The sequence below is a fragment of the Periplaneta americana genome, chromosome 5 (assembly GCF_040183065.1).
Source record: "Periplaneta americana isolate PAMFEO1 chromosome 5, P.americana_PAMFEO1_priV1, whole genome shotgun sequence".
Classification (NCBI taxonomy): Eukaryota; Metazoa; Arthropoda; class Insecta; order Blattodea; family Blattidae; genus Periplaneta; species Periplaneta americana.
In genome coordinates this window covers 187,151,884-187,223,972 of record NC_091121.1, presented here as the reverse complement: position 1 = coordinate 187,223,972, position 72,089 = coordinate 187,151,884, and the positions used below count along the sequence as shown (strand labels likewise).

General features: G+C 35.1%; 2 protein-coding genes across 8 annotated transcripts; both read right to left on the bottom strand.

The window, feature by feature from the left end:
* Window positions 1-909: 909 nt before the first annotated feature.
* Window positions 910-18,620, bottom strand: LOC138700345 (replication factor C subunit 2-like). Of its 6 annotated transcripts, XM_069826904.1 has the most exons (6): window positions 18,332-18,351; window positions 16,524-16,635; window positions 12,357-12,541; window positions 4,563-4,691; window positions 2,364-2,477; window positions 910-1,079 (listed from the first exon to the last, which is right to left on the bottom strand). In XM_069826904.1, the coding sequence occupies exons 3-6, from the start codon at window positions 12,447-12,449 to the stop codon at window positions 987-989; spliced, it is 429 nt and encodes a 142-aa protein (XP_069683005.1). In that variant the 5' UTR covers window positions 12,450-12,541; window positions 16,524-16,635; window positions 18,332-18,351; the 3' UTR covers window positions 910-986. The 6 variants fall into 6 exon arrangements, with proteins under 6 accessions (XP_069683005.1, XP_069683009.1, XP_069683010.1 ...); XM_069826908.1 differs by lacking the exon at window positions 12,357-12,541 and having other exon boundaries at window positions 913-1,079; window positions 18,332-18,620; XM_069826909.1 differs by lacking the exons at window positions 12,357-12,541; window positions 18,332-18,351 and adding an exon at window positions 18,005-18,270 and having other exon boundaries at window positions 913-1,079.
* Window positions 18,621-32,623: 14,003 nt separating this feature from the next.
* On the bottom strand, window positions 32,624-71,035 carry HLH3B (Helix loop helix protein 3B). Of its 2 annotated transcripts, none has more exons than XM_069826902.1 (4): window positions 70,849-71,035; window positions 53,598-53,869; window positions 49,965-50,222; window positions 32,624-40,941 (listed from the first exon to the last, which is right to left on the bottom strand). In XM_069826902.1, the coding sequence occupies exons 1-4, from the start codon at window positions 70,849-70,851 to the stop codon at window positions 40,212-40,214; spliced, it is 1,263 nt and encodes a 420-aa protein (XP_069683003.1). In that variant the 5' UTR covers window positions 70,852-71,035; the 3' UTR covers window positions 32,624-40,211. The 2 variants fall into 2 exon arrangements, with proteins under 2 accessions (XP_069683003.1, XP_069683004.1); XM_069826903.1 differs by lacking the exon at window positions 70,849-71,035 and adding an exon at window positions 56,691-56,772.
* Window positions 71,036-72,089: the final 1,054 nt, after the last annotated feature.

Below are 72,089 nucleotides of genomic sequence, written 5' to 3'. Positions count from 1 at the left end.
TATTATGTACAGGAAACAATAGAATTTATTATACAGAACATCTGAACTGGCCTGAATTTTCTAAAGAGTTTTTTATTCCACGCAAAGGAGAAATGTGTAGTTAAATGTTTCAATTAGATTCAATTTTCAGTCCTCTATCTGTATTTATAATAAAATTTTACATTTATAATAAAATTGATACTTTTTTGTTAATACAATACGAAATGTAACTGGCCGTATATATTGAATGTAACAATGACAGCATCCATAGATAATAAGGAAGGCTGTGGTATACCATATAAACTGCAGTTTCACTATTTTGGTGTGGTATTCTTATTGATATTGTAAAATAGAAGTATATTTATTTATTTACTTATGGCTTTTAAGGAACCTGGAAGTTCATTGCCGCCCTCACATAAGCCCGCCATTGGTCCCTATCCTGAGCAAGATCAATCCAGTCCATACTATCATATCCCATCTCCCTCAAATCCATTTTAATATTATTCTCCCATCTACGTCTCGGCCTCCTCAAAGTCCTTATTCCCTCTGTATGTTACTCTATATGCATTTCTGGATTCGCCCATACATGCTACATACCCTGCCTATCTCAAACGTCTGGATTTAATGTTCCTAATTATGTCAGGTGAAGAATACAATGTGGTTCTGCGTAAATAAAAGTATACAAATAATTTAAAATCAATTCATATTAAATAATAACGTGAACATGTTATAAAAGTAGTATTTACATGTTTTTAAAAAACTAATCTCAGGAAAATTGCTTTCCACCTTGCCATGGTTCTAAAGTTCTCGGAAAATGACATAATTTCGTATCAGCATTTCTTTTGCAGTGTACCTGTTATAAGAGCGCAGACAGCTGAACATTTGCAGACATCATGTCAGATACAACTTTTTTTGTCTTGAGGAAAGAGTGACAGACGTAAACATTTTACTTCAGACTAATACTACATTGTGTATGTAAGAAAATGAATAGACTTCACTTACACACACTAGCAGTTGCGTCCATAGCCACCTGGCAGGCCTCTTGGCTGCAGAAGGCTTGTAAGAACATCCACTATCCTCAAGCGAGTCGTTCCAGTTTCCTGCAGGACACACATGTCAAGATTCAATTACACATCATTCTGTACAAAAGGCACCAACTTCAACACAACTGAATGAAGAATGAGTTACTACAAAGGTGACAAATACTTTTTTCATATTACCGTATTTTCTCGTACTTTTCTTCCGATATACACAAGTAAAAAATACGGGTACACAGCTTACTTAAAATGAAGTTGGCAACATTGCCCAATTTTCCTCCTGCCCTCAAGTGACAGTGCATGCCATTATCATCCCAGTCGGGTATTTCAATTGTTCGCTTGTTAAATGGCGTTTGGATTAGCAGTAGTACATGTGTCAGAATCAAGTTTAAGTGTGATAAGTATAGTTTGTGCGCCTCATATTTTCAATTCTGAAAATGAGTACCAATAAAGGTAAGAGATTTTGATCCTTTCCTTGAAGCGAAAAACTTAAAATTATCAAAGATGTGGAGGAACATGGAAATCATGCAATAGCCCGTAAATTTTATGCAAGTGAAAATTGCATAAAACTGGAGGACCTTGTTCCAGGATAAAATTTATTGTTAACTGAACTGTATTTAATTGTTTTTAATTTGTCGCGAGTACATTTGTTGAAACTATGTTTGAGAATAAGGTGCTTAGGAAAATATTTGGGGCTAAGAGGGATGAAGTTACAGGAGAATGGAGAAAGTTACACAACGCAGAACTGCACGCATTGTATTCTTCACCTGACATAATTAGGAACATTAAATCCAGACGTCTGAGATGGGCATGGCATGTAGCACGTATGGGCGAATCCAGAAATGCATATAGAGTGTTAGTTGGGAGGCCAGAAGGAAAAAGACCTATGGGGAGGCCGAGACGTAGATGGGAGGATAATATTAAAATGGAGTTCAGGGAGATGGGATATGATGATAGAGAGTGGATTAATCTTGCACAGAATAGGGAGCGATGGCGGGCTTATGTGAGGGCGGCAATGAACCTTCGGGTTCCTTAAAAGCCATTTGTAATTATGTAAGTAATATGCGTTTGTTTTATTTTTTATTTCCCATCCCTTCTTTTCAAAACTGGAGTACATGGCTTATTTTGGAAAATTGAGTAAATGAAATAAATTACAATATAACATTTCAGTTCGAAAGAGACAAGAATCCAGCAGAGGAAAGCATGGCGTGAAACTTTAACAGACCACATGGACAAACAGACGAACACAACGAATTATAAAATACCAAAATGGGAGCAAGAGTTGCAGTGATATCGTAACAGGACACACATGGTGGTCGAAACTGAACAACATTAAGCTGCACCAACCTTTGTGAAATCCAGCTTCAGTTCCTCAGGCATCTGCATGATTTCAGTAACCCGAAATATATTGCCGATTACATCTTCAGCTGCATATCCAACTTTCCACAGAGAAGATATTATCTGAAAATTGAAGTGAACATTTACAACATGAAGATGAGGAAAGGGAACGAGAAGCAAAGAGATGGAGAGATCAGGCCCACTAATATGGTGACAGATGCAGGAAAGTTGTGCTTAACAAAGTAAATGATAAAGATGGGAAAACAAAAATTTTAGAAATTTGGAGCCTGCATTTTCTGATAATATTTGTGGTCGTTCACGTACATATACCCAAGTAGGATGAAAGGAAAAAAATCAAGTATTTTTTTATTTAGAATTTGGAAGGATAGAGAACAAATCAAACGCCAAAAAAAAATTCTCCTTCTCCTATCTGAACTCCAAAAATCACGAAAATCAGAAATAACTTCTGAGTAGAATTATGCATGCACAAAGAACAAAACACATCTGGGCATACCAAATAATGTCATAATATATTCCAGCAGAATGCCAGATTAATATTTCATTACAGTGGCGATCTTGTGCCCAATATTTGTTCTGCCCTGGTATATAGAATATCACTTTCACACAGACTTCCAACATAATTAAACATACCTTGTAAGCCTTCAATGTTTCCATCAACACAACGTTGCAACATTTCCTTCTCCAGAAGAGGATGTACATATGAAGAAGGTGTATCCTTATCCAGCAGGCATATATTTAATCAAAGAACTGTGATCATATTATAGTGAAAATGAGGTATATACCATCAAAACATAGGATTCGGTATCTACTGAACTGTATAGAGTTTATTAAGTTTACAGAAATGTAACTCATTTAATCGGTTTTATCACACTACATTCGTAGATATTGTACCTAAATAAGGCTATTATAGGACCATTCAAAAGTCACTTCAAATTTTAAAACCTTATAAATATTGTAATAATAAATATGGAAAATGCCTGATATTATTCGTTTAAGAAGTTTTTTCCATTCAATCTGCTCTCATAAACCTGAAATGGTCTATGGAGGTCTATTTGAACCACTGCCTGCTGGATTGCATCTTATGGCTCAGCCATAGCATGCGATAGCCATAAGATGAGATCCAGCAGGCAGTCATGTGAACATTTATTATGATTTATTAATTTACCATGAAATAATGTTGTTGTTGTCTAGTGCCTTGCATCTGGCAATGAAGCCATTAGCAGTCGTGCTTTCCAATACTTTTGAACTGTAGTTTCTTCTGATCTTAATGCTTCACAGGTCTGCAAGTTGTCTTCATTCATTTCTGCTGGATCGTTACACAGGACACATATGGATGAAGCTGAGATGCCTATTCTGTAGAGATGACTTGCTAGACAGTCATGATTTGTCAATAGTCTGAAGGGTGCAACTGCTGTTTTCCTTGGTCTCTGGGGGATTATATCTGGGTTGGAAAGTAGTGTAATCCATTTTTTGTCTTTAGCATTTGATTCTATTTCTTGTAGGTATGAATGAGAAAATTTTGTAGTGATCAAGCGTTTTATTGAGGAATATGAGAAATTAAATTTAGACTTTTGTTTTATTGTTGTGCCTTTCTTTGCAAGTGTGTCTGCGGTTTCATTCTCCATGACTCCACAGTGTGCTGGAATCCATTGGAGACGGACAATCTTATTAACTTTTTGGAGTTGTGTTAACATTTTGTAGCATTCTCTTATTTTTGTTGACTTCTTTGTAGCATTTGAGCATATTCCCTGAATTGCAGCTTTAGAATCTGAAAGAATTACTGAAATAATGTAAACATCGGTATTTTCATTGTTAACCTAAAAAATGAATTCACACTGATGTCACATTCATTTGTTTCCCCTTTAAATTTTATCATAACTGATTGGATCCTAAACTATTTCATTTTAAACAAAAAAAAATCCGTTATCCATGACCTACTGTAATTAAGCTTTCATTAAAGATGGCCATAAGTAGTTTTTAATTTTAATTAATTCCGAACACACTCATAATAAAAATATTAATTTAATAAAACAAATGGATGCAGAATTTTTTTCTCTACAAAAAACTTTTTAATGACTTTTCTTCTTTAATAATTAGGGGAGCTAATATAAAAAAATATAAATTTTAGCACTGAAATCCCTACGGTGCGTGTTCCAAGTTACCACCAGTGTGCTCACTGCCACTCACCTTGAAGACATTCCTGCTGCTGACGTGTTTGAAGCCATTGCACGTGGACTGCAGGTTGTTCAGTGCCTGTCTCATGTCTCCCAGGGCAGTGAACACGATCGCTGCTAACCCGTCTTCTGTGTATGAGATCTGCAACAGATTTAACAGTTCATCAACTCTAAGTATGAGGGCTACTCTGGAAGTATTTTTCTCCTTCTTCCAGTGATGTTCCATTTCCGAACTCTACATTTGTTTTGAGTCTCTGGAACAATTAACCTGCAAACAACAGTGACTCAAGATTCAAAGACTGTCACCAATATACTTCAAATAGGTGACACACAAGTGACAGAATACACTCCCTAATGTTTGTATTCGTAATGTCGCAGGATAAAAGCAGATACAATAAAGAAACCAATGAGGAAATTCTAGATAAGAATGAACAAAAATTATCAATTTTCTGGGGAAGTGTTATCAAAATTGGAAATGTCTTGGTTTTACAAAAGAAAGCCATTAGAATTTTATGTAAATAAAATTATCATGAACACTGTAGACCACTTTTCATACAATCACAGATATTAACTGTTATAAATTTGTATATGTATGTACGATCTTGTACTTTACACTCGACATAATATGGACAGTTACTCATTAGTAGCCAATATACATGATCATGAAATTAGAAATAGTGAACAAATTAATAATCCATACTGCAGATTACATAAGAGCAACATAAACTTTTCTGTTATGGGGATTAAATTATACAATAAGCTTCCCAGTCAATATTGTAAGTTACCAATCAATAGCTTTAAAATTGAATCGGTCGGAGCTAAAAGGAACTAAGTCAATGGGTTATGCAACAATTTGAACAACAGATGTCATGTGCATTGAACGGTGGAAGAAAGAACTAAGACTTTTAAATATTCTTTTGTCTTCTATAACATAAAAATATAATATGTGTGTTACTAGTGGAATGTTTTTTGCTTCTCCTGAAAGGTTGTAAAAAGTGACTTAGTTCCTTTTAGCTCAGACTGATTCAATTATATTTTATGATTGGTTATAAAAAAAGTCCTTTTTACTCTGTTGGTGAGTTTTTAACACAAATTTGCAAGGAATTGATTTTAATAAATAAATTTATTTATATTTTGTTACAGTAATATATTAAGTGTGAAGTATTTTCATTAATTTTTAGAGTTTCAAAACATTTCGTATTTTCATTGTTTTAATTAAATTTTACTGTTTCATTATAGTTGTGTTTCTCAACATATCTCTGACAAAGCCTATTACTGTACGTCTAATGGCCTAATAAATTGAATTGAATATCATTAAATTCACTATCTAGACAGTGATGAACAGGGAACGGATTTATATGGACTAAAAATATATGAAATATGTAAATATATATGTAGTTATTTTTACCAAAATATGGAATTAAATATGGATTTTTACCAAAATATGGAATTAAATATGGACTTAAAATTATAAAAAAATGACTATGTACGTTAAATATTGGTACATTTTAATCAAACTAAACAAAAAATATAATGGACGTACCTTATCTTCCAATGTAGTTTCAACAAAACACAATTTTTATTGTCTGTTACCATAACAATAGGTTACAAACATTTCTTTCAAGTGCTGAAAAGTGAATCTTCTTCTATTGTCTCTGAGGATAGATTTATACTGACTAAAAGAGCGTTCGACGTCACAAGAAGTAACTGGTACATAATTCAATTTCACAATGTCTGCTGGGGATAAGTCCAAGTTAATCTTCACTGTTGATTCACCACTCATCACAGCAACAACCTTTTGTAGTTCTTCATATCCAGGGTTTTTTGAAAGTACAGTGTCCACCTTAGCTCTTACTGCATCTGCAACTTTACCTCTACCACGATTCAGTTGTTCCACAGTACTATTTATAATTTCAAAACTTTCAGATAGTGAAAGGTGCCTATTTTGGAGACTTTTGAGCGTTTTTATGATGCATGAAAATGTATGCTGAATGTGAGCTAAGTCATTCTTCACACTTATGTCACAGGTAACTGTTTTCGCAGTATCAATTGAGACTGCTTCTTCAGAGTCCAATGCAAGGAGAACATTGTTAATAGAGTCTATATGTTCGGCATAATATTCAACTGCTTCTAGCCATGTACCCCATCTAGTTAAAATTGGCTTTGGTGGCAATGGAATTTCAGGGTACATTTCTTTCAACACGTTAACTCTACTGGGAGCTTTGAGAAATACTTTTTTCACTGATGAAATCAACAAATCTACTTTAGGGAAATTGTCTCTGACCACTTCTGCCACACGATGAAATGCATGCGCCACACAAGTAAAATGAGTCAATTTAGGATATACAACAGATAATGCTTGTCCAGCTTTGACCATATAAGGGGCAGCATCGCTAATAAAGAATAACACATTATCGTACATAATACCCTTTGGCCACAGGATACCCATAGCTTCGTTGAACAGTTTAACTATAGTTTTGTTATTGCACTTTTCTAGAACATCACAATGTAAAAGAATTCGTTCAGAATATTGTTCACTTAACAAACCGATAACTACATTACCAACAAGTCTACCTTCTTTGTCGGGAGTCTCATCAATGGAAACCCAAATTGAACTATCTTTAATTTCATCTCTTATCTTCTGTATTGTCTCATCGTAGATGGATGGAGCATACGTCTTCCTAAGTGTTGACTCATCCGGGATTGTATGTTGAGTATATTTTTCAAGGAATTCCCTGAAGACCTTATTCTTTAGTTTGTAGAGAGGAATATCAGCAGAGATGAGAGAACGGCACAGGTCGATGTTAAACTCAGATCTTACATTCGATGTTGTTGGTTGTGTTAAAAACAATTGTCTCTGCTTGGAATTTAGTTGTTTGTTGGCCTGATGTTTACTAGTTGTAATGTGTTGTTGCACCAGGAACTTTTGTGTAGATGATACTGCACACTGACACAAATTACAAAATAATATTTTATTGTCAGTTGATAAACCATCTTCTTTAAATTCTGAAATGTAACTTGTTAGTTTTGATTTTAAATTGACTGAATGACGTACTTTTGGCATATTTACCGTCTTTATAGTATGATTTACAAAACTGAACCTATGTGTACTCTGACTGGCATTTAACTGTTGAGCTGCACAACTGAAGTCTGTTAAAAATTTTAAATTAAATTAATACAGTTTTGTAACTTACTTTCCCATTGTTGATAGGACTGCTAATTTTCAAATAACTCTGATGTTAAAGGGATTACTGAACATGTGTTTAAATCTCTATTGTTGAAATGTATTTTTAAAAGTTAATGGAATTTTGTTTTGTTTTATTGTTAAACCTAATATAATATGGACTGTTTTATATGAAATATGGAAAATATATGGAAATTAACGAAAATATGTACTAAACTCTAAAATATGGAAAAATATGGAAAATAAAAGTAGGATTTTTCAACCCTACACATTGTGAAACATAAAGATAATGCAAAATATAAATTATATTAGCTTTATAAGTAAATATGTATTTACATATAAATCCTTTCCCTGGTGATGAATATATTCACCTGTTCTTTCTGGCACACTTCGATAACTTTAGCCAAGACCCGGGCATCAGACAACCGACCATACCGCAGCATGGCACATCTTGACTGAACGGCTTCTATGATTTTCTCACTATTATTACAAGCCAAACCAAATCTTGTTGTGCGACTGTACAGCTCTCAATGCCTGCTGAGCGCCCTCCGTCAACATAACAGATAAAACAATTAATTGTGAAATCTGACAATGGTGCCTGTTGTCACCCACTCTTTTACATTTACAATGAAAAAATTATGCAGTCGAACCTCGATACAATTTTTTTGGTCCCGATTTACCACGAAAATCATCTGTAGCTGCATTTAGATTGGCAACAGGCCATGATTGTTTGGCCAAACACCTGCATAGAATTGGAATATATCAGTCCCCTAACTGTCCATTGTGCAACTCAAACCAAGAAATGGATTCGGAACACCTCAAAATCTGTGCTTCAGTGGCTGACCATGATAATATCTTTGAAAAATATTGAGTGCAAGAGGTCAAATGACTTTATTGTTAAACGCCTGGCATTAGAAAACAACAACAACAATTTTTTTTGGGGACCAGGAAAATTGTAGGCCTACTGTTATATCAGGGTTATTGTTATATTGAGTGGTTATGCAATGTTACCCATATTTATGTTCTGAAGAACATAGTATAAAACAACATTACATTCCATGAAATAACATTTACTCACCATTTGATTATTCTTTGAAGTAGGCCTACAAACTCATTTAACATTCAGGCTCTTTTTTTTTTTTTTTTAATCAGTGATTGTACCTGTCTTTTGGCTTTTCCGTTTTCAGCAACAAATATGTTTCTTATTGCTTTAAGTATAATCAATGTTCTGGTGGTATATTAGAGACGTTAAACCACTTCAAGGTCGGTCATTTGTCCTTGAAGCAGGTAGAGTTCTACTGTAACACACTACTTATACTGAGGATCATGTAAGACTGACTAATTTGGCCGTGTCTTCAGTGTTGCCAACTAAAACTAGATATCACCAAAAGAGGATAAAATCACACAATGCCATGTACTATAATAATAATAATAATAATAATAATAATAATAATAATAATAATAATAATAATAAATGTATTTATTCACACTGCAATGGGTATATACCCGGTGGCAGTGGTAACTAATTACACTCAATAATGACAATAATAAACTTATTAATTAAAATACAATTAATAATAATACTGATAATTAATACTAACAATAATTTATAATAATAATAATAATAAATGTATTTATTCACACTGCAATGGGTATATACCCGGTGGCAGTGGTAACTAATTACACTCAATAATGACAATAATAAACTTATTAATTAAAATAAAATTAATAATAATACTGATAATTAATACTAACAATAATTTATAATAATAATAATAATAATAATAATAATAATAATAATAATAACAGGGAACATCCTAAATTAAATGAAGCACGATCACTTAAAATTACATTTAAAGTATATCTAATTTGTATCTTAACCCTAAGTTCGAACTAAAACCCACGAGTATGATATGTTCATATCTGCACAAGTACCTTTCAAATTACACTCATTTTGCTGCCAACTCACTCACTGCACTGGAACTACGACACATTTCACTGATTCTATCCAGATTTCACTAACACTTCAAAAACATTTCACTGTTCAAATACTTTGCACTGCCACTATAAACTATAAAGCTTCCCTGACAGGAACACGTTTCACTTACACAACACACTTCACTGACACAACATAATTCTCCACTGATACAACACTTCAATAACAAAATATCATTTAATAATACAGTACATAATATTAACAATAACGATGTCTTACTTATTTACCACATCTCATCTTTATGTTGGGGAGGTGTTTTCTAAAAGGTTCAATAATTTGTAAAAGAGTATATTTTTCTTCTGGACCTCTTGCACATTATGTTAGTAGTTAGTAGATTAGTGAATGATCTAATATTAAAATGTATTTTGTCTGACAACATGAAATTCATTGCTTTGATTACACAACTTACGAATCACGAGAACCAACCTAAAAATGTATTTTGTGTGATCACGTGAAATGATTAGTATGAATTCCGAAAACGAATGCCACTTTGAAATGATTGGTTTAGAATATTTACTCCATTTTTATAATAAAAGTCTGAACACGAAAGAAATTAATTAAAATGTGAAATGGTATTTCTATCGATTACCCAAGGACATGTATCACACGAAATATGTTATATTTATTTACACTTAGCCTACCTGACTACAATCTTGAAATTGTAACCACAACACAAAGCAACACATACAATAACTATTATGTATTAATATTAATACCGATATTAATTAATTATTAGTATGTTCAGATTTCACTAGCTTCCAGTAATCGGCTCAGAAATCTAGAACAATTTGAATTTTCAGAATTTAAACTACTGACAACTTGTGTCACTGCTGCCAACATCACAGTTATAAAATCACTACTAGTTGTGGTATTTTTCAGTACCGAAATTCGAAACGAAGTTGGCAAAAGAAAATTCAACCTGCAAACTAGAAAATCACCATAATCCATTAGCTTATGTAGTAATGGGGAAAAATGGTTAGGTTTCACCCTTAGGGTATTAAGTAAGTTGACCCAGACTATATACAAAATATCAGAATTGGTCAACAGAAGTATGTAAGAGTAAACAAAATAACAGAACATTTTTAAATGGGCAATACCAAGTGAAAAGTGGAATACTGAACATAAAAACCAAGTAAATTAAATAATTATTATAATGTTTTTATCATTCAATCTGAGTTTGTCCAAAATTTCACCATTAAAGGAATGATGGATAAAACATACTTACGAAATACTCTGAGACCAACAAATTTATCGTTGCAACAGAGTCTATTGTTATATTGGTTTTCATTGTATGGAGATTCGACTACATTTGAATATGAAACTGGAAAAACATTTTATAACAAATAACTCAACCAACAGACCAAACAGCAAAATCAATTTTTAGAGATACTGAGGTTTTTAGTTGAATTTAATTATAGATTCATAACATCAATCGTGTTGAAATCCAAATAACTCTGAGCATGGAAAAAAGTAATACTACACAGTAATAAACTGTGTCTTGGTCTGTTGTCACAAGAACAAAAACTCAATTTTGAGAATGGAAAATAAGACATGTGTTCAGGTATTTTTTTAAGATAGTCTCAACTATTTGCCTGCAGATGACACCAAAATCACATTTTTTTACAAAAGTGCCGATTGGTCTACTGTGACATAACTCTATCGAATTATATATTAATTATAGAATTATAAAGCCCTGCTGTGCTGTCAATACACACTGCAAGCATGCCGCTATGAAGATTGACCCTTAGCATCAAAACAATTTTCTGAACCTCAAAAATCCTACATGACACCCAACTTTATTTCTCAGTATGAGAAATCTGTACTTTAGATTTTTTCATGTGAAAGGAAAAATCTAACATTTTCGTCCAGGTTATACCCACAATGTACCTACTTTTCTTTCTTTCAGTTGATAATTCGATATGCTCTAATTTTCTGGGGAAATGGAACCAAAATTGGAAGCGTCTTGATTTTACAAGAGAAAGTGATTAGAATTTCATGTAAATCAAACTATCTGGAACAATGTCGGCCACTTTTCAGACAATCACGGATTTTAACAATCATAAATTTGTATACATATGATCTAGTACTTTACACTCGACAAAATATCGACAATTACTCATTAGTGGTCAATATACATGATCATGAAATTAGAAATAGTGAACAAATTAATATTCCATATTGTAGATTACACGAGAGCAACACAAACTTTTTAATTATGGAGATGAAATTATATAATAAGCTCCCCAGTCAATATTATAAATTACCAATCAATAGCTTCAAAACTAGATTTTACAATTGGTTATTAAATAATCCTTTTTATTCTGTTGCTGAGTTTTTCAACACAAATTTGTATGAAATTGTATTTTAATAAATAAGTTTAATTGCAATTTAGTTAGTTTTCTTCAATTTAAAAGTTTCAAATTATTTCATGTTTTCATTGTATTACTTAAATTTTACTGTTTCTTTTATTAGTGTTTTTTAAAATGTATTTATATGTTTTTCAATGTATTCTGACGAAGCCTAAAACTGTATGTCTAATGGCCAAATAAATTGAATTGAATTGGATATTTGGGCACAGACACAAACTGAAGACTATTAACTGTGTTTATCAATTACAAGAATCATACCTGTCTGCCTCGTCCAGGATGATAATTTTGTGTTTCCCTGATGACAGAGTAACCTTCTGCTGGCAAACATTTTGATTTTGTTTCGCACGACATCAATGCCTGCCATTCGAAGCATTTAATTCCAGAACTGCAGAGCTGAACGCCGGTCCCAAGCCAGGCACAGAACTGCAGTTGTCTTGCCTACCCTGAGACAAACACAACATTGTGGTGAAGAAACAACAACGAAAATTATTACTGTAACACAGGCAACTGCAGCAGAAAAAGTGACAGAGAATTCATAAAATTCCTATAATTGTGTGAAACATTTCATGTCCTCGGTTGGGTTGCTGTATTGTTTACATTTTTAATGAACTGGCTCTTATTTGTAAGGACTGTGAATATAATTGAGAGTGAAGTAAATTTAATATAATTTATGTGTTATACCTCAGTCTAGTGCCGAGGTCATGGAAAGCATGGGGCTCTACCTCCATGCCCCCCCCCCCCCAAGTGCCTTCATGGCATGTTACGGGGATACCTTTACCTTTTACCTTTTATTATTAATGACTAGCCGTACCCGTGGGCTCCGCTGCACCCATTAGAAATAAATATAAAGTAATTACATAATTAAAATAGGACATTTGATCCAGGGAACATTCGTGTTTCATAGAAGGATAAATCGTTTAAAATGTTACTTAATTTAAATTGTATTAAAAAAACAAAATGCGATCATTTTGATCCAGAGACCACTCATTTGGTCATAAAAATTATTTTAGGAAATACAGGAAACGAATGTACAGAATAGCCTATCAAGTTTTCTGTGCATAAGAAGCTATTTTAATCTTACCTGTCCTCAATTCACTCAGAAGTTACTGTAATAACATTATAGCATTATGTCCATCTAGAGAAACTACACTTTCCAATGGTGAAATAATAATTAATTATACAAACCGGTTAATTTAGCTTCCGATATTACTTCATACAAACACAGAAACATTCTCTATAGGCTGTGTTTCATAGCTTTCGATTGTTGTTGTCCAAGGCCCCTTATATATTGTTTTTTATTTCATTACACCGTCTTAGATGGCATTATTGTAATTTTGAAACTCATTTATCTCATTAAATATCAGTCCTATCAAAATTTTGCATGGAATAAAACTTATCGGAAATTATTTTTAAAGAAACTTTTGTTATGTAATATTTTTCATGAAAATTAATAATAAGGGAGATATTTCGATTTATTTAATTCAAGCCCCCTTATAACCCCCCCTTTTAAATAAAATATTCTGAATGCCATATAGCCTAAATTCTAAGTTACAACGAACTTAATTTATATTCCAATTTTCACATAAATCGGTTCGTGAAAAGGTAACAAACATCCAGACAGACAGACATACAAACAAAAATTTCAAAAAAGCGATTTTCGGTTTCAGGGCGGTTAGGACCAATTATTTTTGGAAAATCTAAAATTACCAGAAAAATTTCGGCTACAGATTTATTATTAATATAGATTATTTTCCCTTCATTTCTTTACTGAATATGACCAATATCAATGGCAAAGAAGTGATACCTCGCACCTATAAAAATGGTCATTTAGTTTAACTACATAATTATTTAGATTCCCTACATTATCATTACAATATGTTCAGAAAGTTGGACAGTTAACTAATACAGTAGAACTTCTCGTATCCGGCAACTATGGGACAAAGCCAGTGCCAGATAACTAATTTTGCCGGATAATTGAAAAATACGTTTATAGGTTATGTAAAGACACACTGTACCGCACAAACATTTTTTTCCATGTTTAAATTTAGTAATTTTCATATAGATATTTAAAAGTAAAGTTTTGAAATATGTACAATGTTTATTTTTAGTACTGAATACGGTAATGTACGTTCATCAGTTCATAATTATTGTAATGCATAATATCATAAAAAATACTAAACGTTTTCGTAACCTTATGACAATTTTAAATAGCGGCCATGTGATGTGAAGAGCAGTGTAGCCAATGTCGCAAATATGAAGATGAAGTAGCGCTCGATAATTTAAACCCCTTTAACATATGTCTAATGTCTTCTTGTTTATATATACTATCTATCACTCGAATGAAATTTTTACGCGCTGTAGGAACAGAGAATTTCACACTTTCCTATTTAGACTCGTCCAATACCCCTTCAAAACGGGCGAGTTCAAGTGGTAAATTTAAAGATATCGTCGCTGCGAGTTGTTTGCAAGGCCCAAGTGACAGCTTACCGATCTCCAGGGACACAACGGGGTTTTCTGTCTATGTTTTCACGTGTGAACAATGTAAAGAGTAAACAATATGCAGCATGTGTGATCCACGAAAATCACTCACATCTTCGTCAGAATCTTCCCTTTCGCATGAATGACTTTTTTTATAGGCCTAACCAAAAGTGCCGTTGTTTTGGTATTGCCAGTTATCTGGGTGCCGGATACGAGGGATTTTACTGTATTTTGTCCTCGAATAGAAGGTATTGCAAAGCAGAAAAATATCGATGGTGTTTAACAACAATCTCGTACATAAAAATATAAAATCTTACGGGAGAACGAAAAAATATTTTAATATCTCAATAACAAACAAATATCTTACATAAGAGGGTATTTAAAATCTTCTTGTAAAGTTTTATCCGTGTCTGGACATAAGATGTGGGAACAACTGGATAATACGCACAGTAGAGCAATGTCGATAGTCAACATTACTCGCTGGGCACTAATCACCGGGCCATACCAAGTCGTGTCAAACAAAAGACAATCGAAATAGTGGTAGTAAAATTCACGACTATATTCTTAAATAAATCACTTCATTAGTCAAGTGCAAAGTTTATGCAGTACAACGATGATGTTTTGAATGCACTAAAAGAAAATGCATATGTACTAAGACAGCAATGAAATAAAGGGAAAAAAAGGTGTGTTTCACGGAATATCATTTAAGTAACGGAAAGTAAATTTCCGGTTAATGTTCGCCAAAGCGTTAAGTATGTAATTATGAGCACGTTGATGTTTTATTTGTGGTCTAGAGAAAATACCTAGCTTTTAATGAAAAAAAAATTTGGGGCCATGAAATTATTCCCGCTTTAATTATATTACTGTTTAGCAATATTCCGAAACAAAAACTGTCATAAAGGCCATGACCGACTAGAAACATCGATACCGAAGAGATAAATCTCTGGATAAATGCATTCGGCCGTGATGAAACAAAAGAAAATGCGAGAGAGATTTTAGTTCGAGATAAAATGAACACACAATTTTGATGACCATACTGTTAGTAACTAGAGATCGTTTGTAAGCTCTGTATTAATCTTCTATGTAGAAATGTCGTCCAAACATATTGGTGGTCCAGGGAAAAATCATTGAAATAGATTAGAGTAACAGTGGTGCTATCTCTCAGTAAAGTTCAGAACGAAGTAGAGAGAAAAAGAAACAAGTTTCTTCTTTTAACGACACCACAGACCAAAGTCATGTTCTTATGTTGGCAACATTGTGTATTTAGTTAAATTTGGTCGTAACCATAACGGCATGGTTCAAATCTACCGTGCTAATTCTCCAGTTTAGTGAAGATGTGTTTACAGAAAATATGGGAAGACTTTTTTATATGGATAAAGTGTAATCTCATCTTTTTTATTATTTTTTTTTTATTTTACATACCAAGTTGCTGTTCAACACTATTGGTACCGGTATATAAAAAGTTAGTCTATTTTGAGAAAAATTAATTTTTTAAACATCTTTTGATTCACCTGCAAATCTACAGATACGAGATATCACTTTTAGCCATCAATAATATATTAAGCCCTCATCTTTTCCACATAATTAGTAATGAAACTGCATTAGGACATTGCCTTTTTAATTCAGTGCTGCACCGTGATGTCATGGTTTTTAGAAAAATAGTCTATGAAGAAGGTCATGTTTCAAGCATACATTTCCAAAGCACCCTAGTGTGTAATTCACAAGTCACCTAGTTGCTAGTCACTAGTGTGTAGTGTGGACTTGAGCTTTGAGATACGGCCTTATATTAGGCGATTGTCAAGATGGCCAAGACTAGACCATGATAACCACATGGCTCCAATTCGTGCCAGTCTAGAAACATAACACTGGTTACAAAGATAGCCTACGAGAATGCATACTGCACAAGAATACAAGTTAATAACTATTCTCAGATCTTTCAATACTTACAGCAATAATAATATTTGGTACATTTCCAGTATCAGCAAACATTTCGAGTCTTGCAACAGTATCTTCATTTCCCACAATATCTTTGAAGGTCTGAGGTCTAAATTTTTCAATCCTGGAAATATAAATACAGTGAAGTATAAATAAACATAAGCCAAGAAATGGAGTACGACAGAGCTGCGCCCTAACACCTAGGCTATCGTCTGCAACAAAGTAAATAATGAATAAGATACGAAATTAGAATTTAATTTTTTTATTGGGTTATTTTACGACGCTGTATCAACATCTAGGTTATTTAGCGTCTGGAAATTAGAATTTAAGAGAAAATTATAGAGCAGATACAAAAACACTGACATATGCACATAACATAATGATTTAGAGAGATAACAGAAGAGAAAGAATCAAGATTAGAAAAGTGGAATAAAGTGATGACTGAGTATGGATTAATATGTCCACCAGTGTGAAGTAACTGTTAGCACGTCTGACGTGAAACGAGCAGGCTCAGGTTCAAATCCTGGTTGAGGTTTTTTCCGGGGTTTCCCCCTCAACCAATTGAGACAGAATTGCTGGGTAACTTTCGGCATTGGACCTCGGACTCATTTCTCCATTATTAATTCACATATCATCATCATCATCCATAACATAGCCTGGGTAAGTTCACAGTGCGGCGTGCTGTACTTGTGTAAAGCACAGCCGTTTGGCTACACAATCATTCACAGAATAGGAGTGGCAAGAACAATAAGACTGAGGCTGAGTGCAAGCCTTCGGGGGTACCTGCTCCAAGAAAGTGGGGTGAAAAAACCCTGCTATACAATGGGAGCATTACAGTCGTGAAAGGGAAGCAAGCTGTGTATCTATGAGCAAGGATTGCTAGAGCGAAACAATGCCTACAGCGAGTAGGCCTACTCGATGACATGGCTGCCGTAAAGTAACATCAAATCCCAGTTTATTAGTTTTAAATGTAACCATGTAGTAAGTTAGTATGGAATAAAGATATAGGCCTATCTGTAACCTACAAGAAAATTATGTAGATCTGTAACTCATATTTTAAAATGCTTCGGAAACATGAACAATGACAAAGAAAGATCGAAGCAGAATTCAGGCAACAGAGATGAGATACCTTCGCAGCATAGTACAGAAAACAAGAAAAGAGAATAAAGAAATAAGGAAATAAGTCTTAACGTATTGGTAACTGAAAAATTGAAAGATAAACTGGAAGGTAAAAAAGTACACTGTTTGGACACGTCATGAGGATGGGAGAAGGGAGGTGTCCGTGCTCTGAAATTTAAAGGTGAAAATTAAAAATTGACATATAGCCTATGATAAAAAGAAGACAAGAATCTGAGCGGGAAAGTGTCTAAGAACTCTTTTGTCTATCCGAGAAACACAGAAATAATTACACGATATTTGCCACCTTTACTGAAAAAATTTAAACCTATTGCCATGAACACTCTTGTTACTGTACAGACAGAACGTAAACTTACCTAGTTATTATTAAACTGATAATGCCTGATGCAATTCTGTGCTGTTCGGGTAAAGGAGGATGTCATTTTTATAGCAGATGGAATTTTGTTTCCAAGATGAACACACAAGTTCAATTATACGAGTGTGCAAAAATCAAAAGAATACTAACAGTTGATGTATTTTGCGTAGAAAATTATTTGCAATAAAGATCCAAAGTTTAATTTTCATCCATTTTCATTTGTCTCCAAACTCTCCATGACATCTCCCTTTACCCAAACAACACAGAATTAAGCTTTAATATAGGTTAGGTTGATAAGCAACTACACAATAGACCAACTCGTATATACCATTGGCGTTACTTTTCTTCTGGTCTGTTTCTTGCGTAGAAGCTGTATTACTTTCATCGGAATTAGCTACTACCATAATCTCAATACTTTCTTCCTTTTTATTCGACATCATTCTTGTTCCTTCTATTTCACGTTTTAAATCTCCTTGTCATGGATAATTAAACATTTTTTGTAATTTGGCCAGTGTTGCCAACTCGAGTCTTAAAACCCCGTTAAGATATAATGCACAAACCGCTAAATAGCTATATGGGCAATGCAAAATAAGATTATTTTACGGCTGTGAGTGTTAAAAAAATCCGCTAAATCCCTATAAGAGCAATACAAACTTCATAAATTTTACTCTCGAAACAATGACAAACGCTAGATCTAGTGGGAAAACCTCTGAATTGGCAACACTGAATTTGGCACTTGGCCTGAAAAACGGCTGCAGAGCAGTGTCGCCAACACATAAAGTGTATCCCCGTCAGTCTATCACCTGGAAATCTGTCAGAATTCGTCAAAATTAAGAAAAAAAGTAAGACCCACTCAATATATTTATATACAAATAAAAGCAAATATTAACACTATTTCCTTAACAATCTTGATTAAAATAATAATAATTCATCGCTGCTGAAAAGCAAATTGTCTCTGTCAGGCACACCAACGTCCTGACACTGATTACGTATGTGATCAGAGATTATAGGACTCGTTGTTAATCATGTCCAGAGCCTTCTTTAGTTACAAGCCGGGGCATGGGTAGGTTTGGCAACGCAGAGTGGAGGCGGGAGATTTTAGAGTGATATTGTGTTTGCTCATTGCTTTCGTTATACGTAACGCGTATTTTTTCAATATTACTTCAAGCACAAAGGTAAGATCAAGATTCAGATAGTGATGTAAATTATTACGGTTCGAAAATAATGTTTTATTGCAATCAATTAGCTATACTTCAGAATACGGCGTAAGTAGGCTACTTACATACAAAGGCTGCCACTTAAAATAATTACAAAAAAAAACATGTTTTTATTGATAGTACGAAGGTAAATAAATTAATAAAAAAGATATTCCTTGCACCGAAAATAATAAAATCAATAATGCAATAAAGACGTAAGTTCCTATGCAGTATTCTTAAGTTCCATTGAATTTACAAATTTGTGGCTAGCAAATTGACAATGTTTTGCGACTTAATGGTGTTTCATCTGTGAAAGGTTTAGGATATATTTTAATATTATCTTATGCGATTATCTATCGTGTTTTTCTACAAATATTTCAGATGCCTAGAAAGTGCTATGTGCCTATGTGTCGTAGCAACTACACTTATAATTTTAAAAAAATTAAAACATGCTTGTTTTTTTATTGATGGTACAAGGGAAAATAAATAAATACTTAAAGAAATGTTACTTGTACCAAAAATAAATAAAATAATGACGTACTTTCGCAATACCCTATTCCAATCAATTAACCATTATGTGGCTAGTAAATTGACAATGTTTTGCCGCTTAATGTTGTTTCACCTCTGACATGAAAGGTGTAGGATATCATATGCATTTTAATTTCATGTGATTATGTCGTGCTTTTCTATAAATATTTCAGATGTCCAGGAAGCCAGTTTTAATTTGAACCTGGCCAGTCACCATAACAATACTGTTATCCTAAATTATTTGTTATAAACTTTTTAAAATATAATTTTAAATAAATATAACTACAGAAAACAAGCTAAGAATGTGAATTATGCAAATAGGCCTAAAATAAAATGTAAACAGAAGAAACTATTGACATTCCTATTATAATAAAAGTATGGGGATGTAAATACAGTTAAACCAAGTAAAACAATCTATGAAAAGATGAAAACACATCCCTTCAACATAATACATAACAAAACGCGGTGAATGTAGAGTATCCAACGCCCACTGAACGAATATTTCACTTTTATCACTGCCAATGTTGCGCTATAATCGTATATGCAAGGTAGGCTATAACAAAAACCTAAACTAACCAAACCTAACCTGTCAAAGAAGCAACAAGTTATAATGAATATGTGTAAAATTGGCCTATGTTTCTATAGTGGGCGGGACATAAGTAACATTGACCAAACCAACAAAGTGATTATATGCATCTACAAATTATAGATAGTTCTGACGTATAGCAGGCATTCCGAATCTTCAACAAAACTGCAACATTTATGGGATCATAAAACAGCTGTTTACAATTACTTTGAAAACCAAAGGCGTAACTTTATTGATATAGCAGGCGAGACCCAACAATTTGACTAGAATTCTGATACACACAAACCACAAATAAGAATATAAAAATGTGGTTATACAATATTTAATAGAATAGTCAATTACTTTGTCATCCATAACCGTAAAAATTCCCAAAGACTGCAACCATTTTATTTCCATTTATTGTTTTGTTTTTTTTATCACCAACACTCATTTGGTTTATAATACATCAACAATTAACGTTTGGTACGACCGCAAACATAATTCCATCGACACACACTTATATTGTAACATTAATTTACATTGGAAATCGGCATTAGCACAAACACGTGTACTGTACGGTCAGCCTCCGGGTGACAGATAATTACAGTGTTGCCGACATATGGCCCCGGCTTGTAACTAAAGAAGGCTCTGTCATGTATGTCATTTTGATACGCAAAAGCAGGGAAAGAAATTTTAAGGGATGACATTTTAAATATATCTGTTCCAAATGTTTCTTATAAGATGTAACTGCAGTTGAGCGACAGCCGTCTTTTCCAAGCCCCTACAGTCTCGGCTGCGCGAAACGAGGAAACCGGGGCAAATTGAACGCTGCGCTTGCCGCCATATTGTTGGAGAGCAGACAAATAATAGCAGTGCGTAAATCACGCAATTTAACGCTGTGATGATCTAAAATTGACATATTATGGCCATTTTCGACGTTTAACGTAAAATTAGGACGAAATAAACATATTCAAAGTTTCATTGATATGTGTTAGAACATTAAAGAAAAGAAAATACGTATGCAGCAATTTATAGAAAACATACTGATACATCCATAAATAGGCCTACACAATACACATTATAGATTGTATAATTTTACGATAATCAGCAAATTGTTAGGTTTCAGAGAATCTAAAATTATATTAACATATTAACTCTTAGATCACAAAACATAAATATATGCACCTTGATTACACAAGTTCTTGTTATAATCAAATTCCTAAGTGAAATAAATATGCGATAATCAGTATAGACTTGTTGTTAAGTTTTAGAGAATCAAAAATAAATTATATTACCGGTACTTTTAGACCACAGGACATAGGTAATCTGGCAAAATATAATGTGCGAAGGTAGCCAAATTACATTGAATTTATTCTTCAATTAATAAAGGGAATGCTATCAATTATAAAAAGTATCGGTACCTAATACATTGCAAACAATAGGTAACGTGAAGACCTAAAAACTAAACAATCACTTTATGCAAGATAAAAAAAACCACATACTTTTTATGTGTGGATTTTTTACATATTGTATTTTTATTTTAAATAAATAAAATAGATATATTATCATTGCTTGCGGAGTGATGGTGCATATTTTTTATGCACATATGCAATATCAATAAGATGCCATTCCTTCCTTTTGTTAATAAAATATATCCGGCAAAATGTAAAAGAGTTATTTATAGGTGAACTCTGAATCATAAATTCACAAAGGAGGCTTAGCTATTATAGCTATTTATTTATTATCTGTATATTTATTTATCCATATATGGATCTTGAATGTAAGTTTATTATCTTGCAGATAAATTCATTTACATAATAAAAACAAAAAGTTATCTTTCCACTAATGTTTTAACATCTGATGTGTAAGTCTAAATAATTCACTCAGTGGGATTTCTCTACAGTCTGATATACCTCTACTAATAATTAAGTATTCTTTATTGTCATAAACTACCGATTGATTTTTAATAATATTGATATTGTAACAACAGAGATAATATTATATCGTACCTTTTGCAAATAGCTTGGAAAATTAAACAGGGATGGTATTATCGCCGCGCTCTCATGGTTAACATTCGGCAGGTCTTTGAGCGGCCTCATGCGTTCGGCAGGTCTTTGAAATTTAATTGTATTATTGTTTTCAATTTCTTGTGTCGCCGCTCCAATCACTCGCCTCAATTTCAATAATGCAACCAATAAGCTGCTTCAATTATTATTAAATGACACTTATTTGTCTAATCCACGTAGACTAAAAACCCGAGGTTGCAATGTCTTGTGCTGAGGACGAACATTAAGGTATGTGATTAAAAATTATTATTAAGAGTTAAGAAAGCCAACGTACTCGTATATGAAATAATAATAATAATAATAATAATAATAATAATAATAATAATAATAGCCATTTAACAATATAACAAACTAGTGCTTATTCTTATCGAGGAAGTAGACGTGACAACGTGACGCTTAGAGTGAAACCTACAGAGCAACAATCGGTCGGCAAAATTATTTTTTTAAAGCACACCGCACGTTATTGTATGATGCCGACATGTTAAGCATGAGTCCGCGGCGATAATATATCATCTTTCAAAATTATATCGCAATTACTTTCACACTATTCACTAAAAACACCCGAGACAAAACAAAGGACAAGTATGACAATCGTGTTTACCGCTCTATTTCTACCAGTAGCATGGCGGCGTAAACATGCGCAGACTGGTTTCAATTTTGGACAGCACACCAGCGCTCTGTGTGAGTCTAATATACTATTATAACGTCTTTGGTCTTTTCATAGCAATTACAACGATCAGTTTGACCAACACAAAAATATTGATTCTACGGGTTATAGGCCTAAGTAGGGTCCGGATTTTTATGTGCTAAAAAAACTTTAAAATATGAATTTTTATGTTCTAAAAATTTGAAAAATGTGTTAAAACTAAAAATATTGTTTCTGAAAATGAAAATAAACACATTAGAATGTTCGTAACTTACTAGAAAAAATTATATTGAAACAGAAATTACAGCTGAACATCAGATGTAAAATGCTGACTGGAGTTGCAGTGCACAACAAAATGGCATCTGCGGATTGTGAATCACAAATCCGTGCCTATTATCCGAGAACAATGCCTTATATTGAGAAAAGGAACGTTCTACATCTCACGATGTTAACCTTGCATGTTTGAAGAGGGGTATATCACACACACACACACGCACGCACGCACGCACGCACCCACACACACACACACACACACACACACACACACACACACACACACACACATACAATCAAGTGCACCTATGTTTTGGCCTTTCAAAACTTAAGCGACTTTGCAGAGGGTTTGGTAGTCACTGTTTTTCTCAAACATACTCTTAGGCCTGAATTATTTTTCTTAGAACTTCTGTTTTAGGACCTGAGATAGTGTTAAATTGCCTTTCTATTTCCTTAACTGAATTACTCAGTAAATCTACGGAAGTTTCTAGTTTCTTTACTGAGTGAATCAAGAAACCGAAGTTAACAGATATGAAGGCCAAGTCACATTTTAAAGTAGTATCACATATTAAATTCTGAATAATGTCAACTGCAGAGACATCGTCTTTGCCCAGTTCACTTACTACAGATGTAAATGCTTCCAAATGATCTGCAGTATATAATTCAACACGGCATTAAGCCAGGTGCCCAATGCGTGGCTACAGGTGTAGGAGGCAGTGAAAGATCAGGATTTATCTTCTTGAAAAGATCAATCCGTGATGGTGATTCTACAAAGACTTTTTTCTGTTGGACACTAAGGCCGGTTACACACTATACCGAGAGATGTGTAATGTGAAATGTGCGCCGAGAAATGCGTGAAATCGAAAGCATTGTTTTAAATGGAACGTCACACACTACAACGAGTTTCTCGCTCACCTCGCGAGAGGTAAACAGACATATTTGTAAAGAAAATTTGTAAGAAAAACCACTGACTACCAACTAATCTTTTAATAACAACTACTGTATAATTCCATTTCTATCCAACAATGTGAGCAGTATGGGATAAAAATAAATGCAAACAAGACGAAGACCATAGTTATTGAAAGAAGGTAAACTTGCGAATTCGAAATGATGCAGTGGAAGAAGTGGACAGCTTCAAATGTCTTGGGGCGTAGATATGTTGTTATATTAAGCAGTAACATGAGCTGCTGCCAGGGAGTCAAAAGGAGGATAGCAATGGCCAAAGAAGCTTTTAATAGAAAAAGGAACATATTCTGCGGACTTCTGGAAAAAGAACTAAGGAAGAGACTAGTGAAGTGCTTTGTGTGGAGTGTATCATTGTATGGGGGCAGAGACATGGACATCACGACGAAGTGAAGAGAAGCGACTAGAAGCATTTGAAATGTGGATATGGAGAAGAATGGAGTGTGTGAAATGGACAGACAGAATAAGAAATGAAGCTGTGTTGGAAAGAGTGGGTGAAGGAAGAATGATTCTGAAACTGATTAGGAAGAAAAAAAGGAATTGGTTGGGTCACTGGCTGAGAAGAAACTGCCTACTGAAGGATGTATTGGAAGGAATGGTGAACGGAAAGAAAGTTCGGGGCAGAAGAAGATATCAGATGACAGACATTAGGATACACGAATCATATGCGGAGACCAAGAGAAAGGCAGGAAATAGGAACGATTGGAGAATGCTGGGTTTGCAGTGAAAGACTTGCCGTTGGGCAAACACTTTGAATGAATAAATTTCCCTTTTAAAAGTTCGAAGTAAAATTCACATTTTAAACTTGATTTAAATAGAAACAATAATTACAATGAGAATGATGTAGAGCACAAAGAAAGTTTCCCACTTTGATTAAGGTATGCCCATTCGGAGACCTCGTACTCTCCCTTATTGGACGAACTTAGTGGAAGATCACTAATTTTTAAGAGAAACCTATAGGATTTGAATGTCATTGCTCTCGTGTGTATGCTGTGTAAAAAAGAACAAATTGCATCACAAATGGTTGCCATCAGAATGTTCTTTGGTTTCTAAGGATTTGAAGAGGATGAAATCGGACAACTTATACAAGCTTATACGGATTTCCAAATTTAAGTGCCCTTCACTCACCATAATGGGGCCCACTTTCATTGAAACATGCAAACTGAGACTACTGTATTCCTTAATGAAATGATTAAAGAACAGGATTAAGAGTATAATTGTACTTGTTTTTTTGAAAGATGGGACATGACAGTTAAGCGGCCGAGCTTGGAACTACAGTGCCATGTTGCCAACATGGACTACGACGCTGTCAGCTGATGGAAGCTAGCAATTGACGTTAAGATGGCTGACATAAAACATTCATTAACAATTGACGCGAAGGTAAGAAAACAATACAAAAATCGACAGAGAATCAAAGACGAAACGTACCAATGCTAACATTGTGTGCACAATAAATGTCGCCAAGAGAGCTATTAAGCACTCGCCATGTGGGAACTGTAAGTTTGGCAACTCGACCATTGTTACCATAGCAACAGGCCTACCACGCTATTTGACATTCAGTTGTTTTTCCGATTGCAACGCTCCTGTCATGTCCCATCTTTCAAAAAAACAAGTATAAGTACTATCACTGTGTGCAGTCTTACCTTAAATGCTAGCAATGATGACCACCTGCTCGTAAGCAACCCTTGCGTCACTTCAACAGATTTATGAAAATTTGACCCAGTTTTCGTTGTGTAAAGTAACGTTATGTTAATATTGGAAATTTAATTCTTCTGTTTATTATAAGGATAAAAGGTCGTGTGGCTGTCCTGAAAAAAAAAAGCGCTATTTTGTTTTCCGTGTTTATTGTTCGGAGGTATTCGACTTGGACAAAAGTGGGGATAAATGATTTAAAACATTTAGCCGAGAAAACGAAAAAAAAAAAAAAAAAAATACACGAAGGTTCTGCAAAACATATTAAGTATGTCGTTGATTTGGCTATATTAGAGATAGTAAAATCGCATATCAGCTAAGTAACGCTTACAGACAGCAAACAAACATAATGAGAAAGTGAGATAAACTCGAGAAATTCTCTCGAGAATTATAGACTATAAAATTTTGCGGGAAATTTGAAATTTCATTACGTGGCCATGATGGAACCTAGGCGTGTTTCGAGGATTATTGGAATTTGCTGGAAAGTTAGATGAGTGTCTGAAAGACTATTTTTTGAACTCAAAAGTATTTACAAGAACTTCCAAGACAATCCAGAATGAACTTCTTGACTGTATTCTGGAGGTTGTCGTGATGAAATATCTGCTGAAATACAACAATCTACATTTTTGTCAGACAACACAACTTGGAACGGTGCCCTCTGTCTGCTTTGAACAGTTGATATAAATAATAAGTAAACAGTACTTAAACAATTTAGTTTTCCCCTGCCGATCGGCATAGTGTGGATGCGCCTTTACACTTCGAGTGTCTCCCCCACACTCATCGTGTCGAGCGTCTCCCTCAGGAAAACCGACGCTAATTAATAATTAATGCAGAAATGGCCAATGAAAATCAAAGCCCATGTCACGTGATGACATAAATTCACTCCTTATACGTGAAAGGTATACACCCTTCTGCCAACATTCTTGCAGCCATAACTCCGCAGTACGTGTAGTCACAACAAAGCCGAGGGGTGCGTTGAATACAGCTCGTCGAACTCTATCTCCAGTACAAAGGACAAAACTCTATCCTCCTGCGTTTGGACGGGAGAGGCCGGCAAAATAAAAAAAAAAATGATCATTTTGACTTTCCAAAACAGAAATTCCTCTACACAAGGAGAACGAAGCGGCTCAGAGGCCCGCGCTTTTAACTGTAGCATCCCCGCATGTTCACTAATAATCACCGCTAAAATCGCGCAAATCCGTGCATTGCATCCATATGTAATATGCATTTTTTTTTTTAATTTTGTAATAATTTACCTTTTGGGAGGAGACTTGAACCTGCGAAGTTGGGTTTGGTTTTATAGAATTTAATAACAACACGCGTTAGTCAACTGAGCTAAACAAACACTATGATTAATAATTACAGTACGTTTTAATATTCCTCTTAAGTTTACGGAAGTAAAATGTGAAATTATTTTAATCACATTACTCCCATGAACACTTATAAATAATCCCTGAAACTTCAAAAAGACGAAAATAGACTACAGGTTTAAAATGAAAAAATAAAATTATATAGGCCTAATTAATTATAATTTGTTATTTATCCAACGCCTTAGATACCATTCTTCACTATTCATGGCCTCCTACATCATGACCTACCTAGTACACGTATCGATTCTAAAATCCATGCCATGATATGTGATTATATGAGGACTTATTTTCAACATATTTTGTTTCATAAAACAAAATTTTTCGTTATGGTCATGGATAAAATTACGCATGGTACTTGTGAGCGTGGTCTTTATTGCGCTCACGTAATTTAATTCTTCCTTAGAATCAATGTAATAAAATAACTACACTTAATAAGGTAGTAGTGGGAAAAAGTACATAATTATAATTTAATTTAGGGAAATTACAAATGATTAATCAGGTCTTAAGTCAAATATCTGCCAAAACTATGAATGCAATATGTTTGTGCTAATCATGAATCGAAAGAGAAACTGAAAGTTTATTTTTCCATTGTTGTAACTCTGGCGAGTGTAGACAGACGGCAGCACACATAGTTTTCAAAATGCAGTAGAAAGCGTTCGCAGTTTTGCAATATGAGAAGTCATTTTCCTTCTTCACAGTAGAGCGTGAGTTCCAGAGACAATACCCTGGAACATCACCAAAGCTTTCTGCGATGGCATCGTCAATTTAAGGCAACTGGTACCGTGAGTAAAGGTAAAAGCAGTGGACGCCCAGCAAGTCGAGCGAATGAGGGCGAGTTTCATTCGCAGCCCTCAGAAATCAACATACCGGCCAGTCGGGAATTTGATATTCCTTAACCGACTGTGTGGAAAATTTTACGAATCCGATTGCGAATGAAACCGTAGCCCAAACAGTTACTGTAAAAGCTGAAACAGGTAAACCTCGTCAAACGAAATGAATTTTGTAATTCCATGCAGGCCGCTATGGAGGAGAATGATGGTTTTGAGGAACTTCTAGGGTCGACTTCTAAAACACGGACGAAATCGTGGTTCCAAACCCCGGCTTTTGAAACTGCGATCCAGGTCTGAATCCTTGTGCGATTTCTAAAACGAAGTCGAGACGCGGCTTGAGAAGAAACCGAGGTTCGTGGGTTTTATAATATAATATAATATAATATAATATAATATATGGCAACGCAGCTAAGAATCGATTTGTATTCCTGTAAATGTCGATATTAAAAAGAAATGAACATCGGGATTAATATTTTTATTGAATTTCAGTAAGTCGCATTCTTTTGTTCTCAGCTAAGGTATTGTTTGTTATATTTACTAATTTACAGAATATAATTAGGCCTATGTGCGTTAAAATACTAGTATTACTTAGTATTTAATAGGGAACGGATTTTTAGGTACCAGAATGATATTGCACCAATTAGCACAAATCGACCATTTATGTTCCTGTTTATCTTTTGTTCATAACTACTACCAACATTAACCACCTGGAAACCCGGTTCTAAGGAATGAATAACCTAAATATTAACTGGATTAAAATTTCAATTGAAACTAAAATGTAGTATGGTTCTATTTCCATATATAATAGGACTACTACGTTGAAAGCCCTAGTAGCATAAAACTTAAAATAAGAAGACAAAATCGCGTTTGCTTCATATTCCTGTAGGCTCACGTCATTTTCGAGTATTAAATAAAATGTCCAAAACTACTATAAAGACTAAAAATTAAGTTATATCATCTTATAGACACAAAGGTATAATTAATATAAAATACTATATCTTACTCCCCTCAAAGCAACAAGAACGTGTAAAAAATTGTCAACCCGCCTCCTCTTGCATTTCGTTGCAGTTTATTATTTAGCATTCTTGTTAAATTTTGCGTTGATTCCTTCAAAAGTCGAAATATTCGCCTGAAATTATCGTCGTTATATAGTTACAAAGGATTATCCCTGTCTCTCATCACTTTAATCCGGGGATACTCGTAGACACAAATTTTCCTTCTATAATCACCCAGCTGAACATCTACCTACATCTTGTACACATGAAGCCCAGGTTTTAAACCTACCTCAGCCGTGGTCTCCGCTTCAGACCATGGTTTTAAGCCATGGCTCAGAAAAATGAAAAACACCTCGTTTTATAGGTCCAAACGAGGTTTAAAGCCATAGCCGTGGTGTAGACCTCGTTTTAGAAATCGACCCCTTGTGTTTAGTGACGGGGCCACATTTCACTTGAGTGGCAAAGTTAATCACCATAATGGGATACTGAAAAACATGTCTGACGGTGCAACATGAACGAGATTCTGTAAAAGTGAATGTGTTTCCTGCAATGCCTTAATCAAAGGCGTACACCCCCCCCCCTTTTTTTACAACTGTGACAACTTTTCGATCTGCTGCAGCAATGGTTGTTTCCTCAAGTAACTGAGAATTCCAAAAACTTCATACTGCAACTTGATGGGGCGCCCCCATTGGCACGCTGGAGTGCCTCGCTGTCTGAACACAGAACTCCCTCGCCGCTGGGTTGGGTGATGCGCTGAAAATGACTCAGCGTTGTCACAGTGGCCTCCTAGATCCCCCGATCTAACGGTCTGTGATTTTTTTTCTCTGATGGTGTGTAAAAGACATAGTGTATGTGTTACCACTACTTTGATGGATCTCAAGGATCGCATCATGGAAGCATTTACACCATTACCAGATATGCTATTGCGCGTGTGGGACGAACTTCAATGTCGCATCCGTGTGTGTCGTGTAACAGAGGAAGCCACATCGAACCGTAGAAGTGGGTAAAGTCAATCAGTGGGTGTAAAATCGATCATTTGCGATTTTTATTGAAAATTATATATTTTCTCACTTACTTGTTAAAATTTTGTTATGCTGACTTCATTGCCTGACATTGCAAATGTAAGCGAGAGGGATAACAAAAAGCCTGCGAATGCCAACAATGGTAACACTGTGTAATTACCGTTGAAGTGAAAATTGTTATTTTCAACTTTTCCTCTTGAATGAAAACAAAGTCTTACAAACTCTAAATTATAGTCAGCAGTGAAAGGAGACAGGAAGTATACGTAAGTGCTTTTCGTGGAGATTGTATCCTGAAATAATAGTTTTGCAGTTCGTAAATGTTAGTATTGAAACTGATTATTTTAAGAAAACTTGTACCTTTGTAGGGTTAAGTCGATCATGGCATCGACCTACTCGAAACAGATAGAACCAGCAGGAAGAATAAATTGTTCACCGAACTACCTCCAACTAACATTTATAAACAGAAAAGTGTCATAGTATAGCTTATATTGATGGGATAGTGGTGAAAGAGGAAGACGAAATTATGGTGAATTTCTTGCGTAAGAGAAGCACTGCCAAAGGAACATATTTTGTACTCCCCTCTGTACCTGACTATGGAACAACGTAGTTTCTAAAGTGACATGAGGAGGGGAAAATTTCAAATAACATCTGATATAAACCTAAGCAATGTTGAATGGTATTTTAGATTATAATTGAAGTGTGGTATTTCTATGTACATTTTGAATTCTAAAATCTTTGTTTGTTGGTATGTGAAGTATTAAAATGTGTTTTTATGTTTCATAAGTTGGCAATCATAGTCACGATTGTACAGTGGAGACCTAGAGGCCTAATTTTATCGAATAGTATGATCACAGTAACAAAAGATACACTATATAATGCTATAGGCATATATTGAAGATTAGGGTAGGGGGCCCTATTTCAGGAAATTTCAAATATTTCTCGATATTTGTCATACTAGGTAAGCTTATGGTAGCCACTAAAATGATGATTATGAACCTTATAGTTTAAGTATCAACACCCATACGTTAAAATGACTGCATTTTATAAATTAAACCAAAGATAAATATTTGGAAACTCCAGTACATTTGTCCGGAAATAGGAACCATTGTTCCTGTTTCCGGACATATATCCTTGACCGTAGGTCTTATTTCCGGACATTGGGTTTCTAATATTTTAGGTGTTTATTGTTATAGATCGAATTAATAAGAAATTAACAACAGACATTGCAAAAATATTTACATCTAATTTGGTACTTTTTTGCCAAAAATTTCCCGCACGTGCACTGTTTTTTTACCAGCAGATCTAACACAAATTCCATAAAACCCTGCTGAACATACTCCGCATTGAATCCATGTTCCCATTCTTGCAGATGCTTCGCTGTAGTAGCTAACACCACAGAAACTACACACAGAGTCTTTTTCCTGAGCATTGTTGGCGTTTCCTGGAAGTATATTTCGTACGCAAGGTCTTTTCCTGGTGCCTGCTGAAGTATCTTGCACTGTATCTGGAGTTGGGTTTGTTCCCATTTTTCTTGCCATTAAATTATTTCTGTACTGTGGTGTGGTCAGCAGAGCAGCCTTCTGGGTTAGTCTTTGTTTTTGTGAGGTGTATCCGGCTGAGGGATGGGAATTACTGTCGAAAAGGTTCTCTTCTTTTGTGTTGACCTAAAGTTATCTAATTTATTTCAACAATGACAAGCTTCATTACACAAAATATACGTGTCCGGAATCGGGAACATTTACGTGTCCGGAAATAGGAAAAATGCATATTACTGTTTGAATTTCGCGAGAACGTCTTGGCGACAACATGGAGACATTCCTCTGCACTAGTAACATTGGCAAAGAAATGTACTTTATTGAGCAAATGGAATCAGGAGTTTACGTTGTTTGCTGTCCTATTAACAAGGTCTCAAGTATGTATTTTATAACAGAGGAAAAATTAACAGATCTCACATTACCTCTAATAGATTGTTGTTGTCTGGAGCTCAAGTTTCACACACTGTCTTTCGTCTAATATATGGCTTCAACTTCTTATTGCTGCTGCTATCTGTTGGCTTGTTCAGAAAATACTCGGCGAGCATAGTTTAAACACAAAATGTAAAAAAGTTACGAGTGTCCGGAAACAGGGACTGTCCGGAAATTGGGCCTCCTACCCTATTATTGTTTTTACACCCCTTATAACAAATAAAATATATGTAATACACTTAAAAACATAAACAGTGATCGACTTTACTGCGCAATATTTTAAAATCGATCTTAAACTAAAAATTCAATGGTGATCGACTTTACCCTATTTAAGCGGGTAACTTCGATCACAAGTCAAATAAAAAAAACAGTTTTTTATAGATTGTAATTCAATTCTTGTAACGTGTCTTCATAAGTGAAGGATATGACGACAAAATGCTATTTTCTGAGGAACTTCGCTCCATTGCATAACCTCAATATCATTAAAAAATTGCTAAATTTTGATCGACTTTGCCCTCTTCTACGGAACACTTGTGAAGATGTGTCCGAAACTTGGACAGTTTCTGTTTATTTTTATGTGTCATACAGTGTTGCATTTTTCTTATGCAGCCATTTAAAACCTGATGAATCATTTGAAGAGTCCACTGCAAGAATGATGGATGTCACTTTCTTGTCGAAAATGAACCAAGACTGTCAATGCATGGCTTAAGACATATAGAATGTACTTAGAGAGTTATATGGCATTAACACTGATAGTCATTGTCCAGTAATGATCGGAAAATCACAGTTAAGCTTTGAGCGCTAAGCATTTCAAACTTTCAATTGCTTCTCCTGCAAAATGTATTCCAAACGACATCCATCATTCTTGCAGTGGACTCTTCAATTGTAATTGCCCTGTATTTCGACGGCCCAGTTCAAAAGGGAAGCAACTCAAAATTTAAAGTTTCGAGAAATATGCATTTTAAAGTTCTATGTTGCTGTAAATAATCGAAGGATAGTTGAAATTACTCCAAATTCTGTTAATGATGTTTTTAATATTGTGCTATAAATTTCAAATCAGCGTGTGTTAATTGGATTTTTCATAGCAACATAAATCTTTAAAATTCAGGTTTCTCAAAACTAAGTTTTGAGTTGTTTCCCTTTTGAACTGGGCCGTCGATTTGCTTTTTACCTGCACAAAAATGGATTTGGAATTTCTGTGTAGCCTAAATAATGTTAGTCTACTATTGTAGTAAATTACATTTTATTAATACTCTGATCACATATAGGGTAACAGATTGGTCATCCTCATGTTAAAAACGGTAACATGTGGAAGATAACAATCACCGTCGAGTGGGAACGACCGCTAGATGGAAGTACAGTTGCTTCAAGCAATTCAAATGGGAGTTATAACGTGACTTCTTATGCAGTAGTTAGATGGCAGCATGGTGAAATTGATAAAAGTTGTTGCCGTCAAAGCCTATAAGGCTGAATACTATGTTATACAGACGTGGACAATTATTAGATTAAATTAATTATGTGTGGAACGAAGCTGTATTATCGGTATAAATAATGAACAAAAATGTATTTTGCACAGAAATAATGAACAGAAAATTGAGTCTGGAGGCTACTAATATTTTGTGAACATTCCTTTATTCTTTATTAACACGTTGATTTTGTCAGGGATGCTGGAAACCAAAGTTTGACACTTTCTTTGAATATCAGCATCATTTAGCCAGATATCAGACAGTGCTTAAATGAGTCCATGTTTCGTTGTAAGCCTCTTTCTGTTCACTTTCTTCTTCAGTATAGATCACAGATTTTCAATTTCGTTGATGTCCGGTCTTCTTGCAGGCCATGGGAGAATATCTTCTGCAGTATATAATTAAAACACCAGTAGTACCAACATAGCCAGAATAGTAATATGCGTTACAAGAGCGGTATGTTGAAGTTTTCATGTTTGAGGAAATGTTTGAAAAAGCGAAACGTAGTTGAGCTTTTTTAATTTCCGGGAATTGAAAGAAAACATACCGCCCGTGTATCGTACATTATTTTGTGCGAAGATCGTTTATTACATACCTGAAAGAGGAATTTCTAATTAGTTGCAATGAAATCTCCATCTTGGTTTCTGTTCAATGACGGCAAATTTGCAATACAAAAATATCTATCTTCAACATTGTTGCTTTAAAATGTTTTCTGTGTTTACTATACTCTAGCAGGCCGTGATATACGTCTGTCTTTTTTTTTTCCCCAGTCTATGGAATCTTGTTAATTTTTCACGGCTTCCTTAATGTTACTTGCATCATGAATGCAGTAACTTTAGTGGAGTTGTAGAGTTTACTTAATTTTTGCAAATATATAAAAACAATAATTAACAGTGCAATTTAGGTGAAATTGCAGTGGTAAGTTTCCAATTTATAATTATTACTATACTGAACGTCTCTAAAAATGATATGTTAAAAGCCTAAAGCAGTAAAATCAATATGTCACTTAAGCGGTAAGAAGAGGGAAATTGTTATGTGTGTTAGGTTGGGAATACTGAATGTGGAATTTTAGACTTTCCGCGGATTGGTTTTGTGCGGAAACCAAGCAAATACGCACGATCTCACACAAAAAAATATACTTAACCATTGGAAAAATATACCAGAAGATGTAAACAATCATATTTACAACAATAGAGACTCTGTGAATTATACTGATAGTTGATATGATGAATTGTATTATGTTTCCAAGAAAATGTTTTAGTCCAATAATTTGTCCATGTCTGTATGTGATCTGCAGTAATACATAACATTAATATTGTATGAATTACAGTAGATGATTAAAGCAATGTTAGTAACATTGATTGTGATGATGGCTTTAACAACAGTAATATAAATTAACAAATACTGAAATATAAGTATGACACAAAGAAAGGAATAGTAACACAAGTAGATCTGTTTATAATTTGAGAACGGCTACAGCGCCCATTCATGCCATGTCCTATCGGCACTTACGTCACTTTCTCCTATATCGTGGCTAACGAAAAATTATTTCAATCGAACACGAAATATTGCAAGTACCTGAATCATTTTTACTCCTTCACATTGAAGTTGATGGTGAAGTTTGAACGTTGGCCAGACTGTAACCTTCAGTCAGCTGTTCATAGTGTAATGTATAGGGCTAAGATTTTGTTGAAATTGCATCTTTTTCTAGTAAGCCAGAAACATAGCTGCTTTAGTATTTATATGTTATGTGATAAACTGAGTGTTTTAAGACATATTTGTTAGGTCAATTTTTTTGCATTTTTTGCCTGTTTCAACTCATAAGAGCATCATTCGTTTTATTCGGTCATTTTTTAGGCATTTTCATTTAATTTTGACCATAAATCCACATTATTAATGTGAAATAATGTTTATTTCCTTTGATATTTTCTTTACATATTTTGTCCATTAATACCCATTATTTTGTATAATATTTTAATCGTTTTTCTGCACAAATATTGCCCTTTTAACGTAGTACACCCCATGTAATGGATCAGTCCAACATCCCTTCAATAGACTCCTCTATACCTGCTAATTCCGGATAAGAGTGGCCTTGTGGTAGACTACACGGATACTAAAAGTAAAGTAAATCCATGGCGCTACAGCCCATGAAGGGCCAAGACCGACCAACTGACTGCTGACCTCACGTCCACATGCCGACGCAGAAGTGAACGATCATACATGAAAACTACATCAAGTAAAATAATTAATTAAAGTGTACTACTTAGAGAAAATTATGTAAAATTTAATTTATTTACTAATCTAAATATTAAGTAGTACAAAAACCTCTTTTCCTACTAAGCCAATTATGTAAGAAATTTTTAGGGCATTTTTAAGGGTATTTTTTTTAAGATTTTTAGGTCATAAATGCATTGTTTTTAGGACATTTTTTCATGATTTATAGGTCATCAAAATCCTAGCCCTAGTAATGTACGTACTGTATATTAAGATGTTTAAACATATTATTTTCAAAATATACTATAGTGCAAAAAATAATGTAAAATACACGTTTGTGAAGTGCATTACAACATCTCGCAAATTGAAAAATTCGTTCTGCTAGTTTTTCAAACTTTTCCCCGATTTTGTGAAAAGCACTTCCCAATCTTGTATCTTAATACTATTGTCTGCTGTGATATTCTACCTTTGGGACACATAAAAGCAATAGAACAGTAGGAGATAGGCTAATATAACAGAACTATTACACAATAATACTACACACTTAGTAAGTGAGTTTTTAAGCAGAAAGTTTCATGTGAGACATCTAAACACCTGAAAAGAAATATTCCGTTACACAAAGACTGTAACTGAATTAATTTTCTTCTACCAGTAATGGTTTGGCGTAAGTGTTACAATATAGGGCCATGTCTGAGTTTTCATGGGCAGTCAACAGATTTTATGCAGCATTTTATTTTGAAACAGTAACTGCATCAAATATTTTCTCTCCTTAACGTAAGTATTGTATTCGACATAATACGAACTTCTTCGATTTATGAGAAAAAAAAGAACAATATAAATTTTTTGCACATAAGGCCAGTAAATCTGTGGAAAAGTTAGATGTAAGTTAATTTTATTAGGTCATTTCAAAAGTCTTACGCTCTTACTAATAAAAACTCTTATACTGATGTTTAACTGTCTTTTACTTATACAGTGAATAGCTCGTTTCTAAGTCGTGTGTAAATTCCTGACTAACGATCGCTATATAAGATTACATCGTGTATATAAATATAACTGTTATAGAGTTACGTCATAGTTTCGTCATTATTTCACTACGAAAAGTAACAATAACTGAGATTCTCTATTGCATCCGATAGTGTGCGCCAGTGTGCCGCGCTAAGTATCAATAGTACAGCTAGGCCTGATCGATTACCACGCTATATTTTGATCAGAGAGTACAGGTGCAGCAATTTTATTCCAATTATCCTGTACTCTTTTATTTGTTCTTCTGTGGTTACTAGGCAATCACCATCATAAAATGACAATCGTATGGACAGCTGTTAGAGAGGCGGCCATTTTTTTCTGTATATACAACGCTTAACTAGGGAGTTTGTATATATAACTACAGTGAAACAATTTCCACGTGTTGTTATACACTTCTTATACATCCATCGCTTATGCATGGTTTATTAGTAACGTTTTCTGTCTCAATTCTGCACGAGTCTCATATAAGAATTATACCACGGTTTATTAGTAAGACTGCCATATTAATTTTACTTGTATTCTTATTATCTTTGTCAGTACATCAAGCGCATAACAACTAGGTATATGTAGGTTGATTCTGGAGAAATAGTAGGTTTTAGGAGTTGATTGTATGGACTATTCTAACTAAAACGAGTTAATATAGATAATAAATGTGTTCAATTTTCAATGCGTGTGAAGATACAGCTTTTTGAATGTTACACATAATAAGTCTTACAAGTGACAAGAAGAAAAGACAAAGAACTTAAGGTAACCATCGACTCTTAGGACAAAAATCCACATTTTTCCCTTCATGCCCTTCAAACTTTGGTGGCATGATTCTTGGGTGTAATCTAAGCAAAATAATTCAAACTTCAAAATCGAATTTGGTGGCCCAAAGACATTTTTTTTGTAAATGATTAATAAAATTTTGCACGGACCTAACTCCATTAGAAATTGATCCATGACAAACCTTCTTTCGCAGAAATGATCCTCTACATAGCCTATGCAGAACGTTACTTACCAAAATTATTTATCTTGACCATTCAGAAGATATGCCACAATATAGTTTATAAGCACACTAGAAAACATATAGTGTATATACATATATTTGTACATTTATGACATAAAATAATTATAATCAATTAAAAATAATAATTTCGGTTTACAACATAGCCACATGTTTAAGCTTCAATTTGGTATGTCAATGAAGTATTTTGCCCAATTGGAACTCTACTGTTTGTCCGTCGGAAAGATAATAAATATAGGACAATGTGAAATAGGAGAAAACAGACATTGAAGATGGTGTGAGGTATGAAAGTATAGTGTACTTACATTGTAAATGTCCAAATAATTATTAAATTATTAAGATAATGGGTACAAGTTATGTATTTTTGAAAATTAGAAGAAATGAGCTTCCAGGTGAGGCAGAAAAAACATTATTTACCAAATTTTGAAGAAATCTGACATTTCTAGAGTCGAATATTTATTGCTTATTTACATAGTATCAGTACATTTCAACAGTTAAAAGTAGTTTTTTAGTAGGTTATTTTACGACGTTGTATCAACATCTCAGGTTATTTAGCGTCTGAATGAAATGAAGGTGATAATGCCGGTGAAATAAGTCCGGGGTCCAGCACCAATAGTTACCCAGCATTTGCTCATGTTGGGTTGAGGGAAAACCCCGGAAAAAACCTCAACAAGGAAACTTGCCCCGACCGGGGATCGAACCCGGCCCACCTGGTTTCGTGGTCAGACGCGTTGACCGTTACTCCACAGGTGTGGACGTTAAAGTAGTGGTTAAAGAATTTCACCACCTGATTCGGTACACTTTTCCGCTATGTTGACAACAGTAAGAGTTGTTCTTTTGAGTCGTCTTGTTCTTTTAGAAGGACAACACTATTCAAGCGAGCGATCAATTCCTCTTGTGTTTAATTTGTTTCCGTGCACTTCGCCTTTCTTCCATTCCACAAACATAAATAGACAGGAGTAAGATCCAGCGTTCGAGGAATGTAAGATTTTAGATGATGTGTCATCTGGCGCCTAAAATGTACAGGGGCTCCGTCATGCTGGAAGAGCATGCGCATGCTTGTAGTCAACAATAATCAAATTTATTGGCTTAAAAATCGATAATGTGTTAAATTGGAAAAATCATATTAAAGAAATTATCCCCAAATTAAATTCAGCTTGTTTTGCTATTAGATCTATGCAAAAGATAGTATACCTTAAAAACAATATACTTTGCATACTTCCACTCGGTAATGAGTTTTGGAATAATATTCTAGGGAAATTCCACAGATAGTAACAGTATATTTCTATTACAAAAAAGAGTAATTAGAATAATAGTAGGTGCCAAATCTAGGCAATCGTGTAGGACTATTTTAAAAAAACTACAAATAATGCCCATGGCTTGGCAGTATATCTTTTCATTAATAATCTTCCTCGTATGTAATCGTGAAAACTTTGTAACTAATTCAACAGTTCATAGCATAAATACACGTCAAAAAATGACTTTCATACTTCATTGGCTAGTCTATCGTGCTATCAAAAAGGAGTGCGTTATATGGCAGTAAAATTTTTTAATAGCCTGCCTATCGATATAAAAAATGAAACTCAAACATAAGATTATTTAGGGCCAAATTAAAGAAGTACCTAATTTCTCACGCCTTCTATTCTGTAGGTGAATTCATGACATTCAATAACGCTTCATGAAATTGGTACTAAAACTATGTGTTGTACTAGTAGACTATATTGTAAATCTCGTCTGTATATATTTCATCTAGACTGTGACTATAAATTAAGACTTTATAATAGTATTAAGTTTTTTGACTTGTTCCATATTCTAGCTGTAAGCATGTATGAATACCATGGAATGTTGATAAATACAATACAATACAAGCTCTTTCTCTACACCCATTATGAAAAGCGCTGCCCTCAGACGATTTCAGAAGACCGACACATAATTACTCTTCCTTTGTACATAGTCATTTGTCCTTCCTTCGTGTCATTTATAAGGTTTGTTATCCGTAACATTCAAACAGCTGTAATTTCATACCCATTAAAAATAAAATTGAGCATATGTTTGTATTAACTTTTTTTAACCAGAACAGTCCACGCCTTAAAATATTTAATATTTCTCCCAAACAGATATGAAATGTGTGACTGCATAGAAATCCGTTGTCTATCCATGAAGAATGACATTTTAAACTGCCATCAAGTATTGGGAAATTATTAAAAATGATTAAACGTTGTAATTAATTTTAGATGACATGAGAATAATTGTAGAATTATGTAGCCTACATTTCCTCATATCAGTAAGACTTTATACAGAATTTTAACCGTAGTTTTGTCTGACTGCCAGGAAAACAGAAAATAATATGATCCCTTAAACTGTGATACGTCCCTCAGGCTTCAAAATTTGTCTATTTCTTAGTTGTATTCTTATTATCTTTGTCAGACTGGAAACTGGACGACCAACACTGAATTTCTCTTGCGCTTCCAGTCGGTGTTCTTGACTTTTTATTTCGTATTTGCTGTTGGATGAAATGAGAGCCTGATGGAATAACATTTCTGGGCATCTTCGCAGGCGTCCTGCGTCCCCCTGCAATATGCTGCGGCATTGTGCTCGTTCTGCCGAGCCCTGGCAGTCTTGGAGATATGCTCAAACACAACTTGTCGTCAGAGATGCTGGCCGGCTTCTGCGTAGCGTAGTCATCGTGCTGCGCGATGGCGACCTTGAGTTCTTCTTCTTCTTCTTTCATCGCGTCTTCTTCCTTCTCGACTTTGATCTGAGGTCTAGGAACTACATTAACAGGTTTCTGAGCTTTGTTATGTGCAGAGGATATGAACGGCGACCCAGTATCGATCATGAGGAGGTTGTTGCCATTCCTGTCGCACATCAGAGGCGCCTTCAGCATCAGCAGGTGGTGCGTGTGGCGGTGGTGGCGGCAGCGAATAGTCTGCTGCAGACGAGCCATCGCGCTCTCTGGACAGTTCCCGTTGCTCAGAGAGGAGTTACACAGCGGAGTTTCACACTTGACCTGCACTTCCAAGCTCTTGTTGCACGTGTTGTTTGTGTTGTTATTGTTTGTTGTTACTTGTTGCTGATGTTTCTTCTGCCATTCTAGGACGTTTGATAACAGACGAATGTATCTGCGAAAGATAAATAGGCCTATAATAAACTTATTCATGAGTTCATCTCAAAATTAATATCTGAAATATAAACGAATTTTAACAATAATAATTTATATAGTAATTACTCGTGTCTGACACAGGAAATGTATACATAAAAATCCGTGAAATATGCATACAGTTAAATGAGCGCTGAGATAGTTCCCTTCCCGATTCGCTTCCACACCTTCAACTGTTTCCTCTGTAATACCAACATAACTTTGGTGGTATTAACAAAGTTTCACACTAGTGTACACTCAGGCTATACGAATCTGTGACAGGTTAAGTTAGGTTAGGTTAGGTTAGTTTAGTTTAGTTTAGGCTTTTGTTATGTCTTGTATATACGAATCTGTGACAGGTTAAGTTAGGTTAGGTTAGGTTAGTTTAGTTTAGGCTTTTGTTATGTCTTGCATATACGAATCTGTGACAGGTTAAGTTAGGTTAGGTTAGTTTAGTTTAGGCTTTTGTTATGTCTTGTATATACGAATCTGTGACAAGTTAGGTTAGATTAGCATATACAAATCTCTGTAGGATTTTCAAAGGAGATGGAAAAATTCAAATACCTGAGAGCAACAGTAACAAATATAAATGATACTCGGAAGGAAATTAAACACAGAATAAATATGGGAAATGCCTGTTATTATTCGGTTGAGAAGCTTTTATCATCCAGTCTGCTGTCAAAAAATCTGAAAGTTAGAATTTATAAAACAGTTATATTACCGGTTGTTCTTTATGGTTATGAAACTTGGACTCTCACTTTGAGAGAGGAACATAGGTTAAGGGTGTTTGAGAATAAGGTTCTTAGGAAAATATTTGGGACTAAGAGGGATGGAGTTACAGGAGAATGGAGAAAGTTACACAACACAGAACTGCACGCATTGTATTCTTCACCTGACATAACTAGGAACATTATATCCAAACGTTTGAGATGGGCAGGGCATGTAGCACGTATGGGCGAATCCAGAAATGCATATAGAGTGTTAGTTGGGAGGCCGGAAGGAAAAAGACCTTTGGGGAGGCCGAGACGTAGATGGGAGGATAATATTAAAATGGATTTAAGGGAGGTGGGATATGATGATAGAGACTGGGTTAATCTTGCTCAGGATAGGGACCAATGGCGGGCTTATGTAAGGGCGGTAATGAACCTCCGGGTTCCTTGAAAGCCAGTAAGTAAGTAAGTAAGTAAGTAAGTAAGTAAGTAAGTAAGTAAGTGATGTCGTGAGTGTAATGGCCTACGTAGAAACTAAGTTACAATATAGGAATATTTATAAATATACTGAACAAATTTATAAATATACTCTGTTAAAATTGTATCATAAAAATCATAATAAGTTTATATTACATACACATAATTATGACACAAGACGAAATAATAATTCAACATTAGTAGAACCTAAATGTTTCACATCTGCTGGTCTAAAGCATAGCATTAATTTTGGCCCTCGGTTGTATAATTCTTTAGCTAAATTACACCCAGAACTTCTAACATATAACCCACTAACATATAACAAGAAAATTAGAAACGTGTTAATTTCTTCAATTTCATTAAATAAATGTATAGCCTATATGTATGAATTAATGAGCCTATATTATATTAAATTTGTATTCTATAATTTTGGAATACATATTTTTTCATAAATTGTCCTACTTTATTCACGTACGATATTATTCTTCTAAATCCAGACGTTTGAGATGGGCAGGGCATGTAGTACGTATGGGCGAATCCAGAAATGCATATAGAGTGTTAGTTGGGAGGCCGGCGGGAAAAAGACATTTGGGGAGGCCGAGACGTAGATGGGAAGATAATATTAAAATGGATTTGAGGGAGGTGGGATATGATGGTAGAGACTGGATTAATCTTGCTCAGGATAGGGACCGATGGCGGGCTTATGTGAGGGCGACAATGAACCTCCGGGTTCCTTAAAAGCCAGTAAGTTAAGTTTTAGTTAGTTATGTGTTAATATTATATTATATTACTAGCCGTACCCGTGCGCTCCGCTGCACCCGTTAGAAGTAAATATAAAGTAATTACATAATTAAAATAGGACGTTTGATCCAGGGAACAATCGTGTTTGATAGAAGAATAAATCGTTTAATATGTTACTTAATTTAAATTGTATTTAAAAAATTGAAATGCGATCATTTTGATCCAGAGACCACTCATTTGGTGCAATGACAATTCCTTTAACATGTTTCTTAATTGTTATTACATGCAACCATAGTTTAATGAAGATTGACATATCATTTAGTTTTAATGTGTATACTTTATATTACTTGCTATATGTTTCCATTGAATTATGGCAATAACTTAATTTTAACCCTTGTTTTCTACGTCTTCAGTAAATGGCGCTTGGCCCACTATGGTTCTGAACCCTTCAAATAACTTAAATAATGATACAGCATATATAGTGGTATGTAATTATATTTCTTTCTTTCGAAAATGTAAGAATTCACGATCTCCTATGTACCATTGCCATGGAATGAATAAATGTGTTTTATCTTCCTACTCAAAAATTTTATATTTTGCACATGGGAATTACTGCAGGAACAACAACGCTACAATCTAAGGCGGCGGTGAAAATGTATTGTATTGTTATTTTAAAAGTCTTGTATATCCTCAAATATCAGTCCTATCAAAATTTTTCAAGGAATAAAAGTTATCGGAAATCATTTTTAAAGAAACTTTTGTTATGTAACATTTTTCATAAAAATCAATAATATTTCGATTTACTTAATTCAGGCCACCTTATAACCCCCCTTTTTAATAATGTATTTTGAATTCCATATAGCCTAAAATCTAAGTTACAATGAACTTAATTTATATTCCAATTTTCATCGAAATCCGTTCAGCCATTATCGCGTGAAAAGGTAACAAACATCCAGACAGACAGACAGACAGACAGACAAACAAAAATTTCAAAAAAGCGATTTTCGGTTTCAGTATGGTTAATTATACATGTTAACACCAATTATTTAAAAAAAATCGAAAATTACCAGAAAAATTTTGGCTACAGATTTATTATTAGTATAGATTTCATATTATATAATTTCATTGCAGCTGTAATTTTAATTTTAGTTCCTATTTTATTTTATTTTGAATATTCTCTTATAAGCCTATTAATAATATAGTCTATCTGAACTGCGACCGAACACGAGCGCTGCTCATTCGGTCTTAAATTTTGTTAATATTACTGTATCCTCTCTTTTTATATTGATTGTATTATTTTATTTCTATTTCTATTGTTATAATTATATTCTGTATTCTGTATATTTAAATTTCATTATTATTTTTTGTGCTTCACAGCATTCCAGTGGTTATTGAATTAATACAGTTTTGCGTTCTTCACATTACATCGCATCGTGTGTTTTATGTTCCTACGTCCCTTCCTTTACAAGAAACTACAACGTTTACTCTTCAATTACCACGGACCTCTCATTTCACACGTAATTTACTACATTCCCGGACAATTTATTTTCCTTGAAATATTTCACTATAAAATCCTTAACTTTCGAAATCCATCTCCGCAAGAAATTCCGTACAAATTCGACCATTTTCACTGCCAAAATCACAGGAACTACCTCAACACGCGTTTTTCCATGAATACAAATAATTAACCACTACATGGTATGCCACAGACAGGCTGGCTGGCGGACCGCTACGCCATGTAACAAAAGCGAAGCGGACCGAGACACATTCCATTTCATTTCCCATCCAACGAAGGTACTCCTGTTCAAATTTCATTGTAATATCTTCACTGGTCTTAGAATTATTAAGAAAATTAAATGCCGGGTTGGGTAGCGAGTGGAACACCCGGTATAAGCTACAGCGTGTATCAGGCCAAGATCGTCTGCAATACTCAGGACATAATACAGAAACAAAGATGGCCGCCGCTGCGGTCCAACCATTTCCGCATATGAATCGAGGATTGCAGAAACAGCACTTGTCATGAAAACTAAATGTTTCAGTAGACACAAAAACGGTATTACTGGTGGTAGACCACATCAGTGGTTATAGAACTGGCTTCTTCAGACAGAAGCCTAATAGATGTGTCGTTTTATGTCAAATTTATTAGAATCTAATGAATTGTTAATGAAATAAATGAATATACAGTATATTAGCTTGACATGTACTGTTTCTGCAAGGAATCAAAATTGTAGTGCAATAATTTCAGTTCAACTAAAGTTTGTTTGTCAAATTAGGGATATAATATATGCATATCCCGCGCCGTGGCGTCGTGGTCTAAGGCATCCCGCCTAGCACTCGAGTTACGGAATGCGCGCTGGTTCGAGTCCTCATGGGGGAAGAAATTTTCTCATGAAATTTCGGCCAGTGTATGGGACCGGTGCCCACCCAGCATCGTGATGCACTTGGGGAGCTACGATAGGTAGCCAAATCCGGTTGCGAATACCAGCTATAACGGCTGGGGGGATCATCGTGCTAACCACACGACACCTCCATTCTAGTTGGATGATCGTCCACCTCTGCTTCGGTATGTGGGCGTGAGGCCAGTAGCCGGCTGGTCGGTCTAGGCCCTTCACGGGCTGTAGCGCCACGGATTATTATTACCCATATATGCAAAGACCTACAGTGCACTTAATACATAAGTTCAGCATATAAATGAACTTATTTTTCCACAACAGGCCACTGAAGAATATTATTGTAAAATTCTTGATATTCCTGTGGTATGTAACGCATTAGTTTGCGTATATCGTCAAGCTTCTCTGTTTGAATTGGCACGATTTTGTCTGGATATGCCAGTGAAGAAGGTAAATATGGTATTCTCCTTTGTACTTACAAGCAAACATTCTGAATGGGGCAGGAAAAAAATTAATCTTTTTCTTCCATCATTTTGATAATGTCAAAAGAAGTGCTTACACAAATTTTGGCCACTCAAGCGCAATTACAAGGGCCGTAAAAAATAAGTTTCCCTGGGGCCGTTTACAGAAAAAGAACAAAATTTCATGGAAAGTTTTATTGGAACATAAAGCAATTGTTGAGTTATTTTTCAACGTATTCACCACCAGAACTGAGACCTTTTGTCATTCAGTGGGATCAATTTTTGTATCCTTGTGTCGTAGATGTCTGCCGTCTGGAATCGGAACCAATGTGTCGGCACATGTCTTTGACATGAGTTGTTTTTGCGCGCTTCCAGGATTTCACAGGTCTCCAAATGTGAGACGGCTATATTGACATATATGGTTTCTGCATGGAATGATAGCCCTATATCAACAGTCCATGAAACTCTAAGAAACCCATTTCGCCACAAATAGTGACATGTGCTCTTCTCTAATCCCTGATTCATATATAGACGCCATATCCTTATGTCAAAATAGTTCTATTTTTCGTATTTATTAAGTTGAATTACTAAATTGTGTCTTAAATAAACGTCCAGCGTTAATTTATGAGAAATGTTAGATTCAATTTCAAAGGCAGACAACAAGATAAGTGCGGTACGAGTAGAAACACATTGCTGTGAAGTTGTGAACTTGACGGTGCAAACGCAGCCTGAAAATAGTTTTCAATAAGTTGAAAATCATACCCTGAACTTCGTATAAGTTACTGCAGTAAATGCAAATGTTCACTAAAAGTTGTTGGGCATACAAAAGTATAGCACATAATCAAAATCAATAACAAAATTAAACAAGGTCAGCCAATGTTACTACTAATAGGCCTACAACTACTACTACTACTACTACTACTACTACTACTACTACTAATAATAATAATAATAATAGGCCTAATAATAATAGTAAATTAGCTTATATTTTATATTTTTAATAGATGGATGTTGACAACCTAAGATCCTTAGCCTAATTCGCCTTGAATTTCAATTCTTTAAATGTGTTTTGTCATTTTTAGACTTAGGCCTAACTCTTCATGACTTCTTTTCACTTTTTTCCATAATTGGTTTGGAATTTTTCCCCGTTCAACACCTTTGTATAGTTATTAATGATGGAATTTCTTCTAGACTGTCATCTTTCATATTCAAGAAAATAAGAATCGCCTTAAACAACAGTCATAAATGAAACCACGCTTATTTTCTGAACATAACTTTGAAACTGATCAAAAATGCTAATAATGTCCCTTTTAAACAATTCCCTGAGAAATTCTTCTCCTCTCTCCATCTGTTCCCCTTTCCGTTGATCAGGATTCTTTCCGGGCACTAGAAGGTTTGAAGGTTGGTTAGGAATATTGTTCTTTGGGCGTCATGAGTAAGATTCGAAATTGCCCGAGGAATACGAGAAGTTTCACCATTTACGAGAGGAAAAATATGTTTCCTAATAACTAATCTAGGTTCAAAATACAGTATTTATGTGTGACACTGTCATTTTAGAATGATGGAAACTGGCCACTCTATTCCATTATCTCTTGGCTTAGTTGCCTCATAAGTGGTGCCTTGTTGGTATCATTTGTGAGGTTCAGACTTGTCTTCGGATAATTGACTAAAGAACGGCAAACTGTAATTTTCTTAACTTGGAAATTGTCACGATTATGCACCATTTGTCGCTGAAATTTCCCGAGGAATAAGAGAAGCATTACCATTTACTAGTCCACACCTGTGGAGTAACGGTCAGCGCGTCTGGCCGCGAAACCAGGTGGCCCGGGTTCGAATCCCGGTCGGTGCAAGTTACCTGGTTGAGGTTTTCCGGGGTTTTCCCTCAACCCAATACGAGCAAATGCTGGGTAACTTTCGATGCTGGACCCCGGACTCATTTCACCGGCATTATCACCTTCATTTCATTCAGACGCCAAATAACCTAGATGTTGATAAAGCGTCGTAAAATAACCCAATAAAAAACCATTTACTATAGGAAAAATACCTTTCCTAATAACTAATCTACGTTCAAAATATTTTATGTGTAACACTGTCATTTTAGAATGATGGGAACTGGCCACTGTATTGCATTATATCCTGGCTTAGTTGCCTCATAAGTGGTGCCTTGTTGGTATCATTTGTGAGGTTCAGACCTGTCTTCGGATAATTGATCCCCCTTTGGTCTTTGGTTTCTTCCGAGGTTATCCCCAGCCGTGGGACTGAAGCCGGATGGTCTATGGCGAGTCTTCGGCATCAACCCCTTTGATTTGATTACCTGGTTGGGTTTTTCCGAGGTTTTTCCCAACCAAAAGGCAAATGCCGGGTAATATTTTGGCGAATCCTCGGACCTCACCTCACCTCACCTCATCTCACTACATCTCGCCAAAATATTGTAAAAAATTTCACAAAATTGTAAAAATTGTAGAAAATTACGCATCTGACAGAGACTGACCTAGGGGGGAGTCGGGTAGTAGCGGACATCGGGTAATGTCGGACAGTGCGTTTCTTTCATCTACCACCATATGGTAGTACCTGAATGACATGGTTACGTTTCTCTATGCGATAGCACAGAAACGTAACCATGTCAATCAGGTTCTATCATCGTGTGGTAGATGAAAGAAACTCACTGTCCGATATTACCCGATGTCCGATACTACCCGACTCTCCCCTATACGGACTCTGCTGTACGTTTCACTGAGACACATTTTAATTAATCGAACTAGTTTCTTGGGAATACCAAATTCAATAAGAATATCATATAATACTTCCCTCTTAACCGAGTCATATGCCTTTTTGAAATCTATGACTAACTGATGTACTGTACCCTTATACTCCCATTTTTCTCCATTATCTGTCAAATAGAAAATATCTGATCAATAGTTGAACTACTACGCGCAAAAAACTGTATAAATTTGTAAAAATTGTAATTGTAATATTGTAAAATTTTGACTTGTTCCACATCTTAAAGCTTCATTGCTCATGTAAGATCTACGGAATAAAATAAATGAATGAATGAATGAATGAATGAATGAATGAATGAATGAATGAATGAATGAATGAATGAATGAATGAATGAGTGAATGAATGGACAACAAACTGTAATTTTCTTAACTTGGAAATTGTCACGATTACGCACCTAAACCATTTGTCGCGTATTAAAGTTGTATTTTTCGGGAACTTAAACGCTGATATATGAGACACAGATCCACTATTAGAATTACAACCCGGTACATAACACGGACGTCCCATTTCACGACGTAATTAACACAAGAAAACATCATAACAAAACTCATTGATTAAAGTTGTCGTTAACACTTCGTTAAAACCATAAAATTTACTTAGTCTTACACAATAAAATATATAGCACAAGGCAATGGATACAACCCTAACATAATAGACACACTAATAAAAAAGGCAAAACAAAAACAGAACAAACCAACACAAACAGCACGCGAGAATAAATACATAACATTAACATATCACAATACCAATACCCACAAAATTGCAACTTCATTCAGAAAACTAAAATACAAGATAGCATACAAAACAAATAATACAACACAGAAATACTTAAATAATCACATTAAACATTCAAATAAATAAAATTCAACTGGATTTTACAAATTAAAATGCAATAGTTGCCCACATTTTTACATAGGACAGACAGGAAGATCCTTTCACACAAGATATAATGAACATATTAAAGCTATAACCAAACCCTACATCACATCAAATTATGCAGACCACATTATCAACCATAATCATGAATACAATAATATAGAAACAGATATGGAAATTTTACACATCACACCAAAAAGTTCACAGTTAAACATCCTAGAACAGTACGAAATATATAAGAATACAATAGCACACCCACAATATATACTTAACACACAACTGCAGTTCGATACGCACACATTATTCGACGTCATAATACATCATAACACACAAACAGCCAGCCCCCACCATAGGAACAACACACCCCCACCCCTACCATCGACAACTGCACATCGCAGAGTCAAGATCACCAGTGGTTCAAGAGACACTGAAGATGACGTGACATAGCGTCGAAACGGGCCGTCTGTCGAAGGTACATATCTTTTTTAACGTAAGACTAAGTAAATTTTATGGTTATAACAAAACCACGTGGTAATCATGCTTGGCCACTGTGGATGCCTGGCGGCTCACCTGATGGCCATGCGCAGGATCTCGTTCTTGGACAGCTTCTTGTCCGGCGGGTGCGTCGGCACCAGCTTGCGCAGTTCCGCGAAGGCGCCGCTCACGTTCTGCTGCCGCCAGCGCTCTCGGCTGTTGGTGAAGATCTTCCGGACGATGACGCGGGGCGACGCGTGAGGGTGTGACGTCAGGGGTCCAGGGTGATGTCCGTGCACCTCGCTGCCGTTCGAGCCGCTCCCGCTGGCAGGGGACAACCCCGAGAACACGCTCCTACGGAGATCCCCAAATCGTCTTATAAATACACAGTAAAGGCTGGCTTCCACGGTGAGTGTTTATTTCCTGGCCAGCAAGCTCGGGGATATGGCTGGTGTTGCAATAAAGTAGTTAAATCAGGAATGTAAAACAGCTGAAGTCCGGTATTTAACTGCTGTTTCTTAGAAACCAAGGAATGCATAAGAAAAATTCTAATTTGTAGAAAACGAACTTAGCAACACGGTTCTAGGGTGATTACTGTATATTGTCGGACCATCGGATCTGTGCCTCCGTAAGATATGCGAAATGAACCCTAATTCCTTTTCAGCCTCGGTAATTCATTTCTCTCCCTGCAATCCTATCTCTCTCTTTTCTATCTCTCTCCCTTTCTGTCCCCCACTACTCACAATTTTGGCCTTCTTACGGGACAGTTTACAATATTTGCACTTGCAGTCCAGTGTTGTCAACTCAACATGAATACTGTAGCACGGAGTGGAGAAAGAAATATTATTAAGCAAGTAATAGCATTTTGCGATGAAGAGAAGCAAATAGGTCAATATCTGTTTCCTATAAATCAGGAACGAAAAGAGCAACTGATATCACAGGTGAGGCTTATTTTATTTCAATTGATTATGTATTAAAATTACTTACTTAACTAATACTAATACTAATAATACAACATTTTATGTAATTTATATAGACAGGTCAGAACTCCTAATAAAGAAAATCAGGAGAGAGAGAGACAGAGAGAGAGAGAGAGAGAGTGTGTGTGTCTGTGCAGGAGGTGAAAAGCTAGAATCACCAGAGAAGAACAGACCAAGGGAACCTTTAATTATTGTAGATGATATGGACCGATGTATTTTAAGAAGAAAGATACAAGAATTTTATACCGTTCAGAAAGAAGTTTCAACATTGAAGAAATTACTGAAAAGTAATTTCCAAGGTTGGAGAGAAAAACTACGGAAAGTGATTCGAGACATGGGATTTAGGTTTAAAAATGTAGAAATACAAGATGTATTTTGATTGAAAGAAATGATATTGTAGCATGGAGGACCAGTTATTTATGACACCGTTTGACGGAAGTTTGGCAACATCCCTATTCGGCAAGGTTCGTGGCCTGCTGTTTAACGTGGTGGGAGGAAAGCGGGTGGAATGGAGTGAGTACAGGCGTTAACTTTTCCAAGAACGACGACAGAGCTGAAGGGGCACAGATCCGATGGTCCGACAATAACATCTTCGGTTTCAGCATACAACTAACACGAAAAATAACAAGGAATCTAATCTTGAAATCCAGCATGATAGCACGCAGAACTGCCATCAGTGCTCCCAGCATGCAATCCACCACAGAAACACGCATCTTGGGAACCGGGCTTTACATCTACCAACAGGTAACGCTGCGTGGAGCGAAAATTCATATTCGCTATGATTCAGGAATATGTGCTCTATTTTGACTTCAGTGAAAAAACTCATTTACCAGCCTACGAATAACAAAACTTGTCCGACGCTGGAATTAGGACGAAAAAAATAAGGTCCGTTTACTTACTATCGCCAGTTTACGGTTACTTTTACTGAGACTTTATCAAAAGTTTGATTTTACAATATTCGGTAAGAAGTCGTAGCCTATCTCGGTAAAATATCGCACGATAGAGCAACGCCGACTATGCTGCCACTAGTCACCGGGCCGTGTCAACAAAAGACAGTTGAAATGGTGGTAGTGAAATTCGCGACTATATTCGTAAATAATTGACTTCACTAGCCACGTTCAAGGTTCCAGGAAGATGCGGAGATATTCAGGAATTGCACATAGAACATAATTTTATCTGTAGTAATGTTACGAGAGGTCTGAGATCTGCCGATAAATCCAAGAGCGACATTTATTAGGACTAATTCGAGAATAAAATAAAAATTGAAATAATATATCCCTAAAATTCGATCACAAAATGTTAATAATAATTGTATATTTACTAATACGTAACCTATTCAGACATTGTGAAGATGAAATAGATGAAAATCGATTACTGCAATAAAGAAATTCGATGTTATTATTCAGTAATGCCAATTGCAAAAAGCGAAATACAGGTTTAACAATGTTAATTACATGTACTGCACTTTTCTCTTATTATTATAATATAAATACATTTTCATTATCTGCTGAAATCATAATTTAATTTAAAATTTTATAATATAATTACAGTAACCTGATTAATACATTAATTAAATGAAGAATTGTTGAAAACGGAGTTATCTAATCTGAATGAAGGAATGTAATTTTTTTCAGATAGCCTGCAATGGACATGGAATTGGAAGATGAAGATGTATTTTATAGGCTACTTATAGGTTATGTTACCTGTGTGAGCAGGACCAATGTCAGCTGTGCCTTATTTCGACCGTTACAATCAGTGCTACACGAAAGCATTTTTATAGCTCGACAAACGCATTCTCGCTGTAGTGTGTAACGGAACTAAAACTATCTACACAGTTCAATATTCCAATCGCGTATGCCTGCAATCTGGGAAGAATATTGGAATAATCAAGTTTAAAAGGTACGTTCAATTAAGATGCATAAAGATTTTGTGTCTACATGGTGCGCTGTTTTGAACGTGGTCTTCACTGCGTAAATATATTAATTATTATTATATATCAATCTTGCATTCATTGCTTTAAAGTTAAAAGAAAAGTTTAACCGTGTAGTTGCATCTTAATGTATTCATGATCATCAATTTAAGGGGAAACAGTTGGCGACAATGACTAAACAAAAGAACGACCATGCGATAAATTGATAACGATAAATCTAGCTGCAAAAATTATCGCAAAGTGTGACTGTGATTGGTTGGAATTCAAAATTTCATTACACTTCATTGGTCGAAAATGCAATGACGTCATATAGGCCTAAACGAAATAGTCGTAGAAAATCTCAATCCATTTTGAGCAAAGATAGGCAATTTTTCATTCCACTTTGCTATTTTCTCTTAAGTCACATATTTTAACAAGAAATAAAATAAATTATTTCATCCAGATCAAGTCCATCTACAATGGGAGAAAACCTAATGGATTTGCTCTTCAAATTTTTCTATTTCTGGAGGACTTCTCACCAATATACATTCCACAGATATCTTATATTGTGAATGAATACCAAACGTACAGTGATATTGAACAATATTATCATAAAATTATAATAACTAACACTTAAAACCCGGGGATATCTGGGGACAAATTATTAAATTCGGGGGCAAAAAGAAAAATTCGGTGACTATCCCCGGGAAACGGGGACGTCTGGTAGCTTTACTAAGTTACAGCAAGTGTTAGTAGACTGAAGCAGATCTGACGCTGACACTGCGTAGGATGAAGATAATGCCAGGAAATTACAGAAACGAGAAGAGAGCCCAGACTCGCCTGCTGTTGGCAGAAGTGCTGGAGTCGCGCCTGTCGTCTTCGTCCTCCTCGTCAGAGTCCGGTATGGAGAAGTCGTCGGACATGAGGTCGTCCTCCAGCTCCTCCGACAGCGAGTCCACGTCCGCGCCCGCCCCCGCCGTGGGCCCTCTAGCGCCCTCGCCTCTGGGTTCTCCGGGGCGTCTAGGGGGCGACGAGGTAGTGCTGTAGTCGGTACCGTCTCCGTCGCCTGACCACTCCATCTCGAACATGGACGGGGAGAACGTGATCAGGGGCTGCAACAACGCCAGGAGAAACAACACCATAACTTCAGTCTGATCCGTTTGGGTGTGGATAATCATAACTTATTATTATAGTAGGACGAATTTCTTGCTGGTTATATTATGATTAAAAGATGGGAGTTTTCATATACGACAATCAACAATGCATAATCTTATACAGTTTCAGTTGCTAGAAATTGGAATTCGCTTCCGAGTGATGTAAGGGGTTGTTGGACAGTAACTTCATTTAGGTCAAAATTACATAAATTCTTACTTAACAGATTAATTGCTGATTAATATTTGTTGCTTATAATGAAACTAACATCTGTCCATTCTTATTATTATCATTAATTTCTCTAAATAGATTTACAAAACCTCTAATGGCAATTACATTAATATTCTCATTATAAAAATATATTTTAGATTTATATATATTTTTTTTTTCTCCCTGTAACATAGTTCTAGTAAGCTTATATTAAATTAATTTTCATCATTTTACTAGCTATCTCAAATATTAAATTAATTATAATTGATTGAATTAAATTAGCTCATAAATTAAGTTACTACACTACCTTATAGGTTTATCTAAATTTAAATAAATATGTAGTCTACTAGTCGTTAAAATTGAAGAATATTGCTGGAGAACCTTTTAAGTGTAGTTTGTAATTTAAATATGTATTGTATTGATTAAGGCTGGTTGAGTGGAAGAGAAGGCCTTATGGCCTTAACTCTGCCAGCGAAAATAAAACATTATTTTATTATTATTATTATTATTATTATTATTATTATTATTATTATTATTATAATCTGAAAGGACAAATGAAAATCGTAGATGATTAAAATGGCTATTGCAAAAATTGTAAATAAATGGACAATTGAGAACGTCAAAATTAAAGTACTATTTAGTGCATATTCTGCATGTATTAATATAGTGCAATGTCTCTGCCATATTAATCAGCCACTGTACACTCACCTTGCTTTACAGCACTGTTTTGAATGATGTAACAGACATGACATGGAGTAACATATCTAACAGGTAACAGACATGACAAAGCAAACAAGCACGTGCGAACCTAAAATGATTTTGCTTAAAAATCTTCAAAATAGCAACTTAACTACTGGACACGTGTACTATTATGTCCTCTTGATCTTGACTTTATATGTTGTTATTTGTGGAAAACACAACACAAACAGATCTGACAGAGTAAAAATGCAAGCTTAGACTAAAACACAAAGCAAGAGTTTGACACACAAACTCGCCAAATCAAAATGAGTGAACATAGCAGTACAATCAAAATGGGTCTTTGTGCATCATCTTGGCTTGTGCTGACATCTGTGGGATTTCTTTTTCAACTGTGTATCCATAGGAACAGAATGGTGTAACAGACCTGACTGGCTTACTGGACTAGAGTAATTATGTAATCATGTTTAAGGAAATATAAACTCAGATATAAATGAAGAAGTTTTGATAATATCAAATGTTCCTTTAATTTTTTTCTCAATTACATTATTAAACAAACCTTTATCTGGACACAATCATGCTCCATTTTAAAAACTTAATTAGTATGGACACTGCATTTTAGCTGTCAGTATGAGAATTTTATTTTATTCTCGTGAAATATTTCACATGAAGGAAATAATTCTTGTGACGTTCACTACATTAGTATTGAAACTACTCACTGTTAGGAATTTATAACTCTATCGTTATAAATGCAATAATGGGAAGGGTAAGAATTGATGTACGTCATTTGTTGTACAAATTCTGCAAATGACCCTACTACAAATCAACAGCGGGCACAATGTGTTCTTTGGTATGCTAAATTTGAGAGTGTTAAAAGAGTTAAAAGGGAATTTTGACGTGAGTATGGTGTGCGTAATGTACCTAAATACGATTCTATAACGTTCTGGTATCAAACATTTGTAGAAACAGGTTCTGTGTTAAAAAACATGCAGGAGGTCGCAGGCGAAACCCAGTACGAGAAGCAGCTATCTCTTGGCTTGGTCCCCAAACTCCCCAGTTCTAACCCCTCCTGAATTCTTTGTGTGGGGTTTTGTTAAAAACATTGTCTAGTCACAGAAACCCAGGAACATTGATGATCTGAGAGTAAAAATTTCTCTAGCTTTTCAACAAATCACCCCTCTCATGTTACAACGGACATGGGCTGAATTGCATCACCGTTATGAGTTGTGCAGGGTGCGCAATGGGGGTCATGTTGAGCTCTGAGGAATCTCCCCTCTATCAGTGTTGTATGCACAAAGTTTCAACAAATAAAGTTCAGTAGTAAATGTTTTACGGTGTTTTTATTTTATCCATACCCAAACGGATCACCCTGTATAACAACCGATTAACGTTATAACTTCTTTACTGTGTTAATAGTATAAAAATTACTGACTGGTTTCGACATCGTGCAGTAGGCCTATTGAGTGCTAGGGCGGAGATATTGTGAAAAGCTTGGAACCCAGAGACGGTTTCGGAGAGGATGCTCCTACCGCAAGCGGACGAAGACATGTATCATGACCTGTATGAAATGAGATGATGAAGATGACGATATGAAATCTAAATTGCTTTTCTACAGGGGAGAGGAAAGGAAATAGAGCGTGGCAATGACGTTTCTAACCCGGCATCTGCCTAAATAACTGTGGAAAACTACGGAAAACCCACAGTCAGGTTGATCTGTTCGGGGATTTGAACCGCAGACCTCCCGAATGAGAGTCCCTTGCTTAACGCATGTCACCTCGCTCGATTTCTTCCGAACATTTTCATTAAAATTTCCCTCATAGGGTCGATCAGATGCCAATCTTCATTCTCAAAGACCTATAATATCAAATGACAAACCTGTGTGCCTTCTGCTGCATTCGAATCTATGACTTCCACGCAGCGTCCGAACTGTATCACCACTCAATGAACATGGTTCGTGTTAAATGGCTAATTCTGTCAGTGGAAGGCTTTGAAAGTATCATTTACAATGTTAACATTTAATTAATTCAGGGACTTCCTGCTCATGAAGAGAGATTAGTTATCATTTATCAGTACTCTGGAAATCACGACGCATGTGACATTGACGAAGGCAGAACAACGGTATCTGCACGGAGAATTAACGGGGGCCCTTCACAGGGTAAAGAGAAGGCACGCACTGAAATGTAAAGCATAGGAATGTTGGGCAACTGTGTGGGAGATGAACTATTCAACTTTGACACTATTAAATGATACTTGTCTAATAAAATGGAGAGAAGAAGAAAACTAAAGAAATGTTTGAAAAGAAGAAAAAGAAAACAAGACAACAAAGAAATAAGAAGAAAAGTATGTGAAGAAAAGCCAAGATAAGAAATACGAGAAAAGGAAAGAGAAAATAGAAAACGAAGGAAATAATAATAAAAACAAAGCGAAGAGAAGAAAGAAAAAATTAATGAAAAAGAACAATGACGATTAAACAAGGGCTCTTTTTAATATTTATATTGTAGACGCCATAAGAGAATGGAAGAGCAAAAGTTTAGAAGGAATTAAAATCAATATAGTTAGATAAACTCTTTATTATGGATGATCTCCTAATATTAACAGACAGAAAAGATGTACTACAAAGTTTAGTAGGCCTACATAAGTTTAGTATCTTCATATAGAGCAGCGGTTCCCAAACTTTTTCAGCCACGGAGCCCTTTTTCAAGCAAAAGTTTCTCGTGGAGCCCCAAGAAATGTTTACTTTTTAGTTTTATCTGTCTACGTTCTATGAAGCATATTTCACACTACATAAACGGAAGTAGAATATATATATATATATATATATATATATATATATATATATATATATACATATACTTACTTACTTACTTACTGGCTTTTAAGGAACCCGGAGGTTCATTGCCGCCCTCACATAAGCCCGCCATTGGTCCCTATCCTGAGCAATTAATCCATTCTCTATCATCATATCCCACCTCCCTCAAATCCATTTTAATATTATATATATATTAATATTAATATTAATAAAGGAAACAATATTTATAAAGTACTGGCTATAATTTATTCAAATCTACAAAATGATATTAACAAATAGTTAAGATATTTAAAAAAATGTTACAATGTTACATGTACACCCGAAGTTAATGTGAAGAATGTGCCTGTTTCTTGCGACAGAGTTTGTCAATGTCCGGTGTCGTAGAAGTCAGTTGAAGAAGTATATCGTCCAAACAAGTACGACATTTTGTTTTTGTAGCTGTATACCTCGAAAAGATCGTTTCACTGAGGTACACAGTACCAAAAAGCAGTGAGAGAAATTTAGCTTTTGAACTTAATATCAAATGATACTCCCTTAACTTAGCCCAAAATTTGGGAAATGGTTTGCTTTTAAATTATGCTTGACAGTGGCTGTTCGAAACCATGTCTATAAGGACCTCATATCTGAAGCAGTGAGGACTGCTGGTTTTGACATCACTGGAAATGGATCTACAATCCACTCATAATTCTTTAGAATCGATTCCTCAGTGTCCCTTGGAAAGTATGAATTGAGCCGTTCAGAGCAGAAGTGGTGTAAGTCAAAAATGGGTAATGAGGGTTACAGTAAACATTCTGTAACATACAGCGCAAAGTAGCAATTAATATTCAATTTATTTAAACTATTAGTAGTCAGTGGATAGCAAGAAGGCCATATTAATTACTACTTTGCCCTGTATTTTACAGAATTTTTATTTTAAACCTCATTACCCAATTTTGACTTACACCACTTTTACTCTGAACGGCTCAATTCATATTTTGAAGCAAATGGTCAAGGTGTTCTTTCATTATTGCTGTGAATGAGACATTCGTTGTTATGTTATTTTCTTCTATAAAGTTTAAAGTCAATAAGAAACGTAAGATCCTTATTGTCGACGCTTTCTATGTAGAACGCTATCTTTTTCTTCAGTGCGACAATTTCGTCATCAGCATCGAATATAGTCTTCCGTTTACCTTGTATGAATGTGCTGAATTCAATTTTGAAAAAATGTCTGCGAAGTAACATAATTTGTACAACCATGCCTGATCATTCAAATAATCTGCTAGCAAACTGTTCTGGTAATTCAAAAGTGAAGAAACTTCCGTTCGAAGTTTTTGTAATCGGGACAACGCTTTACCGCGCGACAACCATCGCACTTCTGTGTGTAATATAACTAACAATGACTTAGATCTATGTATAGGCTACTACCCATATCTTCACACAGGATTTTAAGTAGCCTACACGGAGAAGGCGTGCCTTAACAAAGTTGATAATTTTGTGTAGTACCTGCTTTAATAACGCTGCACTTTTTCGTTGCGAGGACGTGTTGGTGTAGTACACAGTGACTACTTATTCAGTTTTTTAAACATTTTTGATCCTTGTAACAGCGCCAGCAACAGGACCTACCATGGCCTTTGCGCCATCTGTGCACACGTCAATGCAATTGTCCCACGGTATCGAGTTTTCAATGAAGAATAAAAAATTTCAATACTGCTTGTAGAGGATGGCAATGGCTGCAGAACAAAATATTTCATGAAAGAACCTGAAAATTCATACCGCACAAACATCATCAACATAGCTAATCCGGCAAAGACCGTGATTTGCCAAGTTGTAACGAAAATTTCGTTTAACTGATACGGGAAATCTTGATATTTTTTACGCCTTTTCATATATTCAGGATTCGATTATGCAGTGTTATTTGATAAGGGCACACTGGAAATCAAGTTTGCGGTTTTTTTTCACTTCACTACCTTCACTAATAGTGGTTTCATAAGAGTTTCAGCAAGGGTGAGGTTTACCAGCAAGAGTCTGATCATGACTAACCAAGTACGACGTTTTCAGTGCTTTCTAGTTATTTGTTTTTACACGAGGTAAAATTTTGTCTGAACTGCATGGAGTTCGTCACTTTTTCTTTCGAAGTAGTCTGCAGTTTTATTTTTGAATTGAGAAATGCCGTCTAAGCTTGGCAGGGAACATAGAACTATTGAGAAAAACTCTGTTACATATCACACACTGTGGACGTTGATCTGCAAAATCAGTGAATTCCATGTCCAAATATAAATCACAATATTTTTTGTTTGTTACTTTCTTTCAATACCTCTACACTAGGCATCATAGACTCTGAGACAGGATTATGTTCAACATACTGTATTCTGAACTCAATTCCCAGGAATTCGCACTATCTTCTTTGAAAGTAAGGTTATAGCTATCTTGTTATCTCCATTTGTCTGAGCACTGGTTGATGGCTAATGACTCTTAGGTCTTAGGGAGCCCGTCTTAAGCCACAGTTCCGGTTCAACGAAGGTTTAGTTAACACATCTGCTATCAAATTAACATGCAGGTATACAGTACATATATTTTTTGAGGTAACGTAACAGTCAATAGATTGTAGGTTCCACGTACCACGAATAACAAACGCTGCCTGCCCAGTATAGCTATAAAAAATAAAATAAATTTCGAGAATCATTGAGTACTTGGCAAGCAAGAAAGATCGAGATAGTTCCAGTGACGAGTAGATCGAATGTTAATGCTTCCCTGTAGCAAGAAGAACGCAAACTACTTTCTCAGAAAGTATTTTTCGCTTGATGGAAGTAGTTTCCGTTTTCCCCGCTAGAGACTAGATGGAATTAGCAATTTTTGTCATCTTCATAACTTCCGCGGACGGAGCCCCTGAGAATCATTCGCGGAGCTCTTAGGGCTCCGCGGAGCACACTTTGGGAACCGCTGATATAGAGCATTCCACGTTAAGAAAAAAACATTGCTTTTATGGGCCTTGCCTAATACATTGTACAAGCTATGTGGTAGGTAGGCGTTTCTATGGCAACTGATCATTTGATGGAATAGCCCCATATGCTCAATGCTTTTTTCTTAATGTGAAATCCTCTATAGAAAAAACAAATAGTATGTTCTTTACGGAAAATAATCCTCTAAGAACTAAAATTGACCTAAGTAATACGACAATAGAACAAATACAACATTTCAACTATTTAGGATGCGATACTAGTTGTAACCATGGCGCGGATTTTGATGATCTAAAATATCCCTAAAACGACCCAAAAATGTTAGAAAATGACCTGAAATGCTGAAAAAAACCTAAAAAGATACAATCCTATATATAAGTAATATAAATCCTACCTCAAATTAAAAGCTCTCCTCTCCATTGCAATAGATGACAGTGTACACCGAAGATTCTGGAATGCGAACGACTGGCGGTTGTCGGCGAGGTCTGTTATACATAGAGAAGCTTCTTTCTGACCGCAAGAGTGACAGATCACTGGGTGTTAATTCTATTCTCCTTGTATCTGCGCTGTTTTAAAGCTTTCTCATGAGAGGACTTTAACGATTGTGCACTAAGTTTTGTATCCTGGAGTTTTGTCTAACATAATTCCTTTGTTTGGAAGGTAGAGTGCACAACAACTCAGTCGAGAGCTTCATCTCCTATTCTATTTCTCATCTTCCTTTTGACATCACTTACTATCGAGAAAATCCTTTCACATTTTACATTTGAATGGAATAGGCCTAGTGTCAGTACAAATTTTGCGAATTTTCCTATATCGGGAAATTTTTGTCGTCATTGAAGTCTTTAGCTTAAATGACAAAAAAAAAAAAAATGAAATTTAAAAGAAATGGCCAAAAATAACCTCAAAATTTAAAAAATGACCAAAAAGATTAAACAGCAAAAAATGACCAAAATGACCCAAAAATCTACATTTCTGTAACCAGCAGCTCGTATCCAGGATTTACATATTTACGGGCGTTGCAAAGGACGTAAAGAAAAAAAGATTACTTGTCATCAAAACCAACGACCTGGTGTAAGTATGACTAGAATTCAGAGATAAAATTATAGAGGTACCAACTATGTGCGCAAAAATAAGAAGAACTCTGAAAACTACACGCAGTAACACAAAATTAAAATGATGTAACTTAAAGTAATGTCTGTACCAACTCTCTTGTATAGAATTGAATCATGGATTCACAGAAAAAGATACGAAAATCGAATCCAAGCAGCAGAAAGGAAATTCCTAAAGACCGTCAGAGGATGCACTAGAAGAGATAAAATACCAAACAGACTTACACAAAATAACAAATGAACAGAATAGCTATAATTAGCCTTTATGGAGTAAATGATAAAATGTTACAATGCAGACAAAATTGCAGAGAATATTGCATAGAATGTAAGAAAGCCGCAACCCGAAAATGGTCTTGAATTATAAACCTTTGGGCAGAAGAGATGTGGGAGGACCGAGAAAAAGATGGCAATGAGACTGTAAGGCCACGGAACTAATAGGCTACTTGACGGGGTGATGATGACGATGACGACGACTTTTATGATAAGGAGGAGAAGAAGTAAAAATAAAATAAGGTGAATCTAGGGAAAAGAAGAAAAATTAATAGTAGGCCTACGGAGAAAAAGGAAATAAAAGTAATGAGATTTAAGGAAATTCTAATAAATGTATGAAATGTTTATACAAGAAATAAAGGAATAAAATAAAACATGCAGACTACTTTCTTCAACAATGTAAAGTATTTCATCATAAGAGGAGAAACAACGAATAGACAGGCTTTCAACTGCACTTGCAAGGGGATTAGAGGCCGAGAGAAAGTGTGGGCTTCAAAGGATTTCAAATGACAATGACAATGAGAAGAAGGGCAAATGAAAGGAGAAACAACGAAAAGCTAGGCTTTCATGCATTCTTCCAAGGAAATTTGAAGCTGAGAGGAAGTGCCTATATGAGCTAGAAAAAATTCGAAGCAACAATGACAATGAAAAAACGGCAAATGAGAGGAGAAGCAATGAAAATGCAGGCTTTCAACCGTCCTTGCAAGGAAATTTGGGGCTAAAAGGAAGTGTCTATGTGGGCTCCAAAGAATTTCAAATGACAATGAAAAGAAGGGTAAATGAGAGGAGAAACAATGAAAAGATAGGCTTTCAACCGCCCTTGCAAAGGAATTTGGGGCTGAAAAGATGTCTATGTGAGCGACAAAGAATTTTAAATGACAAAGATTAAAAGAAGGGTTAATGAAATGAGAAACAATGAAAAGAAAGGGTCTCGACTGTCCTTGCAAGGGAATTTGAGGCCGAGAGGAAGTGTCTATGTGGGCTAGAAGAATTTTAAATGAAAATGACAATGAAAAGAAGGGCAAATGATAGGAGAAACAATGAAAAGGTAGGCTTTCAATCGCTCTTGCAAGTGAATTTGGTGCTGAGATAGTGGTGGGATAGTAAGAATTGAAGGGTTCAGAGCCATAGCGGGCCAAGCGGCATTTATTAAAAACGGAGAAAGCAAGGGTTAAAGTTAAGTGAATACCACAGTTTATGGAAGATTGACTATAATTTAGTTTTAATGTGCATAATTTATGTTACTCGCTAGCATATATGTTTCATGAAATTATGGTAATGATTTAATTTCAACTCTTGTTTTATCCGTTTTTACTACATGGCTCTGAACCCTTCAATTTTTAATGACAATGACATTGAAAAGAAAGGCTAGTGAGAAAAGAAACAATGACAAGTTAGGTTTTCCGGCGTCCTTGCAATGGAATTTTGGGCTGAGAAGTTTGTTTATGAGAGCTTCAAAGTATTTTAAATGACAATGACAATGAAAAGAAAGGCTAATGGGTAAGGAGCGGATTCCTATGTAATTTAATTTATTCTTTTTGCGTGTGATAAAACACAATTAACAAGGTTAAAAATTCCGAACATGAAGTTTCAAGTTTAAAACCCGAATTTTATTTCACATAAAAACACATATTTTCACAAAAAAATTATGTAAATACATATTTTCAGGAAATCTATTATAAACACATAGGCTAAATCTTGGGAGTTTTTTACTTAAATATTTTTTTACAAGAACTTTTAAATATTTTAAAACTAAATCAACTATACCACTCAGAAGTACGTTATCTTTTTTTTTAGAATTCTTGGTTGCTTCGTGTTTCTAAGCGCTGTGTGGTGTATCCGTACATTTTCGTAATAGTATCGCCTCAAGTTCTGAGAACTGCTAGGCAGCATATCAGTGTTATTATTAGAGAATAAATTAACATGGACAAGGAGGAGAGATCTTGCAACACATAATTAGGAATGTTTATTGTTGCTGAAGATGATTTCATTCCAAGCTTTCTTTGTGAAACACAACAGATAAGAGCTCGGGTATGAACATTATTTAATTTAAACAAATCTCTCGCCTCTCGCTCATGTCTATCAAGTAAGGCAATATATCTTATTGTGATTCCCTGTTATCGGGCTTCGTCAATCGATATCCTTCAAGATATACTGAAAGATGGTTATTTAAAAAACGAGTTGTCTTTCCTATCAGCAAATCTAAGCTTTTTGTGTGACACCATAAAAAAAACTCGAAACATCCACAAACCTGTTGTCTGAAACAGGGAGGTGCGTGCCATGGAAATTAAACTAGACTCGCTACCAGGTTCAGAAGCACAAGTACTAAGGGACAAATTCCGGAATGTGTTTGGGAAAAACAGTGGATATAAAGAAATGTGTAAAGTTGCTCAAGTATTGGAGGGTGTGCCTGTAGGTGAAATTGACGGTGTTTGTGTTTGTGACATTCCTCTCTTTAAATATGCACGTCTGACGTCCTGTGATGTGGAAAGATCGTTTTCACAGTACAAGTCGTTGTTCAGAGATAATCGGCATGCATTTGGAGATGACCTTTGTTGTTCACTGCAATTCTCGGCCAACTACTAGCACTCAAGTGTGGTTGGTGAGTACATAGTAACATTTTGTTTTCCCCAAGCTAAGTAAGATATTTTTGTCATATTAAAAAAAAAATATTTTTTTTTTTATTTTTAGCAAATATTTTCGTACTTTTTAGTACATAAAAAATAAATATATTTAAAATGTTTAGCACATAAAAATCCGCTCTCTACTAATGAGAAGAGAAACAATGTCAAGGAATACAATCGCGCGCTCTTGCAAGGAACTCTGGGGCTGAGATGAAGTGTCTGTCTGAGATCCAAACTTGTCCATTTGTGTCACTTCAAGTTTCGCTTTTGCTTTCCAAGGAACATGGAGAATCGTGAAAGGGAACGCCGAAAATAAACTAACTTAATAGCTAGGCTACCACTGTGAGAATTTTTCAAGATACATTAAATAGAGAAAGCAGCGAGGCGTCGCATGGAAAACCACGAGGCAAGAAATTCTCTTTCCAGGAACCAGGAGCGATGTGAGAGTGAACTTTTCCTATCAGAACGTCAGCAGTTTTTATATTATTGCACCTCGAATATAGATGTTTTACGTCAAAAAGAAAATAGGAAGAAAAATATAAAAATTGAAAAGTAAGAAAACAAGAAGAAAAAAGGAGACGATGAACAGAAAATAAAAAAATGAGAAAAAAGTGAAGTTGAATTTAAGAACGCGGGAAAAAGGAGAACGAAGACAATTAAACAGTTTTAAAAAAACCTGAAATTTGTACCGTTTCATTGAGCACAATTAAGTCATTAATATTATATTGATAGAGAAATAAATAAAAAGTAAATAAACAAACAAACAATTAAATGAAAAAATAAATAACTTCATTAGTATAATTTACAAATAAATAAATAAATAAATAAATATATATATATATGATGAGCACATCTATGTACAGTATCAAACTTCATTTTTTACGCTAGAAAGTTGTTTTAACACAAATTAGCCTACAATAGAATAAAAAATAATATTAATATTAATAATAATATAATAATATTGTTTACTACCAGAAAAATACTATCCTACAAAGAAATTATTAATTTATAAAACTCTATCACTTCTAGAGCCGATATTAATATTAAATGAATCGATAGGCCTAATAATTAAGGACAATAGGTCTAACCATTAACAGTTTACAAGAAAAGACTTCACAGACAGACAGAGAGATGGTATTTCAAATACCACTTTACGTCACAAATAAGCAAACTTGTTTTCGTAAAAATTTCGAAGCCATCATTTGCTGCATTAGAGTTTCTAAACTACGCAATAATAAAGTAAAATGAAACCCCGTATCGAAGGACATTTCTAAGAAGAAAATGTATAAAAAAAAATTAATCGGGGGCGGAGGAGGGAAATAGGCGCCGTGAAAAAATATTTCATATTACGTACGACCAGTGGCGGCTCGTGATAAAATATTATGTGTGTTCACAATTTTGTGTTCCAAAATCGAAGAGAATTTCAAATCGTACGTTTTTAGCCTAATATGAAATATCATGATTCCAATATTTCACTGTCGAAAAAACCGTATATGAATTCAAAACAACATATAATAATAATAATAATAATAATAATAATAATAATAATAATAATAATAATAATAATAATGAAACCCAGTCTTTTTATTTCCAATTTTTCCTGGAAAGCCAGTTTTCCCAGTTCTTTACTCTTCAAAATTACTTGAACAGAGTTCATTGTTTACGTTTGTCAAAAATTAATACATAAAACAATTTACAAAAGCGCGTGTTCAGTCATATACAGTATTTTGATTCACAACACACTGATACACTGTAGCCTATACCAGTACTGTAATCCCAATCGCATAGATTGATTACTATAAATACATGCCAGTAAATATTATTCTTAAATAATATACACCACCATACAGATATTTAAATTCATACCACCATCACATTCAGCCAGCACGTCTTTGAAAGCCAAACTATGCTATATGCCGACACTGAAGTATAGTAATTCATAAACTACACTCTCGTAGCAGCACTGTACACACATCCACATAAAGTAAACGCTCCAACCATAGACAAATAAATAGATGCTGACACCTGCAGGCTAAAATACAAACTTACTAAATTTTCTCCTCGAGATATAGCACGTAAACGATAGGCATCGATGCACCTGACATCTGTAGGATAGATTCACTGTTCACTTAACGCTTTGTGCTCTTGACGAGTCATAAGCGGCCAGCGAAAGACAATTTTCTCCCGCACATGCGTGAAATTTCTGTAACCTTCTTGAAAAGAGCACGGCTTGTACGTGAACGGATGTTGCCAAGTTTACATAAGAAGTTTATGCAAGATGCGGGAAGTTTAAAATACTCGATTCTGATATTATACATCCCCACTACGCCAATACAGTACTAAGTAATAAAACTAGTCGTGCATTAATGGAAACAAGGTGTTCACGTGCTCTTGTGCTCTTGATGACGCACCGCCACTGCGTACGACGATAAAGTGACAATTTATTATACCTTATGCCTATTTTCATTACGTCGGTTGCAGAAGATGGACTGTTACTACTTAGGCCTACATTTCTCGTTGGAAATAAACGTTGGAGAATGTACTTATACCTATAGCCTACTACGTGACTCTTTGCTTTTAGATCATGTAGAAATTGATTATGAATAACATTATCTTGACGTGCTGGAACATGAAGCTTTCTCCATTGCACTTTCGAAATCAACAACAGTTCCTCCATTTCATAAATCACGATTAAGCAAAATGGCGGACAAGTAGGCCTACACAGTTTCTTTTCTATTTTAACAACCGAGTTGCTCGAAACATTGGAAAGCTAGTCATGAAGTCCAGCAATTTAATAGGCCTGTTAGCCTATGTATTATTATGTTAGTATTTGGAAAATAAAATGAATGTTAAGAATAAACTGAGCATTCATAATAAACGAGTAATAAAAATTCTACTTTGCACTCTTAGTGGCACAGTTCACTTGTGATCAGCAGTAAACATTTATATAAGTTTTTATATCGCAAAGAAGGAGAGAACGCAGAGAAGATGGAGGCCTAAACGAAGGAAGACGAAAAGAAGAAGAGGATAACGCAGGGAAGATGCAAACGGAGGTAAGGTAGGTGAGAAACAGGAAAAAGTAAGATGGAAAAGAAGAAGGTAACATATAGGCTAGAAGATATAGACGGCGGTAAGGGAGACGAAAGCAATAAGCCTAAGAAAACAAGGCAGACGGAAAGCAAAAAGAAAACTCAGAGAATATATAACGGAGGCAAGGGAGGCGAAAAAGGATAAAATAGAAAAGACGAGAAGAAAAAGAAGAAGAAGAAAACGTAGGGGAGATATAAACGGCGATAGGGAAGTTGGAAAAAGAAGAACAAATGAGGAGAAAATAGGCCTACAGAAAGTGTAAAACAAGAAAGTGACGTTAGTGGAAGGAATAAAAGTAAAGAAAATGAGAAAGAAAAGCTAATAGGTCCTATAAACAAAAAAATACAATAGAGAAAACGATAAATTGAAAGGTAAAGAAGACAGGAAAGAATGAGGAAATATGGAAGATGCAAGTAGCTACATGAGGTAAAGTATGTAGAAAATAACACAGGGACGATAAGAAGGAAGAAGTAGAGAATATTTATTTTTTATTTTAGTAGGTTATTTTACAACACTTTATCAACATCTTTGGTTATTTAGCGTCTGAATGAGATGAAGGTGATAATGCCGATGAAATGAGTCCGGGGTCCAGCACCGAAAGTTACCCAGCATTTGCTCATATTGGGTTGAGGGAAAACCCCGGAAAAAACCTTAACCAGGTAACTTGCCCCGACCGGGAATAAGTAGAGAATATGAAAGCCAAAACTGTAAAGAGGATTGATATAAAAAATAATGTGAAATAATAAAGACATTATGCCTAAGGAAGAGACTAGGTGAAGTGCTTCGTGTGGAGTGTGGCATTGTGTGGGACAAAACCATGAAGGAAATAGAAGCATTTGGAATGTGGATACCTATGCAGAAAAATGAAGCGTGTGAAACGGACAGAAGAACAAGAAAGTAAGTTCAGCTAGAAACACTGGGTGAGGTGAAGAAAGAATAATGCTGGGAATGATCAGAAAGAGAAAAAGGAATTGGTGACTGGGTGAGAAGAAACTGCCTTCTGAAGGATGCACTGGAAGGAATAGTGAACGGGAGAAGAGTTCGGGGCAGAAGAAAATATCAGATGACAGACGACATTAAGATACGGTACGAGGATCGTGTATGGAGACTAAGAGGTTTACAATTTGGACAGAATAGTATAATGAAATGAATGAGTGGGTTGTTGACACTTAAGAATTTGGCGGTAAGTTATTTTAGTTTAAGTAATCTGTACCTTAATCGATAATCCTCGTTGTATCTACCAAATTTAGATATTGTAACTTGATTTACAGCCCTTAAATGAATTTTCAGGGCTAAAAATTATCTGATATCGCTGTTGCTGATAGGGGTGGTGGTGGTGGTGGTGGTATTATTATTATTATTATTATTATTATTATTATTATTATTAGGCAACTATTATTACCTCATGTTCTCTCAATTTGGCAAGTACAATTTCAATGAAGTAAGCGTACATTTTAATTTGTAATTCTTGTGATTTGTAATATTGGTTCACTTACCGCTTGAGTGTAACTTCTAGCCTTATATTATTTTGTCATTATTATTTAGTATGTTCGCATTATTTTACTCGACTTGTGCTTGTATAACTGTATAAATTTTTATTAGTGTTCTTTAAATATTATTCTGTAAAATTGTATCAGCTTCTCTTGTTCCTGGTTAAGTGGAAGAGAAGGCCTGATGGCCTTAGCCAGAATAAAGAAATAGATATTATATTATTAAGTGTTACTAGTTACAGTAGAACCTCTATTATCCGTGGTAATGAAGGGGGTGAACTGGACGGTTAATCGAAAAAAATCGGATAATCCATACCATAAAATATTTTCGTAAATTAAGGGAATAATACTTGTACTGTCGTAATTTTCTCCGTGGTTTTATGTTTAACATGCAAGATAGTGAATCAGAAGTTCGCCCATTCAAATCTGGTTGTCAAGGGGCAAGAAAACTCCTTGCAATGGCCGTCTACAAGAAGATAGCAATAGTAGAGGTCTGATATTGTATATTTACATACTTTATACACCTTATCCTTGATTCTTTTATTAAATTGCACCCAGTTGTAACTCCAATATAGTGTTATGGTGCGAGGTGAACCACAGTTTCTCTTTTTCCAAACTGCTCAATTATTTGCATTTTTGTCGATACTTAGCACAACACGATTTCTTTTGACATTGTGGAGTACAGTTTATATAGTAGTTGAATAAACCAATTTCTGTAAGTGTAAAGGCATGTAATAATACTATCTACAAAAAAATACGTACTAATATAACGTAAAGTAGTACTTCATATGTTTCTGCAGCAAAAAAAAAAAAAAAAAAAAAAAAAAAAGGCTAGAGACAGTCGGATACTCCGCCAATCGGTTAATAGGGTGACGGATAATCAGGGTTCTACTGTATAGTATTTGTTGCAGTAGGCCTACCTATTTACAAAATGCACCAACCACTCACATGCATGTCTAAGTAAAGGCTTTACCAATAACCAAAAATGTATTTAAAAATAGGCTTAAAGACTTTACTAATAGACGGTAGTATATTCTACACATTATTTAAAGGGTGTAATTGATATTTTGTTATTTGAAGTGTTGTATCAGTGAGGAAGTGTGTTGTGTCAGCGAAGTGTGTAGTGTCAGTGAAGTCTATTGTGTAAGTGAAGTGTGTTTGTGTCAGTGAAGTGGCTGTGCAAAGTATTTGAACAGTGAAATGGTTAGAAGTGTTGGTGAAATCAGGTAGAATCAGTGCAGTGAGTGAGTTGACAGCGAAATAAGTGTAGTGCCGAAAGGTACTTGTGCAGGTATGAACCTGTCACACTCGTGGGTCTTAGTTCGAACTTAGGGTCAAGATAAAAGTTTTATTTAATTTAAATGTTATTTTAAGTGATCGTGCTTCATTTAATTTATGATGTTCCTTATTATTATTATTATTATTATTATTATTATTATTATTATTATTATTATTATTATTATTAATTATTGTTTTTTATTAGTTGTGTTTATTATTAATTGTCATTATTCAGTGTAATTAGTTACCACTGCCACCGGGTATATACCCATTTGCCGTGTGAATAAATACATACATAAAGTACCGGTACCGTTCCGTTCGTCTGCTACGTAATAAATGTTTCTTTATCTCAATAGAAGAAGATTGCTGCGGAGTCTTCAGTCCCGAAACATGGAATTCGTGTATTTATTAATTGGTCTGTACTTACCATTTATACTGTTCCAAATACATCCACAGTTGCTAACAATATAATTTCCAAAAACACTGACAGAATATGTTAAACTTTTTTGTAACTTCCACTGTTTACGATAGTTCTAAATTCTGATGCAATGTGCCACTCAATTCCTGCTGTACTTCAGCAAACTGTATCTGGCTCTGAAGTTCGCAGAAAAATTCTTCGGATGCCGAACAATCCCCTCTTCCCGAATGCAGCAACACTTCCTCCTGCAGCGGGGACTTCCGTCCTGGATTTCGGCATGCGCAGAGGGTTTGAATGTCAGCCAATGGTCACACACGTGGATGTCTCAGAGGGCGTGTCTTTTCGCTTGGTCCACCCAGCGCGAAGGATCCCCAGCTTCGTGTGCAATAAAAATACGTGTTAGCCTGCAGGTGACAATTCAGCACATCCAATCACAATGGCTGGTTATAGGTTTGCATCGTATTGATTTCTGTGTATACGGCAACTTTATTACTAAGTTCCTTTATGGCGAGGATTAAATAATATTAACTTAGTTCCATATGTAGGCCTAGGTCTATACAAAATTAGTTACATCATACCCAACAAATACAATGCTTCCTCTGAAACGTCTATTTTGCCAGCAGTGCGATGACTGGTTGGAACTTCATAATTGACACATTATAACGGGACATTGTTATTATGTTAGTGATGTAAAGATTAAGGTCATCATCATCATCATCATCATCATCATCATCGTCCTTGCAGGTATTAGGCCTAGTGGCCTGTTAGGGTCTGCGTTCATCTTTTCAGGGGCGTCCCAAAGATCGTCTTCCATGTGGTATAGGCCTATAGCGGAGAATTGAGGCGGTAGCCGGAAAAAGGGCCCATAAGCAAAAGTAATTTAATTTTTTTTTATTTATTTAATCTGGCAGAGCTAAGGCCAGTAGGCCTTCTCTTCCGCCCAGCCAGACTCTAATTCTAATTAAATACATTTGCTTACATAGTTATTACATTAATATCTAGACCATAAAACAATATGAAAGTAAATAATGAAAGTTGGATAAGTAATGTTAGTGTGACAATAATAAACATTGGTAAGAAATAGTTATAATAATAATGATAATAATAATGGTAATAATAATAGTAATAATAATAATAATAATAATAATAATAATAATAATAATGATGAGATAATTTAGATATTTATCTGTGATATATATAGCCATTAAACATTGAGAAACCTGAAACAGCTATTATTGTTAACAAGAATT

Bases quoted from the DNA above. Each gene is read 5' to 3' on its own strand.
- HLH3B (XM_069826902.1), bottom strand. The intron at 50,223-53,597 runs GCGAGTCTGGGC...GGATCTCCGTAG, and splicing joins AGCACTTCTGCCAACAGCAG to GAGCGTGTTCTCGGGGTTGT. The intron at 40,942-49,964 runs GTGAGCCGCCAG...TATCTTTCGCAG, and splicing joins ATCCTGCGCATGGCCATCAG to ATACATTCGTCTGTTATCAA.
- LOC138700345 (XM_069826904.1), bottom strand. From the start codon at position 12,449: ATGTCGTGCGAAACAAAATCAAAATGTTTGCCAGCAGAAGGTTACTCT. The intron at 4,692-12,356 runs GTATGATTCTTG...AATCTGTTGCAG, and splicing joins ATCCTGGACGAGGCAGACAG to ATCTCATACACAGAAGACGG. The intron at 1,080-2,363 runs GTTGGTGCAGCT...TGTGTCCTGCAG, and splicing joins TGAAGCTGGATTTCACAAAG to GAAACTGGAACGACTCGCTT.